Source organism: Pelobates fuscus, chromosome 2 (assembly GCF_036172605.1).
Source record: "Pelobates fuscus isolate aPelFus1 chromosome 2, aPelFus1.pri, whole genome shotgun sequence".
Classification (NCBI taxonomy): domain Eukaryota; kingdom Metazoa; phylum Chordata; class Amphibia; order Anura; family Pelobatidae; genus Pelobates; species Pelobates fuscus.
The window spans coordinates 2,350,733-2,422,821 of NC_086318.1; the positions used below are offsets into that span (position 1 = coordinate 2,350,733).

At 46.3% G+C, this 72,089-nt stretch overlaps 1 protein-coding gene across 4 annotated transcripts; it reads right to left on the minus strand.

Moving 5' to 3' along the window:
- Positions 1-896: 896 nt before the first annotated feature.
- FNDC4 (fibronectin type III domain containing 4) lies at positions 897-56,963 on the minus strand. Of its 4 annotated transcripts, none has more exons than XM_063440753.1 (7): positions 56,147-56,963; positions 48,782-49,098; positions 27,127-27,242; positions 21,284-21,488; positions 15,709-15,798; positions 4,721-4,851; positions 897-1,316 (listed from the first exon to the last, which is right to left on the minus strand). In XM_063440753.1, the coding sequence occupies exons 2-7, from the start codon at positions 48,921-48,923 to the stop codon at positions 1,281-1,283; spliced, it is 720 nt and encodes a 239-aa protein (XP_063296823.1). In that variant the 5' UTR covers positions 48,924-49,098; positions 56,147-56,963; the 3' UTR covers positions 897-1,280. The 4 variants fall into 4 exon arrangements, with proteins under 4 accessions (XP_063296823.1, XP_063296822.1, XP_063296821.1 ...); XM_063440752.1 differs by having other exon boundaries at positions 897-1,313; positions 27,127-27,269; XM_063440751.1 differs by having other exon boundaries at positions 27,127-27,269.
- Positions 56,964-72,089: the final 15,126 nt, after the last annotated feature.

Below are 72,089 nucleotides of genomic sequence, written 5' to 3' on the forward strand. Positions count from 1 at the left end.
GTATTTATACACATACACTCAGACACACCTACACTGACATATTATATGCATCTAGTAAAAGTCATACCAACACTCACACATTACAAGCATTTATTAATTTACATGTAATCATACCTACACTGATACACCCACATGTATACATTATGTACATGTTTATACTTCTACATACATAAGTTACATGTATCTAGTAACATGCATTCATTACATACATTTAAACAAACCTATATCTACTTTACTCACATACACACAAGAATATCGGCTTGTACACCTATACACATACATTAACAGTAACCAGCACTTACAATGTAATACACGTACATTCAATACTATCACGCAGTCATACATTCCACATCCATTTAGTTGATGAAGCATTGACTCCAACACAGACCATATAAAGCATTGTGTCAAACGTGAATCATACACAAGCAGTCACTCATACACATACAGATTGCAGGGTCCAAGCATGTAATAATAGCTTTATCAGCAACACACACACACAAGGCACGTCACATACAGCACACATTCTGTATCACATTCACGGAATAATAATTCTCACACAAACACATTATAAATTCAGCAATATCCAACAACATTCATAAACAGCCATGTTTGAGAAAATTACACACATCACATAGATATAATAACATCATGTAATATTGTTCCTCTTCTAATGCATGTTAAGGCAGATTTGCCGGCAGGAGAGAAATCCATGTTGGTGGATCTAAACCCTAACAGCGTGAATAGCTTCAAATCCAAGAATTAATATCAAATAAGGGTTTGAAAAATGATGAGATAGATGTTCCTACATACTCCACCATGTCCTTGTCCATGCGCAGTAGGCAACACCAGGAATTTTATCTGGTTAATGTTGTGAAAAACACCTGAAAAATTTAGAATTTGAAAAGAGTAATCTCCTTCACCCAGCCCCAAGGTTCGGTGACCTGTTATACCAGCATCCCTTGACACAGTGTGGTGACAGCTGATAGCATGTGTATGCAGTATCGTGGACTCCTCACCGGCTCCTCTATCCTATTAATAAGGACATGCACATGCTTTCACCATGCTGTAGTTCAGGCCTCCCACGGAACGGGAGATCTCTGTGGTGGTTTTTGAGGATGGGGTGGATGAGCCCTTGAGTATTCTCCGCAGAGTTCTAGTGGTATTGCTATAAGATGTCTTCGGTTATAGGTGCTGCTCTTGTCCGTCTGGTACAGTGGGGGTCCAGATCCCTTGTCATCGTGTGGGGGAGAAAGTTACCCTGTAGCGCAGACACAGCTATCTTATACTTCTATGATGTTAACCGATGGTGTCTTCTTCTAGAGAGAGAAATCTCACATTACACGAGAGCTCAGAAAATAGATAACACATAAATGCTATCAATTAACATACTATAAACATTGATTAACCAAATTTAGTCATGTACATAGGCGTGCGCACGGGGTGTGCCGGGTGTGCCTGGGCACACCCTAATCCCGCGGCACGCCTATGTATTGAGACCGGCAGGGGAGATCTCAGGATCCCCCCTGTCGGCTAATGCAGAGCGGCTTTGCTCTCAGCCTCCCTCCCCACCAACCCACAGGCAGGGAGGCAGGAGAGGACCCGGGGAGCTCTTGCCAGCAGCTCCGCCGGGTCCTCTGGCGGGATTATGAGCGTAGCCGCAGTTACCTCTCCACTGGATCATCAGGGATGGTAGCACCAGAAAGGATCCCCCCTCCCAGGCATAATGTAAGAAGGGAGGGGGGATATTAAGCCACACCTCCACTGGACCACCAGGGAAGGCAGCAGCAGCAAGGTCCCCCCTCCCTACATAAGGTAAGAAGGGAGGGGGGATATTTACTAAATGGCCCCCACACAATACACACAATCCCCCAAACATACAGCACACACACACAGCACTCACATACAGCACACAAACAGCACCCCCCACACACAGCATCTACACACACAGCACCCTCACACATACAGCACACACACAGCACCCTTACACATACACACTAACAGCACCCTTACACACACACACATCACCCTTACACACACACACACACACACTAACAATACCCTCACATATACACACTAACAGCACCCTTACACACAGCATCCTTACACACATATACACACTAACAGCACCCTTACACACACACACACAGCACCCTTACACACACATACAGCGCCCTTACACACACAGCACCCACACACACACACACACACACACTAACAATACCCTCACATATACACACTAACAGCACCCTTACACACACACACACACACACACACAGCACCCTTACACACACATACAGCGCCCTTACACACACAGCACCCACACACTAACAATACCCTCACATATACACACTAACAGCACCCTTACACACAGCATCCTTACACACACACACACTAACAGCACCCTTACACACACACAGCACCCTTACACACACACAGCACCCTTACACACACATACAGCGCCCTTACACACACATACAGCGCCCTCATACACACACATCACCCTCACATATACACACTAACAGCACCCTTACACACACACACATCACCCTTACACATACACACTAACAGCACCCTTACACACACACACACCACCCTCACATATACACACTAACAGCACCCTTACACACACACACACACACACACCACCCTCACATATACACACTAACAGCACCCTTACACTTACACACACACACATCACCCTTACACATACACACACACACATCACCCTTACACATACACACACACACATCACCCTTACACATACACACTAATAGCACCCTTACACACACACACAGCACCCTTACACACACACACAGCACCCTTACACACACACACAGCACCCTTACACACACACACAGCACCCTTACACACACATACAGCGCCGGGAGCGCCCTTACACACACACCGCCCTCACACACACAGCGCCATCACACACACGCAGCACCCTTACACACACACACACCCTTACACGCACAGTGCTCCTTACACACATAGCCCTTACACACACAGCGCCCTTACACACACAGCGCCCTTACACACACACACAGCGCCTACACACACACACAGCGCCTACACACACACACAGCGCCTACACACACACACAGCGCCTACACACACACACACACAGCAGTATATGGGTGTGTATGTGTGTGTGTGTATATATATATATATATATATATATTTAACATATATATATATATATATATATATATATATATATATATACGCGGCGTGTGTATTTGTGCTTTAGGGTGCACACCCTTATACAATAGGCTGCGCACACCTATGGTCATGTACACATGCATTCTCATATCCCACTGCCCCCTCACACTGTACCTATAACTAACCCCATCTATCTCACTGACCCCTCACTCCGTACTATAACTTACCCCATCTCACTGCCCCCTCAAACCGTACTATAACTTACCCCATCACACTGACCCCTCACTCCGTACTATAACTTACCCCATCTCACTGCCCCCTCACTCCGTACTATAACTTACCCCATCTCACTGACCCCTCACTCCGTACTATAACTTACCCCATCTCACTGCCCCCTCAAACCGTACTATAACTTATCTAATCTATCTCACTATAATTAACTCCATCTATCCCACTGCCCCCTTACCCTGTACTATAACTTACCCCATCTATCCCACTGCGCCCTCACCCCATACTATAACTAACCCCATCTATCTCTCTGCCCTCTCACCCTGTACAAAACCTTACTCCATCTATCTCACTGCCCCCTCACCCCATACTATAACGTACCCCGTCTATCTCACTGCACCCTCCCCCTACACTATAACTTACCCCATCGAACCGTACTATAACTTACCTCATCTATCTCACTATAATTAACTCCATCTATCCCACTGCCCCCTCACCTTGTACTATAACTTACCCCATCTATCCCACTGCCCACTCACCCCATACTATAACTTACCCCATCTATCTCACTGCCCCCTTACCCTGTAATACCGACTTGAGGAGGCAAATCTCATCTATCCCACTGCCCCCTCACCCCATACTGTAACTTACCCCATCTATCTCACGGCCCCCTCACCCCGTACTATAACTTACCCCATCTATCTCACTGCCCCCTCACCCCATACTAGAACTTACCCCATCTATCTCACTGCCCACTCCCCCTGTACTATAACTTACCCCATCTATTTCACTGCCCCCTCACCCCATACTATAACTAACCCCATCTCACTGCCCTCTCACCCTACACTATAACTTACCCCATCTCACTGCCCCCTCACCCCATACTATAACGTACCCCATCAATCTCACTCCCCCTCACCCTGTACTATAATTAATCTCATCTATCCCACTGCCCCCTTACCCCGTACTATAACTTACCCCATACTATAACTTACCCCATCTATCTCACTGCCCCCTCACCCCGTACTATAACTTACCCCATCTATCTCACTGCCCCCTCACCCCGGCCTATAACTTACCCCATCTCACTGCCCCCTCACCCCGTACTATAACTTACCCCATCTATCTCACTGCCCCCTCACCCCGTACTATAACTTACCCCATGTATCTCACTGCCCCCTCACCCCGTACTATAACTTACCCCATCTATCTCACTGCCCCCTCACCCCGTACTATAACTTACCCCATCTATCTCACTGCCCCCTCACCCCGTACTATAACTTACCCCATCTATCCCACTGCACCCTCACCCTGTATATCCTTATTTCACCTTTCGCAGTAGCCCTCCTGTCTGCCGCTCTGGCGTGCTCTGCTCTGATGATGCTTTGGCTTTCTCCTTATTGTTATTGGAATCATTGTCTTTAATGATGTCATACTGTCGGCAGAAGAGAGCGATAACCGCTGCATGAGACGAAAAAGAAACAACCTCAATACAACACCAGTGTCTGAATACTAACATAATAAATAGTCTTTAAATTGTTGAAGTTACTCTCTATAGACGGTATATACAGTATTTGACATTACTCTACAGACGATATATACAGTGATTGACATTACTCTCTATAGGCAGTATATATACAGTGACAGATGTTACTGTGTATAGACGGTATATATGGTGATTGATGTTACTCTCTATAGATGGTATATACAGTAATTGATGTTACTCTCTATAGACAGTATATACAATGATTAACATTACTCTCTATAAACGGTATATATACAGCGATTGATGTTACTGTCTATAGACGGTATATACGGTGAATGATGTTACTCTCTGTAGCGGATGGCATTGGGCTGTCCTCAGACTTCTGTATATTCATATGTGTTCGGTTACATTTTGCTATATGCATGTAAAGTGTATGCCGCATTCGTCTGATTGTTCGGTAAAATCACTCCAGTTAGTATGCGAGTGAAACTACCGAACAATCAGACCACCCCAGGAATAAGTGTGCCTCCAATTACCGTTCGCAACAATGTTGCGATGTTGCAAACGGGTAATTGGCAATCCGTGCAGTGTGTGCTTTGTCCTCTGGGTGGCCGCCATTCGGGAGACGAACACGTGGCGGCGGCCATCTTAAACTCCCGAACAGCGGTGTTTTGCCGTCGAGTGTCTGGAACCCAAATTGGACACTCGGTTAGGCAAACACCGTTGAGACCTCCACACGGCCATCAATTCGTGTAGGAACTACCGAACGGCTCCCCGTTCGGTAGAAAGAACCCCACGAACAAGGGGGTTTACCCCAATCCTCCCCAGTCTCCATAACCCAAGCCATTCATGTATTTTATTCCACTTTTCTGTGACCGACCGCAGGGCCAAAATGTATGAAACCCCTTTCGGCTGTTAACTCCAGCGCAGTTGGTCTTTTTATTACCTCCAGGAATTTCCCGAACCCCTGGTCCGATCTGGATGATTTTTGGATATGTGTCTCACCCAGATCAGGGCTACCAGGGGGTGTAATATTTAAAGAGGTACCCCTATGTTTAGGGATACATCCAGAAAACCAGGGGAACTGTGGATGGCAACTCATGTATAATTGGTGTATTGTTTAATTACTGTAAATCCCTCCCTTGCATGGGAGAAAGCTTTAAAAGAAGGTTGAGTGATTAAAAGTTGAGTTCTGCTCCTGATGCTGTGTGTCGTCCAGTCATTGGGATTTATATTGGGATATTATCGGATTGTCTTGCCTGCTGTAATTATTGCCTTATGGATTTTTAATACTTGTTCCTGAGCCTCACTGGGATCTTGAGTGGAGATAACCTGTGGAATATCAGCTCTCCGCTACACTCTCTATAGCTGGTATATACGGTGATTGATGTTACTCCCTATAGACGGTATATACGGTGATTGATGTTACTCTCTATAGACAGTATACACAATGATTGATGCTTCTCTCTATAGACAGTATATATACCATAGCCTATTGCATTAGGGTGTGCACCGTAAAGCACAAACACACGCCGCATGTATATTTATGTATGTGTGTGTGTATATATATATATATATATATATGTGTATACCTATATATATATAAATATGTATATATAAATATTTACACACATACATACATATTTGTAGTCGGGGCAATATAGCCGAACAGAGAAATCTTAGCATATTATAAACATAAAACCATAAGTTAGCACCAGTCGGTTGTGGTGTGCCGGAACCGACAAAGCAGTAGTCCTGTAATAAAAGTGGGCCCACCTTAGATGGTGTTGTGCATAGAGGGAGTGGTGGGAGGGTTGACTCGCCAGACCAGCAACGGTAAGGTGGGAGTGGATTGGCAGCCCTTTTAAAGGGGAACCAAGCCCCTCCCACAACTACAGGCCAAGCCTTCAAATTTGTAGTCGGGGCAATATAGCTGAACAGAGAAATCTTAGCATATTATAAACATAAACCATAAGTTAGCACCAGTCGGTTGTGGTGTGCCGGAACCGACAAAGCAGTAGACCTGTAATAAAAGTGGGCAAAAAGAAATTACCAGAAAACGTAAATCTTTAACAACTTAATTTATTGAGATAAGTCACAAAAAGCTTGTCTTAATTCTTTAACGGGATTAGGTATGTAAAGCGTGTAGGCGGAGGATTTCCAGCATCCCATAGCCTTAATAATATGAACGGGTATGTGGTTAGCGGAAGCCGAAGATGCTGCCCCTATACGGAAAGAGTGACCTGAAAATTGATTTGGGTTTAGGCCGAGCCTGGTTAACAGTAGTCGTATGTATAACATGAATTTAGCTTTGGTCAGAGTGTGTCCATATAGTTCAAACAAAGGCTGTTGTGGTTGTTTGTGTGAGTGTGCTGTGTGTGTAAGGGTGCTGTGTGTGTAAGGGTGCGGTTAGTGTGATGTCTGTGAGGGTGCTGGTAGTGTGTGAGGGTGCTGTTTGTGTTCTGTGTGTGAGGGTGCTGGTAGTGTGCTGTGTGTGTGTGTGAGGGTGTTTGTGTGTGTGTGTGTTTGTTAGGGTCCTGTTAGTGTGCTGTGTGAGGGTTCTGTGTGTGTGCTGTGTGTGGGTGTTGTGTGTTTGTGAGGGTGCTGTTAGTGTGCTGTGTGTGAGGGTGCTGTTTGTGTGTGAGTGTGCTGTGTGTGTTTGTGAGGGTGCTGTTAGTGCGCTGTGTGTGAGGGTGCTGTGTGTGTGTGTTTGTGAGGGTGCTGTTGGTGTACTGTGTGTGTGAGGGTGGGTGGGTGCTGTATGTGTGTAGGTGCTATGTGTGTGTGGGTGCTGTTTGTGTGCTGTATGTTTGGATGATGGTGGAGGTGGGGGCAGATTAGTTAATATCCCCCCTCCCTTCTTACCTTATGTAGGGAGGGGGGACCGTGCTGCTGACATCCCTGGTGGTCCAGTGGAGAGTGAACTCTAGCCTGTGGGGCTAGAGTTCACTATCGCGAGATCTGAGCATTGCCGTGACAACGCTCAAATCTTGCGAGAGGAATCCGGCGGAGCTGCTGGCTAGAGCTCCACGGGTCCTCTCCTGCCTCCCTCCATGCTGCTGTGGGCCGGTGAGCGAGATCTTTGCGTGAGATAGCGCCGGCTCTGCATGAGCCGACAGGGGAGACTCTGAGATCTCCACTGCCAGTCTCAATCCATAGGCGTGCCGCGGGGATTAGGGTGTGCCCAGGCATACCCGGCACACCCCGTGTGCACGCCTATGATATACACAGTGATTTATGTTACTCTCTATAGACGGTATATATGGTGATTGATGTTACTCTCTATAGACGTTATATATGGTGATTGATGTTACTCTCTATAGACGGTATATATGGTGACTGATGTTACTCTCTATAGACAGTATATATGGTGATTGATGTTACTCTCTATAGACGGTATATATGGTGACTGATGTTACTCTCTATAGACGGTATATATGGTGATTGATGTTACTGTCTATAGACGGTATATATGGTGATTGATGTTACTGTCTATAGACGGTATATATGGTGATTGATGTTACTCTCTATAGACGGTATATATGGTTGTAACGGAATGCAGTATATTAGTCCACGATATCCGTTGGTATCTTCAGGAAATCCACAGTCAGAGTAGAAAGCAAGGCAATATCCCCAATCCTCCCAATAACCGGACGAAACACAGTTTGGGAGTCAACTAACTCGGTTTATTCACAAGCAGCGTATTTATGCAGTTCCCCATGCAAGGGGTTTCCATACAGATATTCCAGGGGATTTCTCCCAACATGCATTGTGACTTTCCCAACAGGCATCGCTGCACGAGAAGGATTCTCCCACTAAAATGGACGATTAAGTGGATTATCCCCTCGTGCAGCAAAACCGACAATTGACATTAAAATACATAATTCCCGTAATATTCGGTACTTTAGAATAACCGAACGTTCGGTAGATAGCTGGGGTCGGGGCGCACACTTTGTGAGAATACCGCTCCGATCCCAGCTGAATTGACCGAACGCCGCACATAATACATTTAAACATCAAGGTGAGTTTAAAAGTACCGAATAAGTACGGGACACATAATGTACCGAACGCGGTACTCCCGAACGCTCTGGAAGTCCAGCGGTGTTCGGATCACTGAGTAGCCGTTTTCAGTTTCAGGCTCTCGACGACCGAACACCGCTGCAGAGACAAAGGATCCAAGATGGCCGACCGCCGCATGGTCGGTAGTGGCCACCTAGGAGAGCCCTTAATTACCGATTGCAACAATGTTGCAATCGGTTAATTGGTGCCACACGACCTGTGAATGTGTGGTCTACCTGGGGAGTCCACATTCGTATGGCGAATGGCCAGGATAGCCGTGTTTCGTCGTACGAATGCTTTGTATGCTGGCGGCATACGGCTGCCAGCATGCGAACGGTCACAGTACAATACACATACAGTCAACGGGACACGTTATACATTCAGCCTACGGACAACCTGCAATGAATATAGTTCAGAAGTGGCTAGGTTTGCCACAATGCTCCCCCAGAACCAAGCCGGCATACACAGTCTGATCCCAACGGATCGGCTTGGGGATGTCCGGGAGAGTACTCACAGATCACTTCTCGAGTTCAGTCTGTCTGGATAACCCGTCAGCGTTACCGTTTTGTTTTCCTGGCCGGTAATGGATAGTAAAGTCAAAGGGCTGCAGCGCCAAGCTCCAGCGCAGCAGCCTGGCATTGTCTCCAGACACACGGTTTAGCCACACTAACGGGTTGTGATCTGTGAGTAAGGAAAAAGGTTGTCCGTACAGATATGGCTGCAACTTTTTAAGGGCCCACACCACGGCCAGGCATTCTTTCTCGATGGCGGCGTAGCTCACTTCCCGGGGTAGTAGCTTGCGGCTTAGATAGGCTACGGGGTGTTCTCCGCCATCGGCTCCCACTTGGCTCAGTACTGCCCCCAATCCAAACATGGAAGCGTCTGTGTGAACAAGAAATCTTTTAGTTGGATCAGGAGCAGTTAACACAGGAGCATTAGTGAGAGCAGTCTTGAGTTGTTGGAATGCCTGCTCACACTCTGGGGCCCAGACAACCAGTCGGGGAAGGTTCTTTTTGGTCAGGTCCGTTAGGGGTTTGGCCAGGGTGCTATAGTCGGGGACAAACTTCCTGTAATAGCCTGCCGTCCCTAAGAACGCCAGCACCTGGGTCTTAGTCCTGGGGGTAGGCCACTTTGCTACGGCCTCAATCTTGGCTGGCTCAGGCCTCTGCTGCCCACATCCTACACGGTGGCCCAGATACTGTACCTCGGCCATACCTATGTGGCACTTGCTAGGTTTTAGGGTTAACCCAGCCTCCCCAATGCGATCTAGGATCGCCCCGATGTGGTGTAGGTGGTCTTCCCAGGTCTGGCTAAAGATGGCTATATCATCTAGATAGGCACAGGCATACTCCTGAAAACCGTCCAGTAGCCGATCTACCATCCGCTGAAAGGTAGCCGGAGCGTTTTTCATCCCGAAAGGCATGACCTTGAATTGGTACAGGCCAAACGGGGTGACAAACGCCGACTTGGGGATGGCGTCATCGGCTAGAGGAATCTGCCAGTACCCCTTACACAAATCAATGGTAGTGAGGTACTGGCCCCGTGCCATCTTATCGAACAGCTCGTCTATCCGGGGCATCGGGTAGGCATCAGACACCGTTTTGTCATTTAGCCTCCGGTAGTCGACACAGAATCGGGTGGTGCCATCCTTTTTAGGTACCAGGACTACCGGCGATGCCCAGGGGCTATCGGAGGGTTCGATAACCCCTAGCTGCAGCATTTCGTCTAGTTCGGCTTTCATATGGGTACGGACTGATTCCGGAACCCTATATGGAGCCTGGCGCATAGGTAGCTGTCCCGGGGTCTCTACTCGGTGGGTGGCTAACGGAGTGTACCCAGGTAAATTGGAGAAGGTAGTCCCTTTGGCTACAATCAGCGCCTGTACCTGGGCACGCTCCTGGGGGCTTAGCCGCTCCCCCAGCTGGACTCCCCGGGAAGGCTCTATCTGTTCCTCGGGTTCTAGTAGGTCAGGTAAGGGTAGGTTCTCCTGATCCTCTAAGGAGGAGGCACAGATTGCCGTCACATCCTCGATCCTCTCATGGTAGGGTTTGAGCATGTTCACGTGGAGCATGCATCTCTTCCCTACCCCTGAGCAGGGGCCGATCACATAGGTAGTGTCGCATCGCTGCTCCACTACCTGGTATGGGCCTTGCCAGATGGCCTGCAGCTTATCGGTGCGGACGGGCTTTAAGATCAAGACCTTCTGTCCCACCTGAAAGCTGCGGTCCCTGGCTCCTCTATCGTACCAGCGTCGCTGGCGTTGCTGGGCCGCCTGGAGGTTGGTGTGTACAGCCTGAGTTAGCGCCTCCAGACGGTCCCTGAACTCCAGGACGTATGATATGATAGGGGTTTTGTTAGTGGGACTCTCCCCCTCCCAGTGTTCCCTAATCAAATTCAAGGGTCCCCGCACCCTCCTCCCAAATAGTAGCTCAAACGGGGAGAATCCTGTTGACTCCTGGGGAACCTCTCTATAAGCAAAGAGTAAGTGAGGCAGAAACCTCTCCCAGTCTTTGTGGGTCTCCCCGAACGTCCGAAGCATCTGCTTCAGCGTCCCGTTGAACCGCTCACATAGCCCATTGGACTGGGGGTGGTAGGCGGAATTAACTATTGGCTTAATGCCACACACCTTCCACAGATGTTGGGTAACTTCGGCCGTAAATTGGGTACCTCGGTCTGAGATGATCTCTTGGGGAAACCCTACTCGGGAAAATACCTTCATTAAGGCTTCCGCTACGGTCTCAGCGTGGATATTAGAGAGAGCTACAGCTTCGGGGTACCTGGTGGCGTAGTCCACTATAGTTAGGATATATCTTTTGCCAGAGGGACTGGGTTTTGGCAAGGGCCCTACGATATCCACCGCTACTCGGCTGAAGGGTTCTGCAATGATGGGTAGGGGACATAGCCTGGCCTTGTGGCGATCCCCTCGTTTACCTACACGCTGGCAGACGTCGCAGGAGGTGCAATACTGGCGCACATCCTGAGAGATCCCGGGCCAGAAGAAGGCATGGGTCAAACGGTATCGGGTACGGGTCATCCCTAGGTGTCCTGACAAGGGAATGTCATGCGCAATTCTCAGCAGCTCCTGTCTATATTTCTGGGGTACCACTAGCTGTTTATTAGTTAAGGTGACAGACCCCCCCACATCTTTTGCCGTGACACGGTATAGCAACTCTTTCTCCCAGATGAACCGCTCCCCCTCTAGCCCTGCTTGGTCTGTTTGTGCCCTGTCCCTATATACTTGGAGGGTGGGATCGGTCTGGACTTCGGTCGCAAAAGTCGTCGGGGTATCCCAGGACATGGGGGTCAGTTGGGGAACAGGGTCTCTTACCTGAGCCTCAGAGTGTATCGGTGTAGCCGTGGTGCGAGCCTGTTGTCGGGTGGTTACGGGGTGTGCCTCCTGGTACGGAGCCTGGGGAATAAAAGCGGAAGTCATTTGGCCCAAGTCATTCCCCAGCACAACATCTGCAGGTAAATTCTGCATCAGCCCCACTTCCACAGTTCCCTCTCCCACACCCCAATCCAAATGAACCTTGGCAGTGGGTAGCCGGTATACTGCTCGCCCTGCCACCCGTACTGCCACTGAGCCGCCAGTGTGGGTTGCGCCTGGTACCAAATGTGGTGCAACCAAAGTTAGAGTGGCTCCTGAATCCCGGAGCCCTTGTACCTCCTTCCCCTCTAGGGTTACTAGCTGACGGTGATGTTGTCGGTTGTCGGTGGCCCGGACCGACATTACCTCATGTAGCACCCCTAGAGGCTCCTCAATTTGAGCACTCAGCAATTCTTGGGTGGCGGGGGCTACCTGGTAATGGTGCGCAGCAGCCCTGGGTGCCAAATTTTGTCGCACTTGATTCCAAGCTTGCCGGCTCCTGTTTTGGGTGCACTCTCGAGAAATGTGCCCCCACTGTTTGCAGGTGTGACACTGAATGTTAGCCCGGCCGTTGTATCGGGAGGGGGGTGGTGGAGTATTCAGTGCTGGCCGGTGCAGGGGTACGGTGGGGCTGGTAGGGATAAAATTATTGGGCGTCCCTGTAATCCGAGGGAGAGTCTTATTTTGGGCACCGTGATGCCTCCTGGCATCAAAATGCTGATCCGCCAATTTAGCGGCTTCGGGTAGGGTGAGTGGTTTACGGTCCCTCACCCATTCTTGTGCTTCCGGGGACAAACCATTAAAAAACTGTTCCAGCAGCATTAACTGCCTCAACTCCTCCATGTTTGTAGCGTTGCTGGCCTGTATCCAGCCTAGTGAGGCTTGGTCCAGCTTGTGCGCCCATTCTGCATGTGAATCTTTCTCAGGCTTGCGCAAGCCCCGGAATTTCCGCCGGTACGCCTCTGGGGTAATAGCATACCTCTCTAAGATCGCCCTCTTTACCTTAGGGTAATCTTTGCTGTCCTCTCGGGCTACAGCACGGTAGGCTTCAGCTGCCCTACCCGATAATTTGCCTGCCAGCAGCGGCACCCATGTGGCGGGTTCCAAATCGTGCAAATCGCACAGCCGCTCAAAGTCCTGCAAATACCCATCGATTTCGTCCTTTTCTTCACAAAACGCTTTAAATGCGTGATGTGGGACTTTGGGCTTTACCTGTCCGTAGGTGGAGGCAGTAACAGACTCTGCCCTAGGCGGTGTTGCTGGTGTGCTGGTTGCCATCAGATAATCCTGTACATCCGATATCATCACGGTCATTATTTCCAGCGGTAATGGTTGTGGTAGGAACGCCAACCTGGTCCGTAGCTCTTTTTGGAATGGGGTCTCTTCCACGGCTGGTGGGGGTGTAGCGCTGCGGGCTTGGTCTCCCTCCATCAGTTCTGCGATCAGCACAGCCTTAGATTTGTTGCTGGCTATCTTACCCCTGGCTTCCAATAGTTCTTTTAAAGTCTGTCGTTTCAGTATGGTATAATCAATCTCCATACGAATTGCCCTTGCTTTCCTTGTTCGGTAGTTCCAGTTTACACGAACGCTGCTTTTCGGCTGTAAGGTTCGGATCCCGTCGCTTGCCACCAATTGTAACGGAATGCAGTATATTAGTCCACGATATCCGTTGGTATCTTCAGGAAATCCACAGTCAGAGTAGAAAGCAAGGCAATATCCCCAATCCTCCCAATAACCGGACGAAACACAGTTTGGGAGTCAACTAACTCGGTTTATTCACAAGCAGCGTATTTATGCAGTTCCCCATGCAAGGGGTTTCCATACAGATATTCCAGGGGATTTCTCCCAACATGCATTGTGACTTTCCCAACAGGCATCGCTGCACGAGAAGGATACTCCCACTAAAATGGACGATTAAGTGGATTATCCCCTCGTGCAGCAAAACCGACAATTGACATTAAAATACATAATTCCCGTAATATTCGGTACTTTAGAATAACCGAACGTTCGGTAGATAGCTGGGGTCGGGGCGCACACTTTGTGAGAATACCGCTCCGATCCCAGCTGAATTGACCGAACGCCGCACATAATACATTTAAACATCAAGGTGAGTTTAAAAGTACCGAATAAGTACGGGACACATAATGTACCGAACGCGGTACTCCCGAACGCTCTGGAAGTCCAGCGGTGTTCGGATCACTGAGTAGCCGTTTTCAGTTCCAGGCTCTCGACGACCGAACACCGCTGCAGAGACAAAGGATCCAAGATGGCCGCATGGTCGGTAGTGGATCGACGGCCACCTAGGAGAGCCCTTAATTACCGATTGCAACAATGTTGCAATCGGTTAATTGGTGCCACACGACCTGTGAATGTGTGGTCTACCTGGGGAGTCCACATTCGTACGGCGAATGGCCAGGATAGCCGTGTTTCGTCGTACGAATGCTTTGTATGCTGGCGGCATACGGCTGCCAGCATGCGAACGGTCACAGTACAATACACATACAGTCAACGGGACACGTTATACATTCAGCCTACGGACAACCTGCAATGAATATAGTTCAGAAGTGGCTAGGTTTGCCACAATGGTGATTGATGTTACTCTCTATAGACGGTATATATGGTGATTGATGTTACTCTCTATAGACTGTATATACAGTGATTGATGTTACTCTCTATAGACTGTATATACAGTGATTGATGTTACTCTCTATAGACTGTATATACAGTGATTGATGTTACTCTCTATAGACGGTATATATGGTGATTGATGTTACTGTCTATAGACGGTATATATGGTGATTGATGTTACTGTCTATAGACAGTATATATGGTGATTGATGTTACTGTCTATAGACAGTATATATGGTGATTGATGTTACTCTCTATAGACGGTATATATGGTGACTGATGTTACTCTCTATAGACAGTATATATGGTGATTGATGTTACTCTCTATAGACGGTATATACGGTGTTTGATGTTACTCTCTATAGACGGTATATATGGTGATTGATGTTACTCTCTATAGACGGTATATATGGTGATTGATGTTACTGTCTATAGACTGTATATATGGTGATTGATGTTACTCTCTATAAACAGTATATATGGTGATTGATGTTACTCTCTATAGACGGTATATATGGTGATTGATGTTACTCTCTATAGACTGTATATACAGTGATTGATGTTACTCTCTATAGACGGTATATACGGTGATTGATGTTACTCTCTATAGACGGTATATACGGTGATTGATGTTACTCTCTATAGACGGTATATACGGTGATTGATGTTACTCTCTATAGACGGTATATATGGTGATTGATGTTACTGTCTATAGACTGTATATACAGTGATTGATGTTACTCTCTATAGATGGTATATATGGTGATTTTGATGTTACCTGCCCACATGAGTAGCACAGCCACAATGATAATGATTTCTCCAGTTTCCAACTGGCGTTCTTTGTCCACACCTTGCACAGTGATATCTCCTGTCGAAGAAAAAGAGAGTACACTTACCTGCACACAGACCAACATGATTAATAATACTGTCATGGGTATGGAGAGACCGGTGTGTGTTATTAGCCAGTGTGTGTCAAGGAATGGAGAGACCGGTGTGTGTTATTAGCCAGTGTGTGTCAAGTAATGGAGAGACCGGTGTGTGTTATTAGCCAGTGTGTGTCAAGGAATGGAGAGACCGGTGTGTGTTATTAGCCAGTGTGTCTAAATGAAGGGAGAGACCTGTGTGTGTTATTAGCCAGTGTGTGTCAAGTAATGGAGAGACCGGTGTGTGTTATTAGTCAGTGTGTGTAAAAGAATGGAGAGACCGGTGTGTGTTATTAGCCAGTGTGTGTCAAGTAATGGAGAGACCGGTGTGTGTTATTAGCCAGTGTGTGTAAAGGAATGGAGAGACCGGTGTGTGTTATTAGCCAATGTGTGTAAAGGAATGGAGAGACAGGTGTGTGTAAAGGAATGGGGAGACCGGTGTGTGTTATTACTCAGTGTGTGTAAAGGAATGGAGAGAACCGTGTGTTATTACTCAGTGTGTGTAAAGGAATGAAGAGACCGGTGTGTGTTATAAGCCAGTGTGTGTAAAGGAATGGAGAGACCGGTGTGTTATTACTCAGTGTGTGTAAAGGAATTGAGAGACCGGTGTGTGTTATTAGCCAGTGTGTGTAAAGGAATTGAGAGACCGGTGTGTGTTATTAGCCAGTGTGTGTAAAGGAATGGAGAGACCCATGTGTGTTATTACTCAGTGTGTGTAAAGGAATGGAGAGACCGGTGTGTGTTATTAGTCAGTGTGTCTAAATGAAGGGAGAGACCTGTGTGTGTTATTAGCCAGTGTGTGTAAAGGAATGGAGAGACCGGTGTGTGTTATTAGCCAGTGTGTGTAAAGGAATGGAGAGACCCATGTGTGTTATTACTCAGTGTGTGTAAAGGAATGGAGAGACCGGTGTGTGTTATTAGTCAGTGTGTCTAAATGAAGGGAGAGACCTGTGTGTGTTATTAGCCAGTGTGTGTAAAGGAATGGAGAGACCGGTGTGTGTTATTAGCCAGTGTGTGTAAAGGAATGGAGAGACCCATGTGTGTTATTACTCAGTGTGTGTAAAGGAATGGAGAGACCGGTGTGTGTTATTAGTCAGTGTGTCTAAATGAAGGGAGAGACCTGTGTGTGTTATTAGCCAGTGTGTGTAAAGGAATGGAGAGACCGGTGTGTGTTATTAGCCAGTGTGTGTCAAGTAATGGAGAGACCGGTGTGTGTTATTAGCCAGTGTGTGTAAAGGAATGGAGAGACCGGTGTGTGTTATTAGCCAGTGTGTGTAAAGGAATGGAGAGACCGGTGTGTGTAAAGGAATGGAGAGACCGGTGTGTGTTATTACTCAGTGTGTGTAAAGGAATGGAGAGAACCGTGTGTTATTACTCAGTGTGTGTAAAGGAATGGAGAGACCGGTGTGTGTTATAAGCCAGTGTGTGTAAAGGAATGGAGAGACCGGTGTGTTATTACTCAGTGTGTGTAGAGGAATTGAGAGACCGGTGTGTGTTATTAGCCAGTGTGTGTAAAGGAATGGAGAGACCCATGTGTGTTATTACTCAGTGTGTGTAAAGGAATGGAGAGACCTGTGTGTGTTATTACTCAGTGTGTGTAAATGAATGGAGAGACCCATGTGTGTTATTACTCAGTGTGTGTAAATGAATGGAGAGACCCGTGTGTGTAAAAGAATGGAGAGACCCGTGTGTGTTATTACTCAGTGTGTGTCAAGGAATGGAGAGACCGGTGTGTGTTATTAGCCAGTGTGTGTAAAAGAATGGAGAGACCGGTGTGTGTTATTAGTCAGTGTGTCTAAATGAAGGGAGAGACCTGTGTGTGTTATTAGCCAGTGTGTGTCAAGTAATGGAGAGACCGGTGTGTGTTATTAGTCAGTGTGTGTAAAGGAATGGAGAGACCGGTGTGTGTTATTAGTCAGTGTGTCTAAATGAAGGGAGAGACCTGTGTGTGTTATTAGCCAGTGTGTGTAAAGGAATGGAGAGACCGGTGTGTGTAAAGGAATGGAGAGACCGGTGTGTGTTATTACTCAGTGTGTGTAAAGGAATGGAGAGACCGGTGTGTGTTATTAGCCAGTGTGTGTCAAGTAATGGAGAGACCGGTGTGTGTAAAGGAATGGAGAGACCGGTGTGTGTAAAGGAATGGAGAGACCGGTGTGTGCAAAGGAATGGAGAGACCGGTGTGTGTTATTACTCAGTGTGTGTAAAGGAATGGAGAGACCGGTGTGTTATTACTCAGTGTGTGTAAAGGAATTGAGAGATCGGTGTGTGTTATTAGCCAGTGTGTGTAAAGGAATGGAGAGACCGGTGTGTGTAAAGGAATGGAGAGACCGGTGTGTGTTATTACTCAGTGTGTGTAAAGGAATGGAGAGACCGGTGTGTGTAAAGGAATGGAGAGACCGGTGTGTGTTATTACTCAGTGTGTGTAAAGGAATGGAGAGACCGGTGTGTGTTATTAGCCAGTGTGTGTAAAGGAATGGAGAGACCGGTGTGTGTTATTAGCCAGTGTGTGTAAAGGAATGGAGAGACCGGTGTGTGTAAAGGAATGGAGAGACCGGTGTGTGTTATTACTCAGTGTGTGTAAAGGAATGGAGAGACCGGTGTGTGTAAAGGAATGGAGAGACCGGTGTGTTATTACTCAGTGTGTGTAAAGGAATTGAGAGACCGGTGTGTGTGATTAGCCAGTGTGTGTAAAGGAATGGAGAGACCGGTGTGTGTTATTAGCCAGTGTGTGTAAAGGAATGGAGAGACCGGTGTGTGTAAAGGAATGGAGAGACCGGTGTGTGTTATTACTCAGTGTGTGTAAAGGAATGGAGAGACCGGTGTGTGTAAAGGAATGGAGAGACCGGTGTGTGTTATTACTCAGTGTGTGTAAAGGAATGGAGAGACCGGTGTGTGTTATTAGCCAGTGTGTGTAAAGGAATGGAGAGACCGGTGTGTGTTATTAGCCAGTGTGTTTAAAGGAATGGAGAGACCGGTGTGTGTAAAGGAATGGAGAGACCGGTGTGTGTTATTACTCAGTGTGTGTAAAGGAATGGAGAGACCGGTGTGTGTAAAGGAATGGAGAGACCGGTGTGTTATTACTCAGTGTGTGTAAAGGAATTGAGAGACCGGTGTGTGTTATTAGCCAGTGTGTGTAAAGGAATGGAGAGACCGGTGTGTGTAAAGGAATGGAGAGACCGGTGTGTGTTATTAGCCAGTGTGTGTAAAGGAATGGAGAGACCGGTGTGTGTTATTACTCAGTGTGTGTAAAGGAATGGAGAGACCGGTGTGTGTTATTACTCAGTGTGTGTAAAGGAATGGAGAGACCGGTGTGTGTTATTAGCCAGTGTGTGTAAAGGAATGGAGATACCGGTGTGTGTTATTACTCAGTGTGTGTAAAGGAATGGAGAGACCGGTGTGTGTAAAGGAATGGAGAGACCGGTGTGTGTTATTACTCAGTGTGTGTAAAGGAATGGAGAGACCGGTGTGTGTAAAGGAATGGAGAGACCGGTGTGTGTTATTACTCAGTGTGTGTAAAGGAATGGAGAGACCGGTGTGTGTAAAGGAATGGAGAGACCGGTGTGTGTTATTAGCCAGTGTGTGTAAAGGAATGGAGAGACCGGTGTGTGTAAAGGAATGGAGAGACCGGTGTGTGTTATTACTCAGTGTGTGTAAAGGAATGGAGAGACCGGTGTGTGTAAAGGAATGGAGAGACCGGTGTGTGTTATTACTCAGTGTGTGTAAAGGAATGGAGAGACCGGTGTGTGTAAAGGAATGGAGAGACCGGTGTGTGTTATTAGCCAGTGTGTGTAAAGGAATGGAGAGACCGGTGTGTGTTATTACTCAGTGTGTGTAAAGGAATGGAGAGACCGGTGTGTGTAAAGGAATGGAGAGACCGGTGTGTGTTATTACTCAGTGTGTGTAATGGAATGGAGAGACTGGTGTGTTATTAATCAGTGTGTGTACCCTGCCGCTGGGGAGGGAGGACGATGCTCTCCTCTCCCTGTAACTCACACTGCCGCTGGGGAGAGAGACTGACTGGTTGTCTCCTCTCCGTGCAAGGTACGCTGCCGCTCGGGAGGGAGGACGATGCTCTCCTCTCCTTGTAACTCACACTGTGGTTAGGGATCTGGGCCGGCTGCCCAGCATCCCTGTAGGGCTGGCAGAGAGATCTCAGTCGGTAGCATTTATGAAGTCGTCGTCGTCGTCGTCAATATTGTCCCAGAATAGGCCAGGGCCATCGTAATACCCACCCTCAGGGAATTCATACTTAGCCATCTCGGGAACACACTGAACCACTGTAGCGCCTGGTATGCGTTGTCGAGCCACAGTTCTTCCCATTCTAGGATCTCTGGTCTAGCCACCCACGCTCCCAGGGGCTGCTTCCCAAGAAGGGGCAGTATATATGGTGACTGGTGTTACTGTCTATAGACAGTATATATGGTGATTGATGTTACTCTCTATAGACGGTATATATGGTGACTGATGTTACTCTCTATAGACGGTATATACGGTGAATGATGTTACTCTCTATAGACTGTATATATGGTGACTGATGTTACTCTCTATAGACGGTATATATGGTGACTGATGTTACTGTCTATGTGTTATTAATCAGTGTCTGTAAAGGAATGGAGTGTGTTATCAATCAGTGTCTGTAAAGGAATGGAGTGTGTTATCAATCAGTGTCTGTAAAGGAATGGAGTGTGTTATCAATCAGTGTGTGTAAAGGAATGGAGTGTGTTATTAATCAGTGTGTGTAAAGGAATGGAGTGTGTTATTAATCAGTGTGTGTAAAGGAATGGAGTGTGTTATTAATCAGTGTGTGTAAAGGAATGGAGTGTGTTATTAATCAGTGTGTGTAAAGGAATGGAGTGTGTTATTAATCAGTGTGTGTAAAGGAATGGAGTGTGTTATTAATCAGTGTGTGTAAAGGAATGGAGTGTGTTATTAATCAGTGTCTGTAAAGGAATGGAGTGTGTTATTAATCAGTGTCTGTAAAGGAATGGAGTGTGTTATCAATCAGTGTGTGTAAAGGAATGGAGTGTGTTATTAATCATTGTCTGTAAAGGAATGGAGTGTGTTATCAATCAGTGTCTGTAAAGGAATGGAGTGTGTTATCAATCAGTGTGTGTAAAGGAATGGAGTGTGTTATCAATCAGTGTGTGTAAAGGAATGGAGTGTGTTATCAATCAGTGTGTGTAAAGGAATGGAGTGTGTTATCAATCAGTGTCTGTAAAGGAATTGAGTGTGTTATCAATCCGTGTCTGTAAAGGAATGGAGTGTGTTATCAATCAGTGTCTGTAAAGGAATGGGGAGTCCGGTGTGTTCTATCAATCATCATGTGTAAAGGAATGGAAGAGTATTCAGTGGATGGACTATGGACAGAGCAGAGTCCATAATAAATCAGTGATAAAACGAATGAAGGGAGTGATACATATTAAGCCATACCTTGGTTGGAGCTGTTGGATGGTAAACGATCTGTTTCCTTTAAAGTACGGAAGTGGATTCTCTTACTGGCTTGGCTCTCGCTGTACAAGCCGATAGACTGGACCTGAATGATATAATCCGTATCTTCCTCCAGATCCCAGAGCACGCAGGCACGGTTGGTTGTATTAACCTCTCGTATGAACCGGTGAATCTGTCCATCCTGTCTCTGTGCAAAGTATAAAACATCCAGAAAAATAATCTCCACACTGCTATACAGAGAGAGCAAGTCTCCCACTGCACTGCAGGGTGATATAACAATAAAACTCACAGTAATGTGTAGTGTGTGAATGTATCACAGAGCTCCACAGCAAGAAAACTCACAGTAATGTGCAGTGTATGAGTATATCACAGAGCTCCACGGCAATAAAACTCACAGTAATATGTAGTGTGTGAATGTATAACAGAGCTCCACAGCAAGAAAACCCACAGTAATGTGTAGTCTGTGAATGTATAACAGAGCTCCACAGCAAGAAAACTCACAGTAATGTGCAGTGTATGAGTATCACAGAGCTCCACAGCAATAAAACTCACAGTAATGTGTAGTGTGTGAATGTATCACAGAGCTCCACAGTAATAAAACTCACAGTAATGTGCAGTGTATGAGTGTATCACAGAGCTCCACAGCAAGGAAACTCACAGTAATGTGCAGTGTGTATGAGAGTATCACAGAGCTCCACAGCATTAAAACTCACAGTAATGTGCAGTGTATGAGTGTATCACACAGCTCCACAGTAATAAAACTCACAGTATTGTGCAATGTATGAGGGTATGACAGAGCTCCACAGCAAGAAAACTCACAGTAATGTGCAGTGTATATGAGTATCATAGAGCTCCACAGCAATAAAACTCACAGTAATGTGCAGTGTATGGGGGTATCACAGAGCTCCACAGCAATAAAACTCACATGAATGTGCAGTGTGTATGAAGGTATCACAGTGCTCCACAGCAATAATACTCACAGGAATGTGCAGTGTTTGAGTGTATCACAGAGCTCCACAGCAATAAAACTCACAGTAATGTGCAGTATGTATGAGGGTATCACAGAGCTCCACAGCAATAAAACTCACAGTAATGTGCAGTGTGTGTGAGTGTATCACAGAGCTCCACAGCAAGAAAACTCACAGTAATGTGCAGTATGTATGAGTGTATCACAGAGCTCCACAGCAATAAAACTCACAGTAATGTGCAGTGTGTATGAGTGTATCACAGAGCTCCACAGCAAGAAAACTCACAGTAATGTGCAGTGTATGAGTGTATCACAGAGCTCCACAGCAATAAAACTCACAGTAATGTGCAGTGTATGAGGGTATCACAGAGCTCCACATCAATAAAACTCACAGTAATGTGCAGTGTGTATGAGTGTATCGCAGAGCTCCACAGCAATAAAACTCACAGTAATGTGCAGTATGTATGAGGGTATCACAGAGCTCCACAGCAATAAAACTCACAGTAATGTGCAGTGTGTGTGAGTGTATCACAGAGCTCCACAGCAAGAAAACTCACAGTAATGTGCAGTATGTATGAGTGTATCACAGAGCTCCACAGCAATAAAACTCACAGTAATGTGCAGTGTGTATGAGTGTATCACAGAGCTCCACAGCAAGAAAACTCACAGTAATGTGCAGTGTATGAGTGTATCACAGAGCTCCACAGCAATAAAACTCACAGTAATGTGCAGTGTATGAGGGTATCACAGAGCTCCACATCAATAAAACTCACAGTAATGTGTAGTGTGTGAATGTATCACAGAGCTCCACATCAATAAAACTCTCATTAATATGTATTGTGTGTAATTGTATCCAAGAACATGTTTACAATATCTTGTGGCCCTGTTTGCTTTCCCGTGTCTGATTACAATGTCTCGTGGCCCTGTTTGCTTTCCCATGTCTGATTACAATGTCTCGTGGCCCTGTTTGCTTTCCCGTGTGTGATTACAATGTCTCGTGGCCCTGTTTGCTTTCCCGTGTGTGATTACAATGTCTCGTGGCCCTGTTTGCTTTCCCGTGTGTGATTACAATGTCTTGTGGCCCTGTTTGCTTTCCCCTGTGTGATTACAATGTCTCGTGGCCCTGTTTGCTTTCCCGTGTGTGATTACAATGTCTCGTGGCCCTGTTTGCTTTCCCCTGTGTGATTACAATGTCTCATGGCCCTGTTTGCTTTCCCGTGTGTGATTACAATGTCTCGTGGCCCTGTTTGCTTTCCCGTGTCTGATTACAATGTCTCGTGGCCCTGTTTGCTTTCCCGTGTCTGATTACAATGTCTCGTGGCCCTGTTTGCTTTCCCCTGTGTGATTACAATGTCTCGTGGCCCTGTTTGCTTTCCCGTGTGTGATTACAATGTCTCGTGGCCCTGTTTGCTTTCCCGTGTGTGATTACAATGTCTCGTGGCCCTGTTTGCTTTCCCGTGTGTGATTACAATGTCTCGTGGCCCTGTTTGCTTTCCCGTGTGTGATTACAATGTCTCGTGGCCCTGTTTGCTTTCCCGTGTGTGATTACAATGTCTCGTGGCCCTGTTTGCTTTCCCCTGTGTGATTACAATGTCTCGTGGCCCTGTTTGCTTTCCCCTGTGTGATTACAACGTCACGTGGCCCTGTTTGCTTTCCCGTGTGTGATTACAATGTCTCGTGGCCCTGTTTGCTTTCCCGTGTGTGATTACAATGTCTCGTGGCCCTGTTTGCTTTCCCGTGTGTGATTACAATGTCTCGTGGCCCTGTTTGCTTTCCCGTGTGTGATTACAATGTCTCGTGGCCCTGTTTGCTTTCCCGTGTGTGATTACAATGTCTCGTGGCCCTGTTTGCTTTCCCGTGTGTGATTACAATGTCTCGTGGCCCTGTTTGCTTTCCCGTGTGTGACTACAATGTCTCGTGGCCCTGTTTGCTTTCCTGCATGTATTTACAATGTCTCGTGGCCCTGTTTGCTTTCCCGTGTGTGATTACAATGTCTCGTGGCCCTGTTTGCTTTCCCGTGTGTGATTACAACGTCTCGTGGCCCTGTTTGCTTTCCTGCATGTATTTACAATGGCTCGTGGCCCTGTTTGCTTTCCCGTGTGTGATTACAATGTCTCGTGGCCCTGTTTGCTTTCCCATGTGTGATTACAACGTCTCGTGGCCCTGTTTGCTTTCCCATGTGTGATTACAATGTCTCGTGGCCCTGTTTGCTTTCCCGTGTGTGATTACAATGTCTCGTGGCCCTGTTTGCTTTCCCGTGTGTGATTACAATGTCTCGTGGCCCTGTTTGCTTTCCCGTGTGTGATTACAATGTCTCGTGGCCCTGTTTGCTTTCCCGTGTGTGATTACAATGTCTCGTGGCCCTGTTTGCTTTCCCGTGTGTGATTACAATGTCTCGTGGCCCTGTTTGCTTTCCCGTGTGTGATTACAACGTCTCGTGGCCCTGTTTGCTTTCCCGTGTGTGATTACAATGTCTCGTGGCCCTGTTTGCTTTCCCGTGTGTGATTACAATGTCTCGTGGCCCTGTTTGCTTTCCCCTGTGTGATTACAATGTCTTGTGGCCCTGTTTGCTTTCCTGCATGTATTTACAACGTCTCGTGGCCCTGTTTGCTTTCCCATGTGTGATTACAATGTCTCGTGGCCCTGTTTGCTTTCCCGTGTGTGATTACAATGTCTCGTGGCCCTGTTTGCTTTCCCGTGTGTGATTACAATGTCTCGTGGCCCTGTTTGCTTTCCCGTGTGTGATTACAATGTCTCGTGGCCCTGTTTGCTTTCCCCTGTGTGATTACAATGTCTCGTGGCCCTGTTTGCTTTCCCCTGTGTGATTACAATGTCTCGTAGCCCGGTTTGCTTTCCCCTGTGTGATTACAATGTCTCGTAGCCCTGTTTGCTTTCCCGTGTGTGATTACAATGTCTCGTAGCCCTGTTTGCTTTCCCGTGTGTGATTACAATGTCTCGTGGCCCTGTTTGCTTTCCCGTGTGTGATTACAATGTCTCGTGGCCCTGTTTGCTTTCCCCTGTGTGATTACAATGTCTCGTGGCCCTGTTTGCTTTCCTGCATGTATTTACAATGTCTCGTGGCCCTGTTTGCTTTCCCGTGTGTGATTACAATGTCTCGTGGCCCTGTTTGCTTTCCCGTGTGTGATTACAATGTCTCGTGGCCCTGTTTGCTTTCCCGTGTGTGATTACAACGTCTCGTGGCCCTGTTTGCTTTCCTGCATGTATTTACAATGTCTCGTGGCCCTGTTTGCTTTCCCGTGTGTGATTACAATGTCTCGTGGCCCTGTTTGCTTTACCATGTGTGATTACAATGTCTCGTGGCCCTGTTTGCTTTCCCATGTGTGATTACAACGTCTCGTGGCCCTGTTTGCTTTCCCATGTGTGATTACAATGTCTCGTGGCCCTGTTTGCTTTCCCGTGTGTGATTACAATGTCTCGTGGCCCTGTTTGCTTTCCCGTGTGTGATTACAATGTCTCGTGGCCCTGTTTGCTTTCCCGTGTGTGATTACAATGTCTCGTGGCCCTGTTTGCTTTCCCGTGTGTGATTACAATGTCTCGTGGCCCTGTTTGCTTTCCCGTGTGTGATTACAATGTCTCGTGGCCCTGTTTGCTTTCCCGTGTGTGATTACAATGTCAAGTGGGCCTGTTTGCTTTCCCGTGTGTGATTACAATGTCTCGTGGCCCTGTTTGCTTTCCCGTGTGTGATTACAATGTCTCGTGGCCCTGTTTGCTTTCCCGTGTGTGATTACAATGTCTCGTGGCCCTGTTTGCTTTCCCCTGTGTGATTACAATGTCTTGTGGCCCTGTTTGCTTTCCTGCATGTATTTACAACGTCTCGTGGCCCTGTTTGCTTTCCCATGTGTGATTACAATGTCTCGTGGCCCTGTTTGCTTTCCCATGTCTGATTACAATGTCTCGTGGCCCTGTTTGCTTTCCCGTGTGTGATTACAATGTCTCGTGGCCCTGTTTGCTTTCCCATGTGTGATTACAATGTCTCATGGCCCTGTTTGCTTTCCCATGTGTGATTACAACGTCTCGTGGCCCTGTTTGCTTTCCCATGTGTGATTACAATGTCTCGTGGCCCTGTTTGCTTTCCCGTGTGTGATTACAATGTCTCGTGGCCCTGTTTGCTTTCCCATATGTGATTACAACGTCTCGTGGCCCTGTTTGCTTTCCCATGTGTGATTACAATGTCTCGTGGCCCTGTTTGCTTTCCCGTGTGTGATTACAATGTCTCGTGGCCCTGTTTGCTTTCCCGTGTCTGATTACAATGTCTCGTGGCCCTGTTTGCTTTCCCGTGTCTGATTACAATGTCTCGTGGCCCTGTTTGCTTTCCCGTGTGTGATTACAATGTCTCGTGGCCCTGTTTGCTTTCCCGTGTGTGATTACAATGTCTCGTGGCCCTGTTTGCTTTCCCGTGTCTGATTACAATGTCTCGTGGCCCTGTTTGCTTTCCCGTGTCTGATTACAATGTCTCGTGGCCCTGTTTGCTTTCCCGTGTGTGATTACAATGTCTCGTGGCCCTGTTTGCTTTCCCGTGTGTGATTACAATGTCTCATGGCCCTGTTTGCTTTCCCGTGTGTGATTACAATGTCTCGTGGCCCTGTTTGCTTTCCCGTGTGTGATTACAATGTCTCATGGCCCTGTTTGCTTTCCCGTGTGTGATTACAATGTCTCGTGGCCCTGTTTGCTTTCCCGTGTGTGACTACAACGTCTCGTGGCCCTGTTTGCTTTCCCGTGTGTGACTACAATGTCTCGTGGCCCTGTTTGCTTTCCTGCATGTATTTACAATGTCTCGTGGCCCTGTTTGCTTTCCTGCATGTATTTACAATGTTTTGTGGCCCTGTTTCAGTTGTACCTGCTGGGAGATTGCATATCCTATTATGATATCTCCTTCAGGAACGTCCCAGGACACGGTGGCAGAATTGGCCTTCAGCTGGGTTACCGTCACATTGACCGGAGATGGGGGTCTGTCTAATAAAATAAATGACAATAAATGCCCTGCTGGCATTAGCATTAGTTAGCAATTACTGCAATCCTCAAAGTCACAGAAACAGATGGCAGCGCAGAGTACAAATTACTGGCACCGAGAGGGACCCAGAGCTTGGCAACCATGTCCACATCTGCACATCTGCAAGCACATGACAGCATTACTCATAAAGCACTAACATACTACGCAGCACTGTACAAATGAGGGAGAAAAACAAGAATGAACAAAAAGCAAAGTACTAGATTAACGAGTATGGGGTAATCCCTGACAGCCGTTTCACGTGATGGCTCTGTCTGGATTCATTGTCTGAGCTATGTATACATTATAATCTATCGCAAATAGTACACAATTCTCGAAATAAACTGAAAACGACTTGTATCATGTGAAATGGACCATGTGAAATCTGGTGATATCTACAGCCAGCAGCGGGTGGGAAGGGGGCTCTCTGAGAACTGATTCAGCTCTCGTGGTTCGGAGTGCACAGCTTCCCGGCAGCTTGTGTGGAATAATGGATAACATCACATACGTACAAACACAGACAAATGCTCCCCTGGACCAGTTAGGAGAACGGCGTTCAGGAGGAATGAACTAGCAAACAACGGAAACATTCGTACAGGAACCCCCGAAAGTAGACCGGCCATTCCCTCTTTTCTTGTGGAATTGTGTTGGGCTATCACCCGAATGGTGATTCCATTCTACCGAAGGGATCTGAGCGCTGCTTGGAAAACTTGGGTGCTCAGATCCTCCACATTGCATTAGAGGAGCCTGGTTGCCTGCCTGCTGCCTTTTGACTATGGACCGGCATTTAAATACTTTATTTTCCTATGCAGAAAGGTCTATTCATGTATTTCTGCTCTGGCGTTCGGTAGATTCTCGGATTTACTGAATGAACTCATTTAACCCAGATAGCTATGCCATGGAGCCTATTCGTGTAATAAAAGACTTTGGCTCCATGGCAATTGAACTGTATGTGTGTGGTCTGAGCGTCATTCAGTAATAATGTGCACTCAGACCTAAGCTATCTGGGGATATGTTGTATGTCTGTATTTTATGTAATAAATGTAGCCTTGTGTATTTTTTTGTATTTTACTGTCTTTTTACTGCCATGTGCTTAATGGAGTTTTGCCTCTGTCCTTGGAGATAATTGGATTACTTCCCAATTATCTCCAGGATAGAAGACTCTGTGGAACTGGTTTTGGGCAGAAAGGCCATGCTTCCTTTGGTCACAAAGGACTTCGATCTATCTTTTGAACAAATGGACCAATGTGGATGAGATTGACATATGTTCGTATTTGGAATATGCTAATTCTCAAAATGTAAGTTTTATGTGATGCATACTTTTAAAGTTATGAATAATGTGGAAAAACTGTATTTTCTCTGCCTGTGATAATTACATTACCCATTGTGTAAATTAATTGTATCACAGGCAGAGGGGAGGATTTTGTGTGGGAGTGTCTGAGTGTATTGTACGTGTTTATTGGTTGTTTTCCAAAACCCTGTGGGTGGTACTAATGCATATATAAGAACAATAAACCCACAGCTCTGTCTGTTCCTGCTTGACCCTCAAAACAGAGCCTTGTCTCGTTCTTGGGGGGATTTATTGTATGCTGTTCCAGTTCGACTGCTAGGAGTGTAAACCTATTCGTATGGTTTTTCCTATTCGGCTGTTTAAAGCATTCGTATGTTCATATGCTTCTCCGGTTTGGTGTATTGGTGTCTACTGTAGCTGTGCCTGTGTCTCTGGAAGGGAAGATCTACTAAACAGCTTTTAACCCCTTTTATGCAGGGGCGTATTAGCCGCGAGGCAAACAAGGCATTTGCCTTGGGCGGCATTTTCCAGGGGGCGGCAAAAAACGCCGCCCCCAAATGCCCAGGGCAAATGCCTTGTTAGCCTTTCGGCTAACTGACAAGCCCTCTGGGCGGGCAATCTGCTGGGCGGCGCTGGCGAGGGAGCACTTCCTCTGAGCTGTCTGCTCAGCTCCCTCGCGCGCCGCAGAGTGAGGCTGGGAGCCGGAATATGATGTCATATTCCGGCTCCGCCTCCCAGCCTCACTGTACGGCGCGCAAGGGAGCTGAGCAGACAGCTCAGAGGAAGTGCTCTCTCGCCAGCCGCCCGCCAGCGCCGCCCAGCAGCCACTGGACCACCAGGGAGAGAGGGAACCCCCCCAGCATTCCCAAAGGTAAGGAGGCTGGGGGGGGTTAAATAAAAAAATAAAAAAGTGAGTGTGTGTGTGTGTGTGTATATGTCTGTTTGTGTGTGTGTGTGCGTGTGTGTCTGTTAGTGTGTGTCTGTTATTGTGTGTGTCTGTCTGTTATTGTGTGTCTGTTATTGTGTGTGTATGTCTGTTATTGTGTGTGTATGTCTGTTATTGTGTGTGTATGTCTGTTATTGTGTGTGTATGTCTGTTAGTGTGTGTATGTCTGTTAGTGTGTGTATGTCTGTTAGTGTGTGTATGTATGTTAGTGTGTGTCTGTTATTGTGTGTGTGTATGTCTGTTAGTGTGTGTGTGTATGTCTGTTAGTGTGTGTCTGTTATTGTGTGTGTGTATGTCTGTTAGTGTGTGTGTGTGTGTATGTCTGTTATTGTGTGTGTGTGTGTGTATGTCTGTTATTGTGTCTGTGTATGTCTGTTATTGTGTCTGTGTATGTCTGTTAGTGTGTGTGTGTCTGTGTGTCTGTTAGTGTGTGTGTGTCTGTATGTCTGTTAGTTTGTGTGTGTGTGTGTCTGACTGTGTGTGTGTCTGTTAGTGTGAGTGTGTGTGTGTGTCTGTTAGTGTGAGTGTGTGTGTATCTGCTAGTGAGTGTGTCTGTTAGTGTGTTTCTGTTAGCTAGTGTATGCGTATCTGTCAGTGAATGTGTGTGTGTATGTGTATTTAGAAGGCGGGGCGGGGCGGGGGAAGGGTTGGGTGGGGGTGGCGCGGGCGGGAGGGGGGCACCTGAGTTTTGTCCTGCCTAGGGCAGCACAAAACCAGGATACACCACTGCTTTTATGCCTGGGGGTGCCGTTACAGTATTACACTGTATGTGGCTGGTTATAGTTAGTATTACTCTGTATGTGGTGTGTAACGGATCACCTGGTACCCCGACTGGGTACCTCCGTTAAAGGATGCTCCTAGCGCTCCTGAGGACTTCAAGCACTGCAGCAGACACCACAACCATCGACTCAGAGAAGCATAGGAATCCTCTCTAGCATATGAATGCTGTAGACCGTTGAATAGGAACCATACGAATAGGCTTACACTCCTAGCAGTCAACTGGAACAGCATACAATAAATCCTCCCCCCAATAATGAGACGACACTTCACTTTGAGGGTTAAGCAGGAACTCCGGACTGGCTCATCCAGCCTGGCTTTTATTTCCATCTCACACATACAGGCCACACCCAGGGGGAGGCATAAAATAACCAATCCGAGATATGGTACAACCCACACATCCCCTCCCCTTAGCCTGAGAGATAATCCACTTAATATACAGTTTAAAACATAACTTTTACACAATATCTATAACTTCAAAACCATACATCACATTCACATACAAATCACATATTCAGACTCAGCATACTTTAAACATAAACACTTCCAAAAATCAGGCAAATCCCTCCGGTGGATCAAAAGTTACACGGAAGTCCTTTTATGACCGACCGCAAGCACATTTTCTTGCCCAAAACAGTTCCATGGATTTGGGCTGTGCGGTCGGTCAATTTCTGGCATAAAAACGGCTAAGTCCCATTCGAAGTGTGCCTGTACTTCAACTTTAGTCGAAGTGTCGAAGTGGAGTTGATGTTAAGGGTCAGCGGTGTTCGAAGTTAAAATGGCCGCCGCCACGTGGTCCTTTGTCCGATGCCGGCCACTTCGACGACTTCGACAACTGGTAACTTCGACAGCTTCGACAGCTTCGACTGTGTCTGAAGTGCCATATAAAAAAGTACCAATCTTTCCCCAAAGTATTTAAAGGGCTAGGGACAGTATTATACAACCCACATGCCCAAAAGTAGTTCTTAAAGGGTCAGGACATTATGGTAGCAGTCCATAAGCCCCAATTCAGTCCCTTAAAGGGCAATATCTCCCAGGGACCATAATCACTGGGCAGGAGGCTAGCAACCAGGCTTCTCCAGTTCTCAGTGGCGAGGTTGGTTCCGCCACATGGTGGTTATAGTTAGTATTACTCTGTGTGTGGCTGGTTACGATTAGTATTACTCTGTATGTGGCTGGTTATAGTTAGTATTACACTGTATGTGGCTGGTTATAGTTAGTATTACTCTGTATGTGATTATAGTTAGTGTAACAGATCACCTGGCACCCCGACTGGGTACCTCCGTTGAAGGATGCTCCTAGCGCTTACAGAGGGCTCCAAGCGCTCCGCCAGACACCACAACCACCGCAGACCCCACGAACCGCCGCAGCTTGGTTGGGTCATGCCGTCTCCTACCCACTCTGGACCTACGACAAGGCTCCAGTGGGTGAACCTCTCCTCCAAGAGAGGGAAACAGGAACAAGCTCTTAAAAGAGCTTAGTAGTAATTAGCTAAGGGAGCATGCAGAGCATAGCAATCCCTTGTAGTGATATAGCTGGTTACCCCCAATAAGAGACAGGACTCTAGATTGAGGGTGAAGAAGAACTGACTCCAATGAGCGTTTATTCCTGCTTATATACAACTTTCCCAGCAAGGTTACCACCCAGAAGGGAACAAAGCAGCCAGTTCCAACTGGTTTGGCAGTGTTCCTGGGACAACGCCCTGCTGGAGAACAATGAGACAGGGGGAGGGGAAGAGGCACACCTCTCCATAAATTCAAAGAGGCAGAAAAGTGTCCCAAAAGTTTCAATATGTCCATACACTGTTTTTAAAGGGCCAGCACTAGTCCAAATAAAAGTCCATGAGACCAAGTAATGGTTTTAAAGGGCCATACACCCCAGGGCCATAGTCATGTGGCAAGAGGCTGGCAAGCAGGCTTCTCCATAAGCCAGGGGAGCAAAGCAGTTTAGCACATAGAAAGCCAGTGGCAAATGTCAGTTTGTCACATATCTCCCCTTTGGGGGGTAGACTAACCAGGTACCGGACCTTCTGTTGGTCAGGGCCTGCGTTAGTCGGGCAACCCACCCACAGCAAACAAGCACAAGTGTAGCCCACCCACAACAAATGATCACTGCACATTGCGATTCCTGGTGGCCGGCTCTGGTCTGTGTCCCAGGTCGCTGAGTGGGGGCCAGAACCCCTAATCCCTCTGGCGCAGCTAGGCAAAACGCGGTGAAGACTTGGGAGGCAGAGGCCAGCGGCGCTCTGCCCTGATGCCAGTGCTTCTGCTGGGGTAGCCTGTATGACACTTGGCTGGGGAGGGGAGACCTCGCTTACCTCCTCTTCCTGGTGCTCCTGCAAGGGTAGCTGGGGATCTGGACCGGCCGTCCAGCATCCCTGTGGGTCGGGTACAGAGACCACGGTCCTATCTGTACCGTCTGAGAGGTTAGTTTCTCCCCTTTGTAGTGTAAGCTGCTGCTGGGGAGAGAGGGCGATATTCTCCTCTCCCTGAATCACAGGCTGCCGCTGGAGAGGGAGATCGACTGTCTCCACTCTCATAACATTGTCCTGCTGCTGGGGAGAGAGACCGTCTCTGCTCCCTGTAGGACATACTTCTGCTGGGGAGGAAGGACGACACCTTCAGCTCCCTGGGACTCACGCTGCCACTGGGGAGGAAGGACAACACCTTCAGCTCCCTGGAACTCACACTACCGCTGGGGAGGAAGGACGACACCTTCGGCTCCCTGGAACTCACACTGCCGCTGGGGAGGGAGGTCGATTCTCTCCGCTCCCTGACACTCACTCTGGGGTTGGGGATCTGGGCCGACTGCCCAGCATCCCTGTAGGGCCGGTAGAGAGACCTCGGTCCCATCTCTACCTGCCGGCTGGGGTTCCTCCCAGTAAACCTCTACGATATCCTTCCAGCTGAAGGGCTCTAGACCTGGTTCTGCTACCCAGTTCTCCGGCTCTGCTTGCAGGGTAGACTGGGGCTGAATGGCGCAGATCAGGCGTTGGTAGGCCTGCTATAGTTCCCACTCCATGGTTGCCAGGTGCATCATGTCTGGTTTCACCGCGCAGTCGACAGGCTAATCGTGCATGCCCATCCTGTAGTCAAGGATGTCCCAAAATCGGAAATCCTCCATGTAGCGGAGAGGCAGTATAATCCACAATATCTCCACTGGTAGACAGGTACAGCATACAGAAATCCAGGTAGCGTGATAATAATCCCATTCACCCAAGAACTACACGACACATAGTCTGGGAGTTAACTGAGCTTTTATTCACAGGTTACAGTATTTATACAGTTCCCCATGCAAGGGATTTCCAAAGTGACCTTGCAGGGGTTGTCAGAAAAATACATAACTTCCACACCATTCGTTACATTTAACCGAATGACACCTTTGTACATAGCTGGGATCTGAGCACACCATCTGGTGAAATACCGCTCAGATCCCTGCACAATTAACTTAACGCCATACGAAATACAGTTTAATATGAACACACGTGGAAATGCACGAATGGACTGGTTATATGAAAATACCGAAATAAATATTGTCCTGAATGGTATTGAAGTCCAGAGGTGTTCATGCCGTTGAGTAGCCGATTTTAGTTCCAGGCACTCGACGACCAAACACCGCTGGGCTGGAGGGATCAAAGATGGCCGCCACCACGTGTTCAGTACACGAACGGCGACCACGTGGAAACCTATTAACAAGTGGTGGATACATTGTTGCCAGAATTAATGGGAGACACACGACCCTATTTGTGTGGTCTCCCATTCGGTACTTTGTTCGTTTCACGAACAGTGTTGAAATACACTGTTCGTGAAACTGCCATATGAATGCTGGCGGCTTTCGTGCCACCAGCATACGAATACTATCTAGTACATACAAACCAGGAAATAACATACGTTTACACACATATCGCTTGGAGACAACCCTTACACATAAAATAACCTGTAGGCAACCCTTATACATAACATAGTCTTAAGTGGCCAGGTTTACCACACTTCCTGCTGCCGAAATCAGGCTCCTCCTCCATGGCATCCAGTAGCAGACCAGGACCATCGTATTCGTCCCCCTCAAGCCTGTCAAGCTCCTCCATTTCGGGGGTATGCTGTACCGTATACCACCATAGGGCCTGGTAGGCATCCTCCAGCCAAATCTCCTTCCATACCAGTCTCTCAAGCTCTGTTACCCACTCGTCCAGGGGCTGCTCTCCCAGGAAAGACATTCGCAGAGCCACTTGCCTCTGGATCCGCTGCTCTCGCTGGCGCTGCACCTCCTCCAGGGCCTAGTCCCAAAGTTGCTTTCTGGCAGCCTCTCGGTAGTACATCATGTCCTCCTCCAATATGGGCCCCTCCTGCAACCTCCTGCAACCTCCAGTAAAATTCCTCCTCCATATTGCTGTAGATAGGGACGCTGCACGATAGCTAGCTCTATCCCTCTATTGTAAATCCGTAGCGTTACTGGTGTCTCTGAGCTGCTTCTCCTCGCACTAGGACGCCATCCCACTGTTGCCACCTATTGTAACGGACCGCCCGGCACCCCGACTGGGTACCTCCATTACTGGATGCTCCTAGCACTTCCAGAGGGCTCCAAGCGCTCCGCCAGACATCACAACCACCGCAGGCCCCACGAACCGCCGTACCTTGGTTGGGGCCTCGCCGTCTCCTACCCACCCTGGACCTACAACAAGGCTCCAGGCTCCAGTTGGTGAACCGCTCCTCCAAGAGAGTGAAGCAGGAACAAGCTCTTAAAAGAGCTTAGAAAGGATTATTCAAGGGAGCATGTAGAGCATAGCAATCTCTTGTAGTGATATAGCCAGTTACCCCCAACAAGAGACAAGACTCTAGATTGAGGGTGAAGGAGAACTGACTTCAATGAGCGTTTATTCCTGCTTATATATGTTAAGACCCCTCTGGCCCAAAGGAGTGAAACCGCCGTTTAGTTAAGCTTCCCCTTTCGCAAGAATGCAAGCTCCATCCGTATATACTCCAATCGTACGAACTGCAACCAAGGGAATGCACCAATCTCCTGACCGGGACCCGTACTGGTGTCCCCAAACGCACGAACAATAAATCCACGAATCGCGGCTAACAGTCGAACAAATATATCCTCCAAGCGGCTTACGGTTCCAGCAATCAGTCGCTAACCGTGTAGTAAATCTCCCCTCCAATAACGAGACCAAGCTCCGCATTGAGGGTAAAACAAGAACTGGCTTTACTGTGGGCTACCCGTCCGTATTTATGCAGGTCTCCCACTTGGTGGACACTCCCCTAGGGGACCAAATGGGAGACTGTAATGGCAGACAGACATAGGGCATTTTTGGACATACAGGCACAAAATATTCCCATAATGCATCCCGGTTTCCTCCCCTCTGCTCTGGAGATAATCGAGAAGTAATTCAATTATCTCCAGGACAGAGGCAAATCGCCATTTTAAATCAAACACAAAAACCACATAAAAATAAATAGTTATACAAATACCGAACATATTACATTCGTGCAACGTATCCCCAGATAGCCTGGATCTGAGTGCAAATTCTTAGCGAATAGCGCTCAGATCCTATACGCACACAGTTCAATCACCATGGAGTCAAAGTCTTTTAGTCTTTCGGTATACGATTGACTCCATGGGATGGCTATCTGGTTTAAATCCATTCGTGTAATCCAAACTCACGAACGGCCGGTGGTCGTGAGCCTTGTCGACTGAGAAGGGCAATCGGTGGTTTCAGCGGTGTTCGGCAGAAAGAGTGTCCGTTTTTAGTTCCATAGAATCTGAGATGATCACCGCTGGTCTTTCGCATGGTTTAAAATGGCCGCCGCCTCGTGGTCGACATACGAACGACGACCACCCTGTATTCGGTTATAATTAAGAGGTGTCTGCGGTTAACCACAACGTTCTAATTGGGATCAAGAGGTTAACCAGCAGCACACTTCTCTTCTGGGTGGCCTTCCGTTCAGCAAGTTCATACGGTAAAAAGTCAAACATACGAATAGGGGTATACGAACAGGCAAGTCCACGAAAAGGAAGGCAACTAGACGAACCAGCAACAATAGTTATACAGATGGGTCTGTCACAATATACAACTGTAACGGAACTCCCGGTACTCCGACCAAGTACCTTCCGTTGATGGACGCTTCCTAGCCTGCGCCGAGGACCACAAGCACCGCACCGGACACCACAACCACCGCAGACTCCCCAACCGCGGTAGCTTAACTGGAGTCTTGCCGTCTTCTGTCCACCCTGGATCAGTTTCTGTCCTCCAGGACCATGTGGGGAAGACCTCTCCTCCAGGAGAGCGTATCAGGAACAAGCTCTTAAAAGAAGAGTTATTAAAGAGTTATTAAAGCTCAGGGGAGTATGCAGAGCATAGCAAACCCCCGTATGATATAGCAGTTCCCTCCAATCACGAGACAAGACTACATGTTGAGGGTCAAGAAGATCTGTTTACTTGGCACCAAAGGGCCTTCTTTTATGCAGGTTTTCCTTACATAGGACCATCCACAGGGTTTTTCAGAACAACCAATAAAAACATTACAACACATACAATAAAGTAAACCACTCCTATTCATCCCAGCAGAAATCCTCCCCTCTGCCTGTGATACAATTATCTCAACACAATAGACTAACTTAATTATCACAGGCAGAAAATATACAGTTTTTACACATACACTCTAAAACCACACATCTTCATAAAAAACACATATTATTAATCAGCATACTTGAAATATGAACACTCAAAAAATCATGCAAATTCTTCCATTAGTTCAAAAGTTAGTCGGAAGTCCCAGGGGTCAAGTCCTGGGGAAAAAAGTGTGGGAACTCTCCCCCACCAAAAAAAACCCCACTCGTATGCATATATAAACGCGTGCACACACATACACTCACAGACACACACATGCACTCAGACACTCACAGACGCACACACATACTCAGACACTCACACAGTGGTGTATTTTAATTTTGTGCTGCCCTAGGCATGACTATACCGGAGCACCCCCTAATCTAAATTTACCACCCCTTCCTGTCAAGGGCGCACCGCTTCCTGATTAAGAACCCACCCCTTCCTCTTTAGACTCCACCTTTTCCTGCTCCTTTTAAAGAAATACTATAGTGCCAGGAAAACAAAGCTGTTTTCCTGGCACTATAATTCCCTGTAGTGCCCCCCCTCCCTCATTCGACACTGATGGGGTTAAAATCCTATGGGTATTTAGCAGATGCTGGATGTCCTCATGCACAGGGGTGAGGACGTCCAGCATCAGTTAGGCGACTTTTGGTCACCTAACCACCCGAAAGTCCCTCTAGTGTCTGAAAGACAGCCACTAGAGGTGGAGTTACCCCTCAAGGTAATTATTGCAGTTTCTGAGAAACCGCAATAATTAAACTTGCAGGTTTAAGGGGACTGGGACACTGCACCCAGACCACTTCAATGAGCTGAAATTGTCTGGGTGCCTATAGTGTCCCTCTAAGCACACTCTCTGACAGACACCCACACTGGCAGATACACACTGACAGTAACACACACACTACGTGACAAACACACAGACGTCACTGATTTGACACACACACACATTCACTGACACACACTCATTCATTGACAGAGAGACACACACAAACACACTGACAGACACACACTAATAGTCACACACACACTAAATGACAAACAGAATCTCACTGATTTGACAGACACTTACAAACATACACTAACAGAAGCACATACAGGCAAACATGTGCATACACTAACAGAAGCACATACACTCATACGCACACACACATGCATATACTAACAGAAGCACATGCACGCAAACATGCATACACTAACAGAAGCACATACACTCATACGCACACACACATGCATACACTAACAGAAGCACATACACGCAAACATGCATACACTAACAGAAGCACATACACTCACACACACGTACATATGATAACAGACGTAAATACACTCATATACACACACACACACACACTGACACAAACACACACATACATACACCAACAGACATGAACTAACATACACACACAGACTAACAGACATACACACACACAAACAGACATACACACACACACGCACACACTAACAGACATACACACATACACTAACAGACATACACACACACACTAACAGACATACACACACACACTAACAGACATACACACACACACACATACATACACATACACTAACAGACATACACACATACACTAACAGACATACACACACACACACACACACATACACATACACTAACAGACATACACACACACATACATACACATACACTAACAGACATACACTAACAGACATACACACATACATAGACTAACAGACATACACTAACAGACACACACATACACTAACAGACATACACACACATACATAGACTAACAGACATAAACATACACTAACAGACATACACATACACTAACAGACATACACACAGACATACATACACACACATACACTAACAAACATACACACAGACATACATACACATACATACATATACACTAACAGACATACACACAGACATACACTAACAGACATACACACAGACATACACACAGACATACATACACATACACTAACAGACATACACACAGATACATACACATACACTAACAGACATACACACAGACATACATACACATACACTAACAGACATACATACACATACACTAACAGACATACACACAGACATACATACACTAACAGACATACACACAGGCATACATACACATACACTAACAGACATACACACAGACATACATACACATACACTAACAGACATACACACAGACATACATACACATACACTAACAGGCATACACACAGACATACATACACATACACTAACAGACATACACACACATACACTAACAGACATACACACAGACATACATACACATACACTAACAGACATACACACAGACATACATACACATACACTAACAGACATACATACACATACACTAACAGACATACACACAGACATACATACACTAACAGACATACACACAGGCATACATACACATACACTAACAGACATACACACAGACATACATACACATACACTAACAGACATACATACACATACACTAACAGACATACACACACATACACTAACAGACATACACACAGACATACAAACACATACACTAACAGACATACACACAGACATACATACACATACACTAACAGACATACATATATTCAAATTATTCAAATAAACATTGCCCACCCACCCAGCCTCCCTACCTTTCAGGAAAGCTGGCATAGATGGGTCCCTGGGGTCCAGTGGGGCTGCAGTGAGGCTGGCATGGGGGTGCCACCTGATTGCCCCCCTCCTCCCCCCCAGTGGGCGGCTCTCTCCCTGTCACACGCGGCGAGGGAGCTGTGTCCTCTCTGCTCCCTCTCGCCGCGCGCCGTTTTCTGATGCAGGGAGCCGGAATATGACGTCATATTCCGGCTCCCGGCATCAGCAGACAACCCACGCGGCGAGAGGGAGCAGAGAGGACACAGCTCCCTCGCCGCGTGTGACAGGGAGAGAGCCGCCCGCCTGGGGTGAGGAGGGGGGGGCAATCAGGTGGCCCCCCCATGACAGGGAGAACAGAGGGCATTTGGGGGCGGCATTTTTTGCCGCCCCCTGAGTGCCTGCAGGGGGAACGGCGTTCCTGCTGTGAAAAAAGTGCAGGAACGCCGTTCCCACGCGTTCCTGCAGGACTCGAGCCCTGGGAAGTCCTTTGTGACCGACCGCAAGCACATTTTCCTGCCCAAAACAGTTCCATAGATTTGGGCTGTGCGGTCGGTCAATTTCACAACGAAAAAATGAATCTTCGAACGGGACTTAGTCTCTGTGGCTGAAAACTCAGTGTAGGAGAAGGTAAGGTGTTCGTTGAAATGTGTAGCCGATTTCAGTTCCATGGATTTGGCTACACATACCGCTGACCTCGTTCGAATGAACAAAGATGGCCGCCGCCACATGTTCGTTTGTCGAATGACGGCCCCTTCGACTACTTTGACACTTCGGCTGTATCCAAAGTGCCAATTTAAAGCTGCAGAACTGCTCCAATACAATTTAAAGGGGCAGCAAGAGTCTTTTAAAATCCAATCTGCTAAAATAGTCTTTAACAGGCAATATCTTCCAAGGGCCATAGCCTTAAAGTCACAACGGTTCTTAAAAGGCCATACACAGTCCAGTAAAAGTCCATACGCCCAAATGCTGGTTTAAAAGGGTACAATCTCCCAGGGGCCATAGTCGCAGGGGAGCTGGCTGGCAAGCAAGCCTCTCCAGGACCAAGTGGTGAAGGGCACTTCGTCACAACAACTTACCCAGCAAGGTTACCACCCACGTGGACCTTGTGGGGCACTGGAACTGTAAATTTAAGAATCAATAAAATAAATACACATGGATAAGCACACCCACGTTTTACAATGAGAATCCTCCCCTCTGCTTGGGAGATAATTGAGTTAATAACTGTATCAACTCAATTATCTCCAAGCTTAAAAAAACATACTTTTATGCCATTATGGTAACTTTGTGAGTTTACATGCAATATCAATAAAACATATATTTTTATGACCAGCATAATTTGGGGACAAACATATCCAAAATTCACTTGAATCGGTTAAGTGGTTCAGGAGATAGGTGGAAGTCATATTTTGACAGAGGAGGGACAAAGCAGCCAGTTCCAACTGGTTTGGCAGTGTCCCTGGGACAATGCCCTGCTGGAGAACAATGTGACAGGGGGAGGGGAAGAGGCACACCTTCCCATGGATTCAAAGGGGCAGAAAAGGTGTCCCAAAAGTTTTAATATGTTCATACACTGTTTTTAAAGGGCCAGCATGAGTCCAAATAAAGGTCCATAAGACCAAGTAATAGTTTTAAAGGGCCATACACCCCAGAGGCTGGCAAACAGGCTTCTCCATAAGCTAGGGGAGCAGAGCAGTTTGGCACATAGAAAGTCAGTGACAAATGGCAGTTTGTCACAATATTACTCTGTATGTGGCTGGTTATAGTTAGTATTACTCTGTATGTGGCTGGTTACGGTTAGTATTACTCTGTATGTGGCTGGTTATAGTTAGTATTACTCTGTATGTGGCTGGTTATAGTTAGTATTACTCTGTATGTGGCTGGTTATAGTTAGTATTACTCTGTATGTGGCTGGTTACGGTTAGTATTACTCTGTATGTGGCTGGTTATAGTTAGTATTACACTGTATGGGGCTGGTTACGGTTAGTATTACACTGTATGTGGCTGGTTATAGTTAGTATTACTCTGTATGTGGCTGGTTATAGTTAGTATTACTCTGTATGTGGCTGGTTATAGTTAGTATTACTCTGTATGTGGCTGGTTATGGTTAGTATTACTCTGTATGTGGCTGGTTACGGTTAGTATTACTCTGTATGTGGCTGGTTATAGTTAGTATTACTCTGTATGTGGCTGGTTATAGTTAGTATTACTCTGTATGTGGCTGGTTATAGTTAGTATTACTCTGTATGTGGCTGGTTATAGTTAGTATTACACTGTATGTGGCTGGTTATAGTTAGTATTACTCTGTATGTGGCTGGTTATAGTTAGTATTACACTGTATGTGGCTGGTTATGGTTAGTATTACTCTGTATGTGGCTGGTTACGGTTAGTATTACACTGTATGTGGCTGGTTATAGTTAGTATTACTCTGTATGTGGCTGGTTATAGTTAGTATTACTCTGTATGTGGCTGGTTATAGTTAGTATTACTCTGTATGTGGCTGGTTACGGTTAGTATTACACTGTATGTGGCTGGTTATAGTTAGTATTACACTGTATGTGGCTGGTTACGGTTAGTATTACTCTGTATGTGGCTGGTTATAGTTAGTATTACTCTGTATGTGGCTGGTTATAGTTAGTATTACTCTGTATGTGGCTGGTTATAGTTAGTATTACTCTGTATGTGGCTGGTTATAGTTAGTATTACACTGTATGTGGCTGGTTATAGTTAGTATTACACTGTATGTGGCTGGTTATAGTTAGTATTACACTGTATGTGGCTGGTTATAGTTAATATTACTCTGTATGTGGCTGGTTATAGTTAGTATTACTCTGTATGTGGCTGGTTATAGTTAGTATTACTCTGTATGTGGCTGGTTATAGTTAGTATTACTCTGTATGTGGCTGGTTATAGTTAGTATTACTCTGTATGTGGCTGGTTACGGTTAGTATTACTCTGTATGTGGCTGGTTACGGTTAGTATTACACTGTATGTGGCTGGTAATAGTTAGTATTACTCTGTATGTGGCTGGTTATAGTTAGTATTACTCTGTATGTGACTGGTTACGGTTAGTATTACACTGTATGGGGCTGGTTATGGTTAGTATTACTCTGTATGTGGCTGGTTACGGTTAGTATTACACTGTATGTGGCTGGTTATAGTTAGTATTACTCTGTATGTGGCTGGTTATAGTTAGTATTACACTGTATGTGGCTGGTTATAGTTAGTATTACACTGTATGTGGCTGGTTATAGTTAGTATTACTCTGTATGTGGCTGGTTACGGTTAGTATTACTCTGTATGTGGCTGGTTATAGTTAGTATTACACTGTATGTGGCTGGTTATAGTTAGTATTACTCTGTATGTGGCTGGTTATAGTTAGTATTACTCTGTATGTGGCTGGTTACGGTTAGTATTACACTGTATGTGGCTGGTTATAGTTAGTATTACTCTGTATGTGGCTGGTTACGGTTAGTATTACACTGTATGTGGCTGGTTATAGTTAGTATTACTCTGTATGTGGCTGGTTATAGTTAGTATTACACTGTATGTGGCTGGTTATAGTTAGTATTACACTGTATGTGGCTGGTTATAGTTAGTATTACTCTGTATGTGGCTGGTTACGGTTAGTATTACACTGTATGTGGCTGGTTATAGTTAGTATTACTCTGTATGTGGCTGGTTATAGTTAGTATTACACTGTATGGGGCTGGTTATGGTTAGTATTACACTGTATGGGGCTGGTTATGGTTAGTATTTGTGGCGAAACCAGCTTCGCCACTGTGAACTGGAGAGGCCTGGCTGCTGGCCTCCTGCCCGCTGACTATGGCCCCTGGACGTGTTGCACTTTAGAAACTATATTTGGGCATGTAATAATTTATATTGCTGCTACTGGCCCTTTAAAATCAGCGATGGACATATTGGGACTTTTGGGACTAATGTCCCTTTAAGACTTTGTAACATATCACAGTAATACTGTCTTAAATATTATGTAGGTATTTATGTGTTCAGTTAAACTGGGGATATGTAGAAATGTGTGTTATATGTGTTAAATGTATCAGTAGGTAATTTTATGTCTTTTACTGTCTTTTTGCAACCATGTGGTTAATGGAGTCTGACTCTAGTCCTAGATAATTGAATTACTTCTCCAATTATCTCCAGGGCAGAAGGGAGGAAGCCGGGATGCATTGTGGGGGATGTTTTACTTCTGTTTGAGCCAGATTGTGCCATGCTGCAAGCCCAGGCCCAAAAGATACTTTTAGTAACTTTTAAACCCCTGGTCGGATTCATGCCATTTTTTAATATGTTGTTCCCCTGAATGGATTGATTGTGGATATGTATTTTTATGTGAATGTGATGTATGGTTTTAAAGTTATGGAAGTTGTGTAAAAGTATATTTTAAACTGTATGCATAATGGGATTATGTGTCACACTAAGGGGAGGGGATGTGTGGGAGGTAACATCTATGTCATTGGTTATTTTATGCCTCCCCCTGGGTGTGGCCTGTATGTGTGAGTTGGAAATAAAAGCCAGACTGGGTGTCCCAGTCTAGAGTTCTTGCTTAACCCTCAAAGCGATGTGTCGTCTCGGTCTTTGGGGGAATGGGATTGTATGCTGACTGCCAAGAGTGTAAGCCGATGTCTGCTTTTCTTGTTCAGCTGTTCCAGTGTTCGTGTGGTTCCAGTCGGGAGAATGGTGTTTGCCGTAGCTGCCTGTGCATCTGGAAAGGGGATTATCGCCTAGACTGGGTTTTATCCTCTTGTAAGTGAAACGGTCCGTTACAGTATTACTCTGTATGTGGCTGGTTACGGTTAGTATTACACTGTATGTGGCTGGTTATAGTTAGTATTACTCTGTATGTGGCTGGTTATAGTTAGTATTACACTGTATGGGGCTGGTTATGGTTAGTATTACTCTGTATGTGGCTGGTTACGGTTAGTATTACACTGTATGTGGCTGGTTATAGTTAGTATTACTCTGTATGTGGCTGGTTATAGTTAGTATTACACTGTATGGGGCTGGTTATGGTTAGTATTACACTGTATGTGGCTGGTTATAGTTAGTATTACTCTGTATGTGACTGGTTATAGTTAGTATTACTCTGTATGTGGCTGGTTATAGTTAGTATTACACTGTATGTGGCTGGTTATAGTTAGTATTACACTGTATGGGGCTGGTTACGGTTAGTATTACTCTGTATGTGGCTGGTTATAGTTAGTATTACTCTGTATGTGGCTGGTTACGGTTAGTATTACTCTGTATGTGGCTGGTTATAGTTAGTATTACTCTGTATGTGGCTGGTTACGGTTAGTATTACACTGTATGTGGCTGGTTATAGTTAGTATTACACTGTATGTGGCTGGTTATAGTTAGTATTACTCTGTATGTGGCTGGTTATAGTTAGTATTACTCTGTATGTGGCTGGTTATAGTTAGTATTACTCTGTATGTGGCTGGTTATAGTTAGTATTACTCTGTATGTGGCTGGTTATAGTTAGTATTACTCTGTATGTGGCTGGTTATAGTTAGTATTACTCTGTATGTGGCTGGTTATAGTTAGTATTACTCTGTATGTGGCTGGTTATAGTTAGTATTGCACTGTATGGGGCTGGTTATGGTTAGTATTACACTGTATGGGGCTGGTTATGGTTAGTATTACTCTGTATGTGGCTGGTTACGGTTAGTATTACACTGTATGTGGCTGGTTATAGTTAGTATTACTCTGTATGTGGCTGGTTATAGTTAGTATTACACTGTATGGGGCTGGTTATGGTTAGTATTACTCTGTATGTGGCTGGTTACGGTTAGTATTACACTGTATGTGGCTGGTTATAGTTAGTATTACTCTGTATGTGGCTGGTTATAGTTAGTATTACACTGTATGGGGCTGGTTATGGTTAGTATTACACTGTATGTGGCTGGTTATAGTTAGTATTACTCTGTATGTGACTGGTTATAGTTAGTATTACTCTGTATGTGGCTGGTTATAGTTAGTATTACACTGTATGTGGCTGGTTATAGTTAGTATTACACTGTATGGGGCTGGTTACGGTTAGTATTACTCTGTATGTGGCTGGTTATAGTTAGTATTACTCTGTATGTGGCTGGTTACGGTTAGTATTACTCTGTATGTGGCTGGTTATAGTTAGTATTACTCTGTATGTGGCTGGTTACGGTTAGTATTACACTGTATGTGGCTGGTTATAGTTAGTATTACACTGTATGTGGCTGGTTATAGTTAGTATTACTCTGTATGTGGCTGGTTATAGTTAGTATTACTCTGTATGTGGCTGGTTATAGTTAGTATTACTCTGTATGTGGCTGGTTATAGTTAGTATTACTCTGTATGTGGCTGGTTATAGTTAGTATTACTCTGTATGTGGCTGGTTATAGTTAGTATTACTCTGTATGTGGCTGGTTATAGTTAGTATTACTCTGTATGTGGCTGGTTACAGTTAGTATTACTCTGTATGTGGCTGGTTATAGTTAGTATTACTCTGTATGTGGCTGGTTACGGTTAGTATTACACTGTATGTGGCTGGTTATAGTTAGTATTACTCTGTATGTGGCTGGTTACGGTTAGTATTACACTGTATGTGGCTGGTTATAGTTAGTATTACTCTGTATGTGGCTGGTTACGGTTAGTATTACTCTGTATGTGGCTGGTTATAGTTAGTATTACTCTGTATGTGGCTGGTTACGGTTAGTATTACACTGTATGTGGCTGGTTATAGTTAGTATTACACTGTATGTGGCTGGTTATAGTTAGTATTACTCTGTATGTGGCTGGTTATAGTTAGTATTACTCTGGATGTGGCTGGTTATAGTTAGTATTACTCTGTATGTGGCTGGTTATAGTTAGTATTACTCTGTATGTGGCTGGTTACGGTTAGTATTACACTGTATGTGGCTGGTTATAGTTAGTATTACTCTGTATGTGGCTGGTTACGGTTAGTATTACACTGTATGGGGCTGGTTATAGTTAGTATTACTCTGTATGTGGCTGGTTACGGTTAGTATTACACTGTATGTGGCTGGTTATAGTTAGTATTACACTGTATGTGGCTGGTTATAGTTAGTATTACTCTGTATGTGGCTGGTTATAGTTAGTATTACTCTGTATGTGGCTGGTTATAGTTAGTATTACTCTGTATGTGGCTGGTTATAGTTAGTATTACTCTGTATGTGGCTGGTTATAGTTAGTATTACTCTGTATGTGGCTGGTTATAGTAAGTATTACTCTGTATGTGGCTGGTTATAGTTAGTATTACTCTGTATGTGGCTGGTTACGGTTAGTATTACTCTGTATGTGGCTGGTTACGGTTAGTATTACACTGTATGTGGCTGGTTATAGTTAGTATTACACTGTATGTGGCTGGTTATAGTTAGTATTACTCTGTATGTGGCTGGTTATAGTTAGTATTACTCTGTATGTGGCTGGTTATAGTTAGTATTACTCTGTATGTGGCTGGTTATAGTTAGTATTACTCTGTATGTGGCTGGTTATAGTTAGTATTACTCTGTATGTGGCTGGTTATAGTTAGTATTACTCTGTATGTGGCTGGTTATAGTTAGTATTACTCTGTATGTGGCTGGTTATAGTTAGTATTACTCTGTATGTGGCTGGTTATAGTTAGTATTACTCTGTATGTGGCTGGTTACGGTTAGTATTACACTGTATGTGGCTGGTTATAGTTAGTATTACTCTGTATGTGGCTGGTTACGGTTAGTATTACACTGTATGTGGCTGGTTATAGTTAGTATTACTCTGTATGTGGCTGGTTATAGTTAGTATTACTCTGTATGTGGCTGGTTATAGTTAGTATTACTCTGTATGTGGCTGGTTATAGTTAGTATTACTCTGTATGTGGCTGGTTACGGTTAGTATTACTCTGTATGTGGCTGGTTATAGTTAGTATTACTCTGTATGTGGCTGGTTACGGTTAGTATTACACTGTATGTGGCTGGTTATAGTTAGTATTACTCTGTATGTGGCTGGTTACGGTTAGTATTACACTGTATGGGGCTGGTTATAGTTAGTATTACTCTGTATGTGGCTGGTTACGGTTAGTATTACACTGTATGTGGCTGGTTATAGTTAGTATTACTCTGTATGTGGCTGGTTACGGTTAGTATTACACTGTATGTGGCTGGTTATAGTTAGTATTACACTGTATGGGGCTGGTTATGGTCAGTATTACACTGTCTGTGGTTATAGTTATTATTACACTGTCTGTGGCTGGTTATGGTTAGTATTACACTGTATGTGGCTGGTTATAGTTAGTATTACACTGTCTGTGGTTATAGTTAGTATTACTCTGTATGTGGCTGGTTATGGTCAGTATTACACTGTATGGGGCTGGTTATAGTTAGTATTACACTGTCTGTGGCTGGTTATGGTTAGTATTACACTGTATGTGGCTGGTTATGGTTAGTATTACACTGTATGTGGCTGGTTATAGTTAGTATTACATTGTCTGTTGTTATAGTTAGTATTACACTGTATGTGGCTGGTTATAGTTAGTATTACACTGTATGTGGCTGGTTATAGTTAGTATTACACTGTATGTGGCTGGTTATAGTTAGTATTACACTGTATGTGGCTGGTTATAGTTAGTATTACACTGTATGTGGCTGGTTATAGTTAGTATTACACTGTATGGGGCTGGTTATAGTTAGTATTACACTGTATGTGGCTGGTTATGGTTAGTATTACACTGCATGTGGCTGGTTATGGTTAGTATTACACTGTATGTGGCTGGTTATGGTTAGTATTACACTGTATGTGGCTGGTTATGGATAGTATTACACTGTATGTGGTTATAGTTAGTATTACACTGTATGTGGCTGGTTATAGTTAGTATTACACTGTATGTGGCTGGTTATAGTTAGTATTACACTGTATGGGGCTGGTTATAGTTAGTATTACACTGTATGTGGCTGGTTATGGTTAGTATTACACTGTATGGGGCTGGTTATAGTTAGTATTACACTGTATGTGGCTGGTTATGGTTAGTATTACACTGCATGTGGCTGGTTATGGTTAGTATTACACTGTATGTGGCTGGTTACGGTTAGTATTACACTGTATGTGGTTATAGTTAGTATTACACTGCATGTGGCTGGTTATAGTTAGTATTACACTGTATGTGGCTGGTTATAGTTAGTATTACACTGTATGTGGCTGGTTACGGTTAGTGTTACTCTGTATGTGGCTGTATGTGATCCACAAATTCCATTCACTTACTTCCTCGCACCAGACACAGGTCGCAGCTGAAGAGAACCAGCACGGCTGGGTTGAGGTACATGGGGATGTAGGCCATCTCTGGTGCACACAGACCACACGCTGTGTCCTTTGATTTCCAGGACAGAGCAGAGTTCCAAGTCATTGGCACCCAGTCAGGACAGTGTCCGCCGTGTATACAGGGCACTGGTAATGAAATTAAACACAATAACCAATTCCCATCGCTGACAGTGGTGGTGACACAGAATTCTTCCTTTCCCACAGGGTGAACTCGGAGAGTCTGTAACCCTCAGAAAGGGACTGTCCGGACAGGTGGGTTCCTACCAAGAGAAGACAAAGTAAGAACAGAGCAAAAACCCAGATAAACACACTATCCCCCAATACCGGCTGTTGCCAGTATACAGTGTATCCCCCAATACCAGCTGCTGTCAGTATACAGTGTATCCCCCAATACCGGCTGCTGTCAGTATACAGTGTATCCCCCAATACCGGCTATTGCCAGTATACAGTGTATCCCCCAATACCGGCTGCTGTCAGTATACAGTGTATCCCCCAATACCGGCTGTTGCCAGTATACAGTGTATCCCCCAATACCAGCTGCTGTCGGTATACAGTGTATCCCCCAATACCGGCTGCTGTCAGTATACAGTGTATCCCCCAATACTGGCCGCTGTCAGTATACAGTGTATCCCCCAATACCAGCTGCTGTCAGCATACACAGTGTATCCCCCAATACTGGCCGCTGTCAGTATACAGTGTATCCCCCAATACCGGCTGCTGTCAGTATACAGTGTATCCCCCAATACCAGCTGCTGTCAGTATACAGTGTATCCCCAATACCGGCTGCTGTCAGTATACAGTGTATCCCCCAATACCAGCTGCTGTCAGCATACACAGTGTATCCCCCAATACCAGCTGCTGTCAGTATACAGTGTATCCCTCAATATCGGCTGCTCTCAGTATACAGTGTATCCCTCAATATCGGCTGCTCTCGGTATACAGTGTATCCCCCAATACCAGCTGCTGTCAGTATACAGTGCATCCCTCAATACCAGCCGCTGTCAGTAGACAGTGTATCCCCAATACCAGCTGCTGTCAGTATACAGTGTATCCCTCAATACCAGCTGCTGTCAGTATACAGTGTATCCCTCAATACCAGCTGCTGTCAGTATACAGTGTATCCCTCAATACCAGCTGCTGTCAGTATACAGTGTATCCCTCAATACCAGCTGCTGTCAGTATACAGTGTATCCCTCAATACCAGCTGCTGTCAGTATACAGTGTATCCCCCAATACCGGCTGCTGTCAGTATACAGTGTATCCCTCAATACCAGCCGCTGTCAGTATACAGTGTATCCCCCAATACCGGCTGCTGTCAGTATACAATGTATCCCCAATACCAGCTGCTGTCAGTATACAGTGTGTGATGAGACCAATCTCGCCACTGTGCATTGGAGGAGCCTGGTTGCCCGCCTGCTGCCTTTAGACTATGGCCCCATGTTGAAACGCTTGATTTTCCCCTGCAAAGACATGAAAGCATTCGGTGCTTGCCCTGTGTGAGCGGTGATACCCCAGATAGCTATGCCATGGTGCCCATTCGTATAATGAAAGACTATGGGAAAGACTTTGGCTCCATGGCAATCGAACTGAATGTGTGTGATCTGAGCGCCATTCAGTAATAATGTGTGCTCAGATCTGAGCTATCTGGGGATATGTTCCATGTCTGTATTTTATGTAATAAATGTAACCTTGTGTATTTTATTGTATTTTACTGCCATGTGTTCAATAGAGTTTTGCCTCTGTCCTTGGAGATAATTGGATTACTTCTCAATTATCTCCAGGATAGAAGACTCTGTGGAACTGGTTTTGGGCAGAAAAGCCATGCTTTCTTTGGTCACAAAGCACTTCGATCTATTTTTTGAACAAATGGACCAATGTGGATGATATTTGGAGTATGCTGATTCTGAAAATGTAAGTTTTATGTGAATGCGATGCATACTTTTAAAGTTATGAATAATGTGGAAAAAATGTATTTCTCTGCTTGTGGTAATTACATTACCCATTGTGTAAGGTAATTGTATCACAGGCAGAGGGGAGGATTTTGTGTGGGAGTGTCTGAGTGTATTGTACGTGTTTATTGGTTGTTTTCCAAAACCCTGTGGGTGGTACTAATGTGTATATAAGAACAATAAACCCACAGCTCTGTCTGTTCCTGCTTGACCCTCAAAACTGAGCCTTGTCTCGTTCTTGGGGGGATTTATTGTATGCTGTTCCAGTTTGACTGCTAGGAGTGTAAACCTATTCGTATGGTTTTTCCTATTCGGCTGTTTACGGCATTCATATGCTTCTCCGGTTCGCTGTATTGGTGTCAACAGTAGCTGTGCCTGTGTCTCTGGAAGGGAAGATCTACTAAATGACTGTTTAACCCTTTTATGCTGGGGGTGCCGTTACAATTGGTGGCAAGCGGCGGGATCGTTCCCACAGCCAGAAGGACAGCTACAGGAGACACCATTCCGTGAATTTACAAGTTGGGGGGCAACGCATGTCCCAGTACAGCAACCCTAAAAGCAACAGAATGGAACCAGCAGTGTTATACGAGGAGGAGGACCTGGATGGCCGGGATGCATTAAGGAAAGGCATCTGGTACCAGGCCCTGGATAATGTACAATACCAGCGGGGTAAGAGTCTCCCCAGTGAAGAGCAGCGGTTGCAAAAGCAAGTGGCCCTGCGGATGCCCTTCCTGGGAGAGCAGCCCCTGGGAGAATGGGTGAAGGAACTAGAGCACCGGGTATGGCAGGAGCTATGGCTGGAGGATGCCTACCAGGCGCTCTGGTGGTATATGGCACAGTATATACCCTGGACAGCCGAGCATGACAAGCCAGAGGAAGAGGAGTTTGGGAGCTTGTTATGGGAGTCCTTTGCAGAAACTGACTTTGGGAGCCGTGGGCAGACCAGACTTCAGGACATTTTCTACAAGAGGGAGGTAGGTAGGATGACCCCCATGAGGTAGGGCAAGACCTGGCTCACCTAGCAACCCTGGAGTGGGAACTGGAGCAGGACTACCGAGATCTCTTCCACTCCATTGGGAAGGCTCAGCAGGACAGCAAGGTGACAGACCCAGATCCAGACCCATTCAGCTGGGAAGATATTGTAGAGATTTACTGGGAGGAACCCCAGGCGGCAGGTGGAGATGGGACCGAGGTCTCTCCACCGGCCCTACAGGGATGCTGGGCGGTCAGCCCAGATCCCCAGCGGCAGATTGATTTGCAGGGAATAGAGAGCCATGTCTCCTTTCCCCAGCGGCAGTGTGAAGTGCAGGAAGTGGAGAGCATCGTCTTCCCTCCCCAGAAGCAGTGTACCATGCAGGGAGAGGAGAGCAGCGTCCTCCCTCCCAAGCGGCAGGGTGAGCTACAGGGATGCTGGGCAGTCAGCTCAGATCCCCAGAGGCAGAGTGATATGCAGGGAGTTTGGAGCCCAGTCTTCATTCCCCAGCGGCAGTGAAATCTGCAGGGAATTGGGAGCCCATGTCTCCATTCCCCAGCGGCAGTGTGATCTACAGGGAATAGGGAGCCCAGTCTCCATTCCCCAGCGGCAGTGTGATATGCAGGGAGTTGGGAGCCCAGTCTCCATTCCCCAGTGGCAGTGTGATATGCAGGGAATAGGGAGCCCAGTCTCCATTCCCCAGCTGCAGTGTAATCTGCAGGGAATAGGGAGCCCAGTCTCCATTCCCCAGCGGCAGTGTGATATGCAGGGAATTGGGAGCCCAGTCTCCATTCCCCAGCGGCAGTGTGATCTGCAGGGAATAGGGAGCCCAGTCTCCATTCCCCAGCGGCAGTGTGATATGCAGGGAATAGGGAGCCCAGTCTCCATTCCCCAGTGGCAGTGTGATATGCAGGGAATAGGGAGCCCAGTCTCCATTCCCCAGCTGCAGTGTAATCTGCAGGGAATAGGGAGCCCAGTCTCCATTCCCCAGCTGCAGTGTAATCTACAGGGAATAGGGAACCCAGTCTCCATTCCCCAGCGGCCGTGTGATTTATTGGGAATTGGGAGCCCAGTCTCCATTCCCCAGCGGCAGTGTGATCTGCAGGGAATAGGGAGCCCAGTCTCCATTCCCCAGCGGCAGTGTGATCTGCAGGGAATAGGGAGCCCAGTCTCCATTCCCCAGCGGCAGTGTGATCTGCAGGGAATAGGGAGCCCAGTCTCCATTCCCCAGCGGCAGTGTGATATGCAGGGAATTGGGAGCCCAGTCTCCATTCCCCAGCGGCAGTGTGATATGCAGGGAATTGGGAGCCCAGTCTCCATTCCCCAGCTGCAGTGTAATCTGCAGGGAATAGGGAGCCCAGTCTCCATTCCCCAGCGGCAGTGTGATATGCAGGGAATTGGGAGCCCAGTCTCCATTCCCCAGCGGCAGTGTGATCTGCAGGGAATAGGGAGCCCAGTCTCCATTCCCCAGCGGCAGTGTGATATGCAGGGAGTTGGGAGCCCAGTCTCCATTCCCTAAGGCAGTGTGATCTGCAGGGAATAGGGAGCCCAGTCTCCATTCCTCAGCGGCAGTGTGATATGCAGGGAGTTGGGAGCCCAGTCTCCATTCCCCAGCTGCAGTGTAATCTGCAGGGAATAGGGAGCCCAGTCTCCATTCCCCAGCGGCAGTGTGATATGCAGGGAGTTGGGAGCCCAGTCTCCATTCCCCAGTGGCAGTGTGATCTGCAGGGAATAGGGAGCCCAGTCTCCATTCTCCAGCGGCAGTGTGATATGCAGGGAGTTGGGAGCCCAGTCTCCATTCCCCAGTGGCAGTGTGATATGCAGGGAGTTGGGAGCCCAGTCTCCATTCCCTAAGGCAGTGTGATCTGCAGGGAATAGGGAGCCCAGTCTCCATTCCTCAGCGGCAGTGTGATATGCAGGGAGTTGGGAGCCCAGTCTCCATTCCCCAGCTGCAGTGTAATCTGCAGGGAATAGGGAGCCCAGTCTCCATTCCCCAGCGGCAGTGTGATATGCAGGGAGTTGGGAGCCCAGTCTCCATTCCCCAGTGGCAGTGTGATCTGCAGGGAATAGGGAGCCCAGTCTCCATTCTCCAGCGGCAGTGTGATATGCAGGGAGTTGGGAGCCCAGTCTCCATTCCCCAGTGGCAGTGTGATATGCAGGGAATAGGGAGCCCAGTCTCCATTCCCCAGCTGCAGTGTAATCTGCAGGGAATAGGGAGCCCAGTCTCCATTCCCCAGCGGCAGTGTGATATGCAGGGAATTGGGAGCCCAGTCTCCATTCCCCAGCGGCAGTGTGATCTGCAGGGAATAGGGAGCCCAGTCTCCATTCCCCAGCGGCAGGCTGAGCTACCGGGGGCAGAGACGGTTGGTCCTGTCCCCCCAAAACAGGGCTGTTTAGCCAACGGGGAGACAGTCGGTCTCCCCCTCCAGCAGCAGAGCTTTGTATCTAACTGGGAGACAGTCGGTCTCCCCCTCCAGCTACCAGGCTCCAACCAGACTACTCCTGTGGTAGTGCTGGCACAAGGGCAGAGTGCCGCTGGTCTCTGCCCACTCAGCAACCCACCAAGTCAGCTTACCAGTCCCCTACACAGCCATGGTGAGGCTCCTGGACATGGACAAGTTTCTCCTCTACCCAGGTGTAGTAACCAGTTATTGTGGGTGGGCTGTATTACTGTTTGTGCTTCGTGGGTGGGCTGCTGGACTAACCAGGGCACTGACCGGCAGGAGGTCAGATACCCTGTTAGTCTGATTGGAAAAGTGGAGAGATGTGACAAGACCAATCTCGCCACTGTGCATTGGAGGAGCCTGGTTGCCCGCCTGCTGCCTTTAGACTATGGCCCCATGTTGAAACGCTTGATTTTCCCCTGCAAAGACATGAAAGCCGGGTCATTCGGTGCTTGCCCTGTGTGAGTGGTGATACCCCAGATAGCTATGCCATGGAGCCCATTCGTATAATGAAAGACTATTGGAAAGACTTTGGCTCCATGGCAATTGAACTGAATGTGTGTGATCTGAGCGCCATTCAGTAATAATGTGCGCTCAGATCTGAGCTATCTGGGGATATGTTGCATGTCTGTATTTTATGTAATAAATGTAACCTTGTGTATTTTATTGTCTTTTGCTGCCATGTGTTCAATGGAGTTTTGCCTCTGTTCTTGGAGATAATTGGATTACTTCTCAATTATCTCCAGGATAGAAGACTCTGTGGAACTGGTTTTGGGCAGAAAAGCCATGCTTCATTTGGTCACAAAGCACTTCGATCTATCTTTTGAACAAATGGACCAATGTAGATGATTTTGCAATATGTTCGTATTTGGAGTATGCTGATTCTGAAAATGTAATTCACATGTTTTATGTGAATGTGATGCATACTTTTAAAGTTATGAATAATGTGGAAAAACTATTTCTCTGCCTGTGATAATTACATTACCCATTGTGTAAGGTAATTGTATCACAGGCAGAGGGGAGGATTTTGTGTGGGAGTGTCTGAGTGTATTGTACGTGTTTATTGGTTGTTTTCCAAAACCCTGTGGGTGGTACTAATGTGTATATAAGAACAATAAACCCACAGCTCTGTCTGTTCCTGCTTGACCCTCAACACAGAGCTTTGTCTCGTTCTTGGGGGGATTTATTGTATGCTGTTCCAGTTCGACTGCTAGGAGTGTAAACCTATTCATATGGTTTTTCCTATTCGGCTGTTTACGGCATTCATATGGTTCTCCGGTTCGCTGTATTGGTGTCTACAGTAGCTGTGCCTGTGTCTCTGAAGGGAAGATCTACTAAACAACTGTTTAACCCCTTTTATGCTGGGGGTGCCGTTACACAGTGTATCCCCAATACAGGATATACTTTGTTTAGAGTATATTTACTTATGGAGAGTAGATAAATAGACACTAATAGAAATATACGCATAAGTGGTTTTATAAGTACTCGCCATGCACACATGCATTACACAGTAAGTATATACATTGGTATACACACACACAGACATCAAACATTTATACCACGAAATGAGACCATACTGTCACTCTGGGATATCAATACAGAGAGAGAGAGAGAGACAGGGTGAGAGAGAGAGAGAGAGAGAGAGAGAGAGAGAGACAGACAGACAGAGAGACAGGGTGTGAGAGAGAGAGACAGAAATAGAGAGACAGGGTGTGAGACAGAGAGAGAGCGAGAGAGAGGGACAGACATAGAGAGACAGGGTGTGTGAGAGAGAGAGAGACAGACAGACATAGAGAGACAGAGGGAGGGAGACAGACATAGAGAGACAGGGTGTGAGAGACAGACAGAGAAAGAGACAGATTGAGATAAACTGGGAAAGACACCATGCCAGTGAGAGGTAAAGAGACAGTGAGTACATGACTGTTCCTGGGTGTGAACTTACCTCTTGTCCCCCTGTGCAGTTTGTGGGGTCACACAGCCCCCCAGTCTTGTATTCCATGCGCTAACAGCTTGGTCCCAATGATGGGGGAGATTTACACCCCGGATCCTTTATTCCAGACTGCTCGTGGGGTAACTAGGGCAAGATGCTCTGCTCCTGGGGTAACTAGGGCAAGATGCTCTGCTCCTGGGGGTAACTAGGGCAAGATGCCCTGCTCCTGGGGGTAACTAGGGCAGGATGCTCTGCTCCTGGGGGTAACTAGGGCAAGATGCTCTGCTCCTGGGGGAAACTAGGGCAAGATGCTCTGCTCCTGGGGGTAACTAGGGCAAGATGCTCTGCTCCTGGGGGTCACCAGGGCAAGATGCTCTGCTCCAGGGGTAAGTAGGGCAAGATGCTCTGCTCCTGGGTCTGAATGCTCTGTATGTCGGGCTGCAGAATAATGCTCTGATTTGGGTGAGATGCTCTGCCTGCTTTACCTACAGATGTAATGCTACTCCCCCCACTGCAGGGAGATATGCGTGGCCCTGTGTGTGTGCTGTGCAGAGCAGAGCAGAGCTGGCCTGGCCCTGTGTGTGCAGAGCAGAGCTGGCCCTGTGTGTGTGCTGTGCAGAGCAGAGCAGAGCTGGTCTGGCCCTGTGTGTGCAGAGCAGAGCTGGCCCTGTGTGTGTGCAGAGCAGAGCAGAGCTGGCCTGGCCCTGTGTGTGCAGAGCTGGCCCTGTGTGTGCAGAGCAGAGCAGAGCAGAGCTGGCCCTGTGTGTGTGCAGAGCAGAGCTGGCCCTGTGTGTGTGCAGAGCAGAGCTGGCCCTGTGTGTGTGCAGAGCAGAGCTGGCCCTGTGTGTGCAGAGCAGAGCTGGCCCTGTGTGTGCAGAGCAGAGCTGGCCCTGTGTGTGTGCAGAGCTGAGCAGAGCTGGCCCTGTGTGTGTGCAGAGCTGAGCAGAGCTGGCCCTGTGTGTGCAGAGCAGAGCTGGCCCTGTGTGTGCAGAGCAGAGCTGGCCCTGTGTGTGTGCAGAGCTGAGCAGAGCTGGCCCTGTGTGTACAGAGCTGGGTAGATGCTGAGGTTGCTCTGCCCATACTATCCTGTGTGATGTCACTACCTGGAATGGATGGGGCTACAGCATCCTTAACCCTTTACTGACTGCAGCACCGACACTGCATCTGCATCATCATAACTGATCAGTCACACAACATTCTGCACACTCTGTATCACACACACTCTGTATCACACACACTCTGTATCACACACTCTGTATCACACACTCTGTATCACACACTCTGTATCACTCACACTGTATCACTCACACTGTATCACTCACACTGTATCACTCACACTGTATCACTCACACTGTATCACTCACACTGTATCACTCACTGTATCACACACTCAACATTCTGCACACACTCTGTATCACTCACACATTCTGCACACACTGTATCACTCACACTGTATCACTCACACTGTATCACTCACACTGTATCACTCACACTGTATCACTCACACTGTATCACTCACTGTATCACACACTAAACATTCTGCACACACTCTGTATCACTCACACATTCTGCACACACTGTATCACTCACACTGTATCACTCACACTGTATCACTCACACTGTATCACTCACACTGTATCACTCACACTGTATCACACACACTGTATCACTCACACTGTATCACACACACTGTATCACTCACACTGTATCACTCACACTGTATCACTCACTGTATCACACACTCAACATTCTGCACACACTCTGTATCACTCACACATTCTGCACACACTGTATCACTCACACTGTATCACTCACACTGTATCACTCACACTGTATCACTCACTGTATCACACACTCAACATTCTGCACACACTCTGTATCACTCACACATTCTGCACACACTGTATCACTCACACTGTATCACTCACACTGTATCACTCACACTGTATCACTCACACTGTATCACTCACTGTATCACACACTCAACATTCTGCACACACTCTGTATCACTCACACTGTATCACTCACACTGTATCACTCACACACACTGTATCACTCACACACACTGTATCACACACACACACTGTATCACACACACACACTGTATCACACACACTCTGTATCACACACTCTGTATCACACACTCTGTATCACACACACTGTATCACTCACACTGTATCACTCACACTGTATCACTCACTGTATCACACACTCAACATTCTGCACACACTCTGTATCACTCACACTGTATCACTCACACTGTATCACTCACACACACTGTATCACTCACACACACTGTATCACACACACACACTGTATCACACACACACACTGTATCACACACACTCTGTATCACACACTCTGTATCACACACTCTGTATCACACACTCTGTATCACACACTCTGTATCACACACTCTGTATCACACACACTGTATCACACACTCTGTATCACACACTCTGTATCACACACACTGTATCACTCACACTGTATCACTCACTGTATCACACACTCAACATTCTGCACACACTCTGTATCACTCACACATTCTGCACACACTGTATCACTCACACTGTATCACTCACACTGTATCACTCACACTGTATCACTCACACTGTATCACTAACACACTCTGTATCACTCACACTGTATCACTCACACTGTATCACTCACACTGTATCACTCACACTGTATCACTCACACTGTATCACTCACTGTATCACACACTCAACATTCTGCACACACTCTGTATCACTCACACATTCTGCACACACTGTATCACTCACACTGTATCACTCACACTGTATCACTCACACTGTATCACTCACACTGTATCACTCACACTGTATCACTCACACTGTATCACTCACTGTATCACACACTAAACATTCTGCACACACTCTGTATCACTCACACATTCTGCACACACTGTATCACTCACACTGTATCACTCACACTGTATCACTCACACTGTATCACTCACACTGTATCACTCACACTGTATCACACACACTGTATCACTCACACTGTATCACACACACTGTATCACTCACACTGTATCACTCACACTGTATCACTCACTGTATCACACACTCAACATTCTGCACACACTCTGTATCACTCACACATTCTGCACACACTGTATCACTCACACTGTATCACTCACACTGTATCACTCACACTGTATCACTCACTGTATCACACACTCAACATTCTGCACACACTCTGTATCACTCACACATTCTGCACACACTGTATCACTCACACTGTATCACTCACACTGTATCACTCACACTGTATCACTCACACTGTATCACTCACTGTATCACACACTCAACATTCTGCACACACTCTGTATCACTCACACTGTATCACTCACACTGTATCACTCACACACACTGTATCACTCACACACACTGTATCACACACACACACTGTATCACACACACACACTGTATCACACACACTCTGTATCACACACTCTGTATCACACACTCTGTATCACACACTCTGTATCACACACTCTGTATCACACACTCTGTATCACACACACTGTATCACACACTCTGTATCACACACTCTGTATCACACACACTGTATCACTCACACTGTATCACTCACTGTATCACACACTCAACATTCTGCACACACTCTGTATCACTCACACATTCTGCACACACTGTATCACTCACACTGTATCACTCACACTGTATCACTCACACTGTATCACTCACACTGTATCACTAACACACTCTGTATCACTCACACTGTATCACTCACACTGTATCACTAACACACTCTGTATCACACACTCTGTATCACACACTCTGTATCACACACTCTGTATCACACACACTGTATCACACACACACAACATTCTGCACACACTGTATCACACACACACAACATTCTGCACACACTGTATCACACACACACAACATTCTGCACACTGTATCACACACACACACACAACATTCTGCACACACTGTATCACACACTCTGTATCACACACACACACAACATTCTGCACACACTGTATCACACACTCTGTATCACACACACACACACACAACATTCTGCACACACTGTATCACACACTCTGTATCACACACACACACACAACATTCTGCACACACTGTATCACACACTCTGTATCACACACACACACAACATTCTGCACACACTGTATCACACACTCTGTATCACACACACACACACACACAACATTCTGCACACACTGTATCACACACTCTGTATCACACACACACACACAACATTCTGCACACACTGTATCACACACTCTGTATCACACACACACACACAACATTCTGCACACACTGTATCACACACTCTGTATCACACACACACACACACACACACACAACATTCTGCACACACTGTATCACTCACACTGTATCACTCACACTGTATCACTCACACTGTATCACACACTCAACATTCTGCACACACTCTGTATCACTCACACATTCTGCACACACTGTATCACTCACACTGTATCACACACACACAACATTCTGCACACTGTATCACACACACAACATTCTGCACACACACTCTGTATCACACACTCTGTATCACACACTCTGTATCACACACTCTGTATCACACACACAACATTCTGCACACTCTGTATCACACACACAACATTCTGCACACTCTGTATCACACACACAACATTCTGCACACACTGTATCACACACACACAACATTCTGCACACACTGTATCACACACTCTGTATCACACACACACAACATTCTGCACAAACTGTATCACTCACACAACATTCTGCACACACACTGTATCACACACACTGTATCACACACACTGTATCACACACACAACATTCTGCACACACACTGTATCACACACACAACATTCTGCACACACACTGTATCACACACACTGTATCACACACTCTGTATCACTCACACAACATTCTGCACACACTGTATCACTCACACAACATTCTGCACACACTGTATAACTCACACAACATTCTGCACACACTGTATAACTCACACAACATTCTGCACACACTGTATAACTCACACAACATTCTGCACACACTCTGTATCACACACACGGTATCACTCACACAACATTCTGCACACTCTGTATCACACACACTGTGACAAAGTGCCCTTCGCCACTTGTGCCTGGAGGGGACTACTGGCTAGCCTCCTGCCTTCCGACTACGGCCCCTCTGCTGATAGCTGTATTTTACCCTGCAGAAAGGTTTATTTGTGTATTTCTGCTGGGGCATTCAGGACTTTCAGTATGTGAGTAGTGCTACCCCAGATAGCCATGCCATGTAGCCTATTCATGTAACGAAAGACTATGGAAAAGACTTTGGCTCCATGGCGATTGAACTGTATGTATGTGTTCTGAGCGCCATTCAGTAACAATGAACGCTCAGATCTAAGCTATCTGGGGATATGTTGCATGTATATGTTTTATGTAGTAATTGTAACATTGTGTAATTTTATGTATTTTTGTAACCATGTGGTTAATTGTCAGGGTACCTGAGGTCTCTACCTCTAAAAGAGGTAGAGACTTAGTAGTTTATCCGTCCAAACGAGCTGTTTCCTTCGTTCCTCGCGGTTCATCCAGTCACTTAAACACCGACCGCGAGGAATCCACGTCCTTTTCTAGCGGGACGCTCAATACGTGACGTCATGACGCTATCACGAGCGACCTGCCACTCAAGTGTCCGATATCCAATCGGTACTTGTCAGAGGCGTGTCTACCATCCGGAGCCAGGGTATTTAAGCTTACTTCTCACTTCAGCTCATTGCCCTGTCGTGGTTCTAGCTTGTCTAGTCACTCAGTGCTCTGGTATTCTAGTTTGCTCTATTGGTTTTGACTCGGCTTGTTGTACTACCCTGCTTATCTCTGTTATCCCTTGACCCGGCTTGTCTCTCGCTTATCTGTCTTCTCGTTCCCTCGACCTCGGCTTGTCTCTGACTATTCTCTATTACTCTCGGTACGTTAGTCCGGCCATTCTAAGGCCCGGTATACGTACCTTTCCACTCTTTGTACCCTGCGTGTTGGATCCCTGTCCCGATCCTGACATTACGACAGGGCCAATGGATCCTGCAGGTACAAACAGTCAGCTTGGTTCTTCTGATCCCAGGTTTGACGCCATGGAGCATAGGATGGATCAGATGGCTCTAGCACTACAGGCACTTTTGTCTCGTGCTAGTAACCCACCTGAGGAGACACGTACTCCTTCTATTTCTCCTGCAGTCTCAGGTCTAGAGGTAGCCACTGTAGGTGCTTCTTCCCGTATTACCCCACCAGTACGTTATGGCGGGTCACCGGAGAAGTGTCGTGGCTTTCTGAACCAGATTAGCATCCATTTCGAATTACAACCCCGCTCTTATCCTACAGATAGAGCGAAGGTTGGATTTGTTATTACTTTACTCATTGAGAAAGCTCTGAGATGGGCCAATCCTTTATGGGAGAATGATAATCCACTAGTCTATAATTATAATGCCTTTGTAGCTGCGTTTAGAAGAACTTTTGACCCTCCTGGTAGAAAGGTCAATGCAGCTAGATTACTGTTGCGCCTTAGACAGGACGATCGAACACTTGTGGATTATGCACTAGAGTTCAGGTCCTTGGCGGCAGAAGTTAAGTGGAACGAACAGGCTTATATAGATGTGTTTCTGAATGGGTTATCAGATGTAATTCTTGACGAGGTCGCTACTAGAGAACTCCCTGAGAATTTGGAGGATTTAATTTCTTTTATATCTCGTATTGATGAACGCCTAAGAGAGAGGCAGAACACTCGAGATAGGACCCGTAGACCCTCCTTTAAACTAGCGCCTACCTTTCAAAATTCTGAGTTCGAGGACTTACGTATTTCTGAACCTATGCAGATAGGCAGTACTCATCTCACAGAGAGGGAGAGACAGTACAGGAGAAGGGAGGGTTTATGTATGTATTGTGGAGTCAGAGGTCATTTACGCCTAAATTGTCCTAATCGTTCGGGAAACGCTCGCACCTAAGTTTCTCTAGAGGACAGGCCTTGGGTGTTTCTACTTTGTCCTCTATTCACAACTACAAAGAGCTCAGGCTTCTGTTACCCGTTTCTTTAAAGTGGGAAAAGGGAGTAGTAAAGACTATGGCACTAATCGATTCTGGAGCTGCTGAGAGCTTTATAGATCAGGGTTTTGCTGCCAAGCATGCTATTCCATCCCAGTTAAAAGAGACACCACTGGCTGTTGAGGCCATCGATGGTAGACCGTTACTTGAGCCTGTTATTTTCCGTGAGACCATACCGATTAACTTAACTGCTGGCATCCTACATAGAGAGGACATATCCTTACTGCTCATTTCTTCTCCGTCTATTCCCATAGTCCTGGGGTACTCCTGGTTGAGGAGACATAACCCTATTATTAATTGGGAGTCAGGGGAGATAGTTTCATGGGGACAGAATTGTCAAGAGAAATGCTTGCGGAAGGTCTCACCTCTCTGCTTAACCAACACCTCGGCTAACTCTGACAATCCTACAGAGACACAAATTCCGCCTCAGTATCTAGATTTAAAGGCAGTATTTGACAAAAAGAAAGCCGATACCTTACCCCCACACAGGTCCTTTGATTGCAAAATTAACCTACTCCCTGGTACCATGCCGCCCAGAGGTCATGTATACCCGTTATCTACGAAAGAGAACTCAGTTCTAGAGGAGTATATTCACGAAAATTTAGACAAGGGATTCATTAGGAGGTCCTCCTCTCCTGCCGGGGCTGGATTTTTTTTTGTTAAAAAGAAGGATGGTTCTTTAAGACCTTGTATTGATTATCGAGGCCTAAATAAGATAACCATTAAAAATGCCTACCCGATTCCCTTGATCACCGAACTCTTCGATCGTTTGAAGGGCTCTACAATTTTCACCAAGTTAGATCTCAGAGGGGCATATAACTTGGTGAGAATCCAGCAGGGACATGAATGGATGATGGCATTCAATACTCGATATGGCCACTATGAATATACAGTTATGCCTTTTGGGTTATGCAATGCACCAGCTGTATTCCAGGATCTGATAAATGAGGTTCTTAGGGAATTTCAGCAAGATTGCGTCATTGTATACCTAGATGATATACTCATACATTCTAGTGAGATTGAGACTCATCACAAGCAAGTCAGGAGGGTTTTGCACAAGCTTCTCCAGCATGGCTTGTACTGCAAGTTGGAGAAATGTAGCTTTGATCAGACCCAGGTAACCTTTCTCGGCTATGTGATCTCTGGGGAGGGATTTAAGATGGATCCGGATAAGCTCCAGTCCATTCTAGAGTGGCCTTTACCCAAAGGTCTTAAAGCCGTACAGAGATTTATTGGTTTTTCTAATTATTATAGGCGCTTTATTAAGGGTTATTCTTCAATTATCGCGCCTATCACCAATATGACCAAACAGGGGGCTGATACTAAGAATTGGACTACTGAAGCTCTTCTTGCGTTCAAAACTCTCAAGGAGCTTTTCGCTTCCGCTCCAATTTTAGTTCACCCCGACACTTCCCTGCCTTTCCTACTTGAGGTAGACGCATCAGAGACTGGTTTAGGTGCTGTCCTATCTCAAAGGTTGGGTGTTGATAAACCATTACATCCATGTGGATTTTTCTCTAAAAAATTGTCTGGTACAGAGAGCAGATATGACATTGGTGACAGAGAATTACTAGCGGTTATCAAGGCTTTGAAAGAGTGGAGACATTTATTGGAAGGTACATTACATCCTGTTACCATTCTAACGGACCACAAAAATTTGTCTTATATCGGAGAGGCCAAGCGTTTGTCCTCCAGGCAAGCTCGTTGGTCGTTATTTCTTACCCATTTCAATTACGTTCTGACTTACAGACCTGGGTCAAAAAATTCTAAAGCCGATGCGCTATCTCGCCAATATGAGCCTTCTGCTTCAGTTGAACCACTTTTGTCCTCCATTGTACCCAAATGCAATATTATTGCTAATACCAGTCTCAAAATCCATTCTCCGCTACTTGACCAGATCTTGAAGTCACAACATCTGGCACCCGGAAACACTCCTGAGGGAAGAAACTTTGTCCCTCCTGAACTCCAACTGGAGCTCTTACAATGTTTTCACGAAAGTAAAGTAGCTGGCCATCCTGGTATTCGCAAGACATACTCTCTGATATCCAAGGATTTCTGGTGGTCTTCACTACGAAAAGATATTGAGGAGTTCGTCGCAGCTTGTGAGACTTGTGCCAAGACTAAACAACCTCATACATCTCCTTGTGGTCTGTTACACCCCTTGGACATTCCTGAGAGACCTTGGTCCTGTTTGTCCATAGACTTTATCGTAGATTTGCCTGCTTCCAAGAGACAGACTGTTATTCTCACGGTGGTGGATAGATTTACTAAGATGGCCCATTTCGTGCCATTACCTAAACTTCCGACTTCTCCTGAATTGGCAGAGATTTTTGCGAGAGAGGTTTTTCGCCTACATGGGATTCCTTCGGAGATTGTTTCTGATAGAGGTTCTCAATTTGTCTCACGTTTCTGGAGATCCTTTTGTTCTCAAATGGGAATCAAATTGAACTTCTCCTCTGCCTATCACCCTCAGTCTAACGGAGCTGCTGAACGTACCAATCAAAAGATCGAGCAGTATCTACGTTGCTTTGTTTCCGAACACCAGGACGATTGGGTCGGTTTGATTCCTTGGGCGGAGTTCGCACACAATAACCTTGTTTGTGATTCAACTCGTTCTAGCCCTTTCTTCATGAACTATGGCTTTCATCCTTCAATTTTTCCTTCGGTTTCCTCTTCTCAGGGGATACCGTCGGTTGATGATCATGTCGCCAACCTGAAGAAATTATGGGATCAGACTCGGCAAATTCTGTTACATAATTCCTCGTTATTCAAGAAACACGCTGACAAGCATAGAAGAGCGGCTCCTGTCTTTGTTCCTGGGGATAGGGTGTGGTTGAGTACTAAGAATATTCGCCTAAAAGTTCCATCTATGAAATTTGCTCCTCGCTACATAGGTCCTTACAGGGTTCTCACTCGTATCAACCCGGTTGCGTATCGCCTTGCTCTGCCACCTGCCTTACGCATTCCTAACTCTTTTCATGTCTCCTTGTTGAAACCTCTTATTTGCAACAAATTCTCCTCTAAGGTTTCCTCACCTCGTCCTGTTCAGGTGGAGGGTCGGGAGGAGTACGAGGTCAGCTCCATCATTGATTCCAGAATTTCAAGGGGAAAATTGCAATATCTGGTCAACTGGAGGGGATATGGTCCTGAGGAGAGGAGTTGGGTACCTCAGGAGGACGTTCATGCTTCTCGCCTTCGCAGAGCATTTCACCTTCGCTTCCCATCTCGTCCCGGTTCCTTCCGCCCGGTGGGCGTATCTGAGAGGGGGGGTACTGTCAGGGTACCTGAGGTCTCTACCTCTAAAAGAGGTAGAGACTTAGTAGTTTATCCGTCCAAACGAGCTGTTTCCTTCGTTCCTCGCGGTTCATCCAGTCACTTAAACACCGACCGCGAGGAATCCACGGGACGCTCAATACGTGACGTCATGACGCTATCACGAGCGACCTGCCACTCAAGTGTCCGATATCCAATCGGTACTTGTCAGAGGCGTGTCTACCATCCGGAGCCAGGGTATTTAAGCTTACTTCTCACTTCAGCTCATTGCCCTGTCGTGGTTCTAGCTTGTCTAGTCACTCAGTGCTCTGGTATTCTAGTTTGCTCTATTGGTTTTGACTCGGCTTGTTGTACTACCCTGCTTATCTCTGTTATCCCTTGACCCGGCTTGTCTCTCGCTTATCTGTCTTCTCGTTCCCTCGACCTCGGCTTGTCTCTGACTATTCTCTATTACTCTCGGTACGTTAGTCCGGCCATTCTAAGGCCCGGTATACGTACCTTTCCACTCTTTGTACCCTGCGTGTTGGATCCCTGTCCCGATCCTGACATTAATGTAGTCTTGCCTCTGTCCTGGGAGATAATTCGATTACTTCCCAATTATCTCCAGGATAGAGAGGAGGGATTGTGAAGTCACCTGGTGGACACTTGCATAAATACTGGGCAGGTAGCCCTCAATAAACCAGACCTACTTGCACCTTTCTTGAAGCCTTGGCTCATGCTTGGGGGGAAGGGATACCTACACTCTGGGGATTGCTATAATCACTTACTCCCCAGAGTAAGCTCTTGTAAGAGCTTGATTTGTTCCTGCTACGCTCTCTTGATTTAGGAGAGGTTCACGACCAGGGAGCTGGATCCTGGTCGTGGATCCAGGGTGGGTGAGAGACGGCGAGACCCCAGTGTAACGGATCGCCTGGCACCCCGACTGGGTACCTCCGTTAAAGGATGCTCCTAGCGTTTCCTGAGGACTCCAAGCACTCTGGCAGACACCACAATCACTGAATCTGAGAAGCATATAAATCCTCTCAAGCCTCTGAATGCTGTAGACAGTTGAATAGGAACCATACGAATAGGCTTGCACTCCTAGCAGTCAAACTGGAACAGCATGCAATAAATCCTCCCCCAATAATGAGACGACACTTCACTTTGAGGGTTAAGCAGGAACTGAGGCTGGCACTCCCAGCCTGGTTTTTATTACAGTTGTTGAGAATACAGGTCCGCCCACAGGGAGGGACAAAACAACCAATCAATCTGTACAATACTGTCAGGATCGGGACAGGGATCCAACACGCAGAGTACGAACAGGAGAGGAGTACGTATACCGGACCTTAGAATGGCCGGACTAACGTAAGGAGAAAGCAGAGAATGGTCAGAGACAAGCCGAGGTCGAGGGACCGAGAGAACAGGTAAGCGAGAGACAAGCCGAGGTCAAAGGACACGAGAGGTAAACAGGAACGATAGTATAAGCCGAGTCAAAACCAAATGGAACAATAGACATAAGAGCACTGAGGAACCAGACAAGCTAGAACCACGACAGGGCAATGAACCATTACACACATCCCTCTTTTATACCCTGGTTCTCTAATTGATGACTCCGCCCTTGCCGAGCCCTGATTCGTTGTTCCGAACTAGATTGACAGGTCGGGATGTGATTGCCGTCATGACGTCGGCTCCTGAGCGTCGTGTCATAAAAGGAAGCGGGGCTATCGCGGCCGGCGTGGGAATGACTAAGAGAGCTGTGAGGATTGGATGAATCAGCCCCCCTGAGAGAACGGCCATCGGGAAGTCTAACCTCCTCCGAGGTAGAGACTTCAGGTACCCTGACAGTACCCCCCCCTCAGAAACGCCCACCGGGCGGAAGGAACCGGGGCGAGACGGAAAGCGAGCATGAAAAGCCCTGAGAAGGCGAGGAGCATGCACATCCTCCTGGACCACCCAAGATCTTTCCTCAGGACCATTTCCTTTCCAGTCAACAAGATATTGCACCTTCCCCCGAGAAATCCGAGAATCGAGGATGGAATTGATCTCATACTCCTCCTGACCCTCAACCTGGACAGAACGAGGGGAAGGCACAGTGGAGGAAAATCTGTTACACACCAAAGGCTTCAATAAAGAAACATGAAAGGAGTTCGGGATGCCTAAAGCAGGCGGAAGAGCCAGACGATATGCAACAGGATTTATACGACACAGAACCCTGTAAGGACCTATGTAACGAGGAGCAAATTTCAGGGAAGGAACTTTCAAGTGGATGTTCCTGGTACTCAACCATACCCTATCACCCGGAGAGAAAACCGGAGCCAGCCTTCTGCGTTTGTCAGCGTGTCGTTTGGACACCATGGAATTATGAATAAGAATTTGTCGAGTCTGATCCCACAACTTTCTCAGATTGGCAACATGAATATCAACCGACGGTATCCCCTGGGAGGGGGAGGCCGACGGAAGAACGGAAGGATGAAAGCCATAATTCATGAAAAAGGGGCTAGAACGAGTAGAATCGCAAACACTGTTGTGCGCAAACTCCGCCCAAGGAATCAGACCGACCCAATCGTCCTGGTGTTCAGAAACAAAACAACGCAAGAACTGTTCAACCTTTTGGTTGATGCGTTCGGCAGCCCCATTGGACTGGGGATGATAGGCAGAGGAAAAATTTAATTTGATACCAAGCTGAGAACAGAAGGATCTCCAAAACCGGGAAACAAATTGGGAACCTCTATCAGAAACGATTTCAGAAGGAATCCCATGTAAACGAAAAATCTCCCTCGCGAAAATTTCAGCCAATTCGGGAGAAGAGGGCAATTTGATCAGAGGTACAAAATGAGCCATTTTGGTAAACCTGTCAATTACTGTGAGGATAGCCGTATGTTTTTTAGAAACCGGTAAATCAACGATGAAGTCCATAGCCAGACAAGACCATGGTTTCACAGGAATTTCTAGGGGGTGCAAAAGCCCACATGGAAGCGTATGAGGTTGTTTAGTCCTCATACAGACATCACATGCCCCGACGAATTCCTTAAGATCCTTACGTAATGAAGGCCACCAGAAATCTTTAGAAATCAGAGAACATGACTTGCGTATGCCAGGATGTCCGGCAAATTTACTGTTATGAAAACACTGCATAAGTTCCAGTTGGAGTTTAGGAGGAACGAAGTAACGGTCCCCCGGAATAGGTCCGGGTGCCAGATGTTGTAACTTCTTGATCTCATCCAGCAACGGAGAGTGAATCTTGATGCTAGTGCTGGCAATAATATTACGCTTGGGAACTATAGAAGAAAAAAACACATCAGGCATAGTAGAAGGTTCATGTTGGCGGGACAATGCATCGGCCTTAGAATTCTTAGAACCAGGTCTATAAGTGAGAACATAGTTGAAATGAGTAAGGAACAAAGACCAACGAGCCTGCCTGGCAGATAATCGCTTGGCTTCCCCTATATATGACAAATTCTTGTGATCCGTCAAAATAGTAACCGGGTGTAAAGTCCCTTCCAACAGATGTCTCCACTCCTTTAAAGCCAAAATTACCGCTAACACCAATATCATACCTGCTCTCAGGCCCAGACAATTTCCTGGAAAAAAAACCACAAGGATGCAGTGGTTTATTCAAACTTAACCTTTGGGACAGAATAGCGCCTACACCTGTCTCTGAGGCGTCTACCTCGAGTAAGAAAGGCAAAGATGTGTCTGGATGAACTAATATCGGTGCTGAGGCAAACTGTTCCTTGAGAGTACTGAAAGCAACAAGCGCCTCCGGGGACCATGTCTTAGTATCAGCACCCTGTTTAGTCATGTTGGTAATAGGAGCAATAATAGACGAGTACCCCTTAATGAAGCGCCTGTAGTAATTCGAGAATCCGATAAACCTCTGAATGGCCTTGAGTCCCTTGGGCAATGGCCAATCCAAGATAGATTGGAGTTTAACAGGATCCATCTTAAACCCCTCACCAGAAATAACGTAACCAAGAAAGTTTACCTGAGATTGGTCGAAGCTACACTTCTCCAATTTGCAATACAACCCATGCTGTAGGAGTTTGTGCAATACCCTTCTGACTTGTTTGTGATGAACCTCAGGCTCTTTAGAGTGTATTAGTATATCATCCAAATAAACTATAACACATTCATGTTGAAATTCCCTAAGAACCTCATTAATCAAGTCCTGGAATACAGCAGGGGCATTGCAAAGCCCGAAGGGCATTACCGTGTACTCGTAGTGGCCATACCGGGTATTGAAAGCCGTTTTCCATTCATCGCCCTGCTGAATTCTCACCAAGTTATAAGCTCCCCTCAGATCTAACTTGGTAAAAATCTTAGAGCCTTTAAGGCGATCAAATAGCTCAGTAATTAGGGGAATCGGATAAGCATTTCTGATAGTTATCTTATTCAAGCCCCGATAATCAATGCAAGGCCGTAGTGTACCGTCTTTTTTATCTACAAAAAAGAAACCGGCTCCGGCTGGAGAAGAGGATCTTCTAATAAATCCTTTGTCTAGATTCTCCTGAATGTACTCTTCTAAGACTAAGTTCTCCTTAGTGGATAGAGGATATACATTGCCCCTCGGAGGCATAGTACCAGGTAGGAGATTAATCTTACAATCAAAGGACCTGTGTGGGGGTAAAGTATCAGCCTTCCTCTTATCAAAGACTGCCTTTAAATCCTGGTACTGGGAAGGTATCTGTAATTCTGTGGGCTTGTTAGAGTTACTAGGTGTGTCCACTACGCACAATGGTGAGACTTTCTGTACACAACCTTTCTGGCAACCCTGACCCCAAGAGACTATTTCACCTTGCTCCCAATCAATAGTAGGGTTATGCTTTTTAAGCCAGGGATACCCCAAAACTATAGGAACTGAAGGGGATGAGATAAGCATGAGAGAAATCTCCTCCTCGTGTAAAATACCAATGGTTAACTTAACTGGTATAGTTTCACGAGAAATCACAGGATCTGATAAAGGTCTACCATCTATGGCCTCAACGGCCAATGGAGTCTCCTTTAGCTGAGATGGGATAGAGTTGTTTTTGACAAAAGTTTGATCAATAAAGCTTTCAGCTGCTCCGGAATCTATTAATGCCATAGCTTTAAGTACTCCCTTTTCCCAAGTTAAAGAAACCTGTAGTAGTAACCTATGATCCCTGTAATCATATGTAGAGGACAAAATAGAAACACCCAAGGCCTGTCCTCTGGAGAAACTTAGGTGCGAGCGTTTCCCGGACGGTTAGGGCAATTTAGGCGTAAATGCCCGCCTACTCCACAATACATACACCGACCCTCCCTTCTCCTATATTGTCTTTCATTCTCTGAAAGGCGAGTGTTACCAATTTGCATAGGTTCTGGGAGAGCTAGTATAGTAGATTCAGAATTCTGAAATGCGGGAGTTAGTCTTAAGGAAGGTCTATAACCATTATCACGAGTGTTCTGCCTCTGTCTCATACGTTCATCTATACGAGAAATAAATGAAATTAATTCCTCTAAATTTTCAGGAAGATCCCTTGTGGCAACCTCGTCTAAGATCGCATCTGATAATCCGTTCAGAAATACGTCCATAGGGGGCGTGGCCTGGCACCG

Excerpts from the sequence above, each read along its gene's own strand:
- FNDC4 (XM_063440751.1), bottom strand. The coding sequence starts at position 48,923 with ATGACTTGGAACTCTGCTCTGTCCTGGAAATCAAAGGACACAGCGTGT. Across the intron at positions 27,270-48,781 it reads CCTGTGTCTGGTGCGAGGAA|GGCATTTATTGTCATTTATT; the intron begins GTAAGTGAATGG and ends TAATGCCAGCAG. Across the intron at positions 15,799-21,283 it reads ATCCAACAGCTCCAACCAAG|GAGATATCACTGTGCAAGGT; the intron begins GTATGGCTTAAT and ends TTTCTTCGACAG.